This window comes from Ailuropoda melanoleuca, chromosome 9 (genome assembly GCF_002007445.2).
Source record: "Ailuropoda melanoleuca isolate Jingjing chromosome 9, ASM200744v2, whole genome shotgun sequence".
Taxonomy (NCBI): Eukaryota; Metazoa; Chordata; class Mammalia; order Carnivora; family Ursidae; genus Ailuropoda; species Ailuropoda melanoleuca.
Window position 1 is genome coordinate 20731193 of NC_048226.1, and position 60948 is coordinate 20792140.

The 60948-nt window shown below is 39.7% G+C and overlaps 2 protein-coding genes across 2 annotated transcripts; one reads left to right on the forward strand and one right to left on the reverse strand.

The window, feature by feature from the left end:
* Positions 1 to 6641: 6641 nt before the first annotated feature.
* MCEE (methylmalonyl-CoA epimerase) lies at positions 6642 to 34317 on the reverse strand. Its single transcript, XM_034667972.1, has 3 exons — positions 34110 to 34317; positions 23615 to 23952; positions 6642 to 7038 (listed from the first exon to the last, which is right to left on the reverse strand). Exons 1-3 carry the CDS (start codon positions 34183 to 34185, stop codon positions 6886 to 6888), a joined length of 567 nt encoding a protein of 188 aa, XP_034523863.1. The 5' UTR covers positions 34186 to 34317; the 3' UTR covers positions 6642 to 6885.
* A 127-nt stretch (positions 34318 to 34444) lies between these two features.
* Positions 34445 to 58779, forward strand: MPHOSPH10 (M-phase phosphoprotein 10). The gene is made up of 11 exons (XM_002924117.4): positions 34445 to 34729; positions 36348 to 37023; positions 37512 to 37666; positions 38162 to 38333; positions 46817 to 46958; positions 47407 to 47474; positions 49306 to 49443; positions 51348 to 51458; positions 56734 to 56841; positions 57944 to 58174; positions 58545 to 58779. The coding sequence occupies exons 1-11, from the start codon at positions 34641 to 34643 to the stop codon at positions 58692 to 58694; spliced, it is 2040 nt and encodes a 679-aa protein (XP_002924163.1). The 5' UTR covers positions 34445 to 34640; the 3' UTR covers positions 58695 to 58779.
* The last annotated feature ends 2169 nt before the right edge of the window (positions 58780 to 60948 follow it).

Below are 60948 nucleotides of genomic sequence, written 5' to 3' on the forward strand. Positions count from 1 at the left end.
TCTTTAGATTAGTGTTTTCAGAGTATATATATTTTTCATTCTCTATCTACCATTATATTTGAAGTGAATTTCCTGTACATAGCATATGACTGGGCCTTGTATTTTATTCATTCACCTAATCTCTTTTAATTGGTGTGCTTAGACCATTTACATTTAATGTAATTATTGATACATTAGGATGTAGGTCTGTCATTTTATTGTTTTCTTTCTTTCTTTTTCTTTTCTTCCGTTTCTCCTTATCTGTCTTCAACTGGGTTTTTTGGGCATTCTTTAGTATTCTATTTGATTTATCTACCAATTTTAGTGTCATTTTTTGTATAGTATTTTCAGTGGTTACACTAGGGATTACAATATACATATGCAGTTTATCACAGTCTACTAGTGTCAACAGTTACCTCCTCAAGTGGAGTGTAGTACTTAATCACCACTTTAATCCCATTATTCTTCCCCCTTCCCTTATGTTACAGTTGTCTTAAATATTACCTCTACGTACATACAATCACATCAGATATTATAATTTTTGCTTTTAACTTTTAAGTGACAAGTATAACCAGATGTTGTACTTGTCTTCCATAATAAGCTCAATGTGTACACAGCGACTCATTTACTCAACATCCAATCATCCACGAATTTAAGACATTAGCCACTGTCCCATAATTATGCATTTCACCCATCCATGATTCTTGAAATTCATCTTGATTACTTCTATTACATTTTAACCTGATATGCCTCTAGGTTCCTGCCTCTATATTCCTTTCTCTTCCCTTTTCCTTTCAACTCATTCATGTTGCTTTGTAAGTATTTACATTTACTTCATGAAGTAGTTTCCCCAACGGGACCATAAGCTTCTTGGCAATGGGATTCTATTTATTTTGTATCTTCCTCTAGGATTTGTGATGTTCCACCACATGAAGTGATAGATAACCCTACAAATTCACTGCCCTCTCCATGATAAAAAAAAAAAAATCAGGGCAGGGGAAGAGTTAAGATGGCAGAGGAGTATGGGACCCTAAATTTCTCTGGGCCCTCAAATACAGGTAGACAGTTATCAAATTATTCTGAACACCTGTGAAATCAATCAGAAATATGAGAAAAGAAATTTTTCGATTCTACAAATAGAAAAGTGACCACTTTTTGGAAGGTAGATGGTGCAGAGACTTGAATCCAGGGTGATGTATTGGAGGATATAGTGGATGGGAGGGAGCCTGCTTAAGAAGGCTACCACAAAGTATTACAAGCAGTGGAATGCAAAATCAGAACTTTCAGAAGTCTGCTACAGTGGGGTATGTCCCTGGCTTAAAGGCGCTCAAGTGGTGGAGTGGTTTGGAATCCCAGGTGGGACAGCACTGTCTCAGGATACCCAGGGTCACAAGAAGAATGGGGGTGCTTGAGTGCAGCAGAGTTCCCAGGCATGGGAGAGGGAAATCTGGCTGAAAACAGCAAGGCTAGGTGCCAGCTTTCTGCTCTGTGTTGCCATAAACTGTGAAACACTGCACGGTCCTACGACCACTCTCCTGGCTGGGACCCAGCAAAAGGCAGAAGCACAGTGAGACCTACCCCCCCGCCCACCACCAGGAGAAATACCTTGGGTTCACGCCAAAGGAGTCTGTAAACTTTGGTTTTTGAAGCTCAGTCTTGTGTCCAAGATAAAAATGCTCTGTCACAGGCCAGGTGAACACAGAGTTCAGATGGAAACCAGGGAGACAAGAGTGATTGACTGCTTTTCTGTGAGGGCTCACTGAAGAGTAGAGGCCATGAACTTTCAGCTCCAGGGCTAGAGAGGGGGATGCCACCATATTCATCCCACCCATCCATGCTGAAAGCCTTTAGGGAGCAAAACAGCACCACATAGTAGAATCGGAGCTGGTTACACTGAGCCCGGCCCCCAGGCAAGGGAGGCACAATTCCACCAGGGCAAGGGCCCCTGAGAATCCACACAACAGGCCCCTCCCCCAGAAGACCAGGAGGAACAACTGGCCCACACCAAGTATACTGATCATAGAGAGCTGCAAAGCTTCAGGTCTTGGGGACAACGGTATAGAGCACCCATGGGCTTTTTTATTCTTAAGTCTTTCAGTATTTTCAGTCATTTTCTTATTTTTTCAATTCTTTTGCATTTTTATTTTTATATATATTATACATACATAGTTTATTGTTTCCTTTCATTGTATTTTTTATTTATTGTTTCCTTTCATTGTATTTTATCTTATTTTTTAAATTTTTGTATATGTTTTTCTTTCTTATTTTGGGATCTAGCTTCATTTAACGAGCAAACCAAAAAACGCCCCTGGTCTAGTTTTTTGTTTTGTTCTGTTTCTTGTTTTTCTTTCTTGTTTTGTTTTTGTTTTTTTTCCAGTTGTTCTGTTTTGTTTCTGCTGTCATTGTGGTTATTGTTGTATTTTCTTTCTCTTTTCTATTCTTTTCTGGACAAAATGACGAGGCAGGGAAATTCACCCCAAAAGAAGGAACAGGATGTAGTACTCACTGCCATGGATATAATCAATATGGATATAAGTAAGATGTCTGAACTAGAATTTAAAAGAGCAATTATAAAGATACTAGCTGGGATTGAAAACAAGGATACAAGACACTAGAGAATCCCTTACTGTAGAAATAAAAGAACTAAAATCTACCCAGGTCAAAATTTAAAATGCTACTATCAAGATGCAGTCCCAATTGGAGGCTTTAAAAGTGAGGATAAATGAGGCAAAAGAGTCAGTGATAAGGATAAAATGATAGAAAGAAAATAAGGAAGCTGAAAGGAAGACAGAAACTACTGGATTATGAAGGGAGACTCAGAGAACTCAGCAATTCCATAAAGTGAAATAATATCCAACTAATAGGGGTCCCAGAAGATGAAGAGGGAGACAGTGACAGAAGGTTTATTTGAGCAAATTATAGTTGATAACTTCCCTAATCTGGGGAAAGAAATGGGCATTCAAGTCCGGGAGGCACAGAGAACCCCCTCAAAATCAATAAAAATAGGTCAACACCTCAACACGTAACAGTAAAGCAATAATAAAAAGTCTCCCAACAAACAAGATTCCAGGCAGGATGGCTTCCCAGGGGAATTTTACCAAACATTTAAAGAAGAATTAATACCTATTCTTCTGAAACTATTCCAAAAAATGAAAATGGAAGGAAAACTTCCAAACTCATTCTATGAGGCCAGCATTACCCTGATCCCAAAACCAGACAAAGATCCCACTAAAAAGAATTGCAGATCAATATCTCTTATGAATATGGAGGTAAAAATTCTCAATAAGATACTAATAGAATCCAACAGTACATTAAAAGGATTATTCACCATGACCAAGTGGGATTTATCCCTGGGCTGCAAGGGTGTTTCAACATCCACTAATCAATCTATGTGATACACCACATTAGTAAAAGGAAGGACAAGAACCATATGATCCTCTCAATAGATGCAGAGATAGCATTTGAAAAAACACAGCATCCTTCCTTTTTTGAAACGGTTTTATTTATTTATTTGAGAGAGACAGCAAGTACACAAGAGACAGCACAAACAGGGGGAATGACAGAGGGTGAGGGAGAAGCAGATGCTCTGCTGAGCAGGGAGCCTTATGCAGGGCTCGATCCCAGGACCCTGGGATCATGATCTGAGCTAAAGATAGATGCTTAACCAACTGAGCCACCCAGGCACCCCTATAATATCCTTTCTTATAAAAACTCTCCAACATGTAGGGATAGAGGGAACATACCTCGATATCACAAAAGCCATATATGAAAAACCCACAGCGAATATCTTCCTCATTGAGGAAAAACTGAGAGGTCAGGAACACAACAGGGATCTCCACTCTCACTACTGTTGTTCAACATAGTACTAGAAGTCCTAGCCTCAGCAATTAGACAACAAAAAGATATAAAAGGCATCCAAATCAGCAACGAAGTCAAACTCTCACTATTTGCAGAGGACGTGATACTCTAGGGAGAAAACCCAAAAGACTCCACCCAAAAATTGCTAGAACTCATACAGGAATTCGGCAAAGTCGCAGGATATAAAATCAATGTACAGAGATCAGTTGCACTTGTATACACTACTGAGGCAGAAGAAAGAGAAATCAAGGAAATGATCCCATTTACAATTGCACCAAAAACCATAAGATACCTGGGAGTAAACCTAACCAAAGAGGTAAAGGGTCTGTACTCTGAAAACTATAGCACACTTATGAAAGAAACTGAAGAGGACCAAAAAAAAAAAAAAAAAAAAAGGAAAAACATTTCATGCTCATGGATTGGAAGAACAAACGTTGTTAAAATGTCTATACTACCCAAAGCAATCTATACATTTAATGCAATCCCTATCAAAATACCATCAACATTTTTCATAGAGCTGGAACAAACAATCCTAAAATTTGTGGAACCAGAAAAGACCCCAAATAACCAAAGGAATGTTGAAAAAGAAAACCAAAGCTGGAAGCATCATGATCCAGACTTCAAGCTGTATTACAAAACTATAATCATCAAGGCAGTATTGTACTGGTACAAAAACAGACACATAGATCAATGGAACAGAACAGAGACCCCAGAAATGGACCCTCAACTTTATGGTCAACTAATCTTCAACAAAGCAGGAAAGAATATCCAACCGAAAAAAGTCTCTTCAACAAATGGTGTTGGGAAAACTGGACAGCAACATGCGGAAGAATGAAACTGGACCACTTTCTTACACCATACCAAAAATAAATTCAAAATGGATGAAAGACCTAAATGTGAGACAGGAAACCATAAAAACCCTAGAGGTGAACACAGGCAGCAACCTCTTTGATCTCAGCTGTAGCAACTTCTTACTAGACACATCACTGAAGGCAAGGAAACAAAAGCAAAAATGAACTATTGGGATTTCATCAAGATAAAAAACTTCTGCACAGCAAAGGAAACAATCAGTAAAACTAAGAGACAGCCTACAGAATGGGAGAAGGCATTTGTAAATAACTTAGCTGATAAAGGGTTAATATCAAAAATCTATAAAAAAAAAACTTATCAAACTCAACAGCCAAAAAACAAATAATCCAGTCAGGAAATGGGCAGAAATGAACAGACATTTCTCCAAAGATGACATACAAATGGCCAACAGACACATGAAAAAATGCCCCACATCACTATCAGGGAAATACAACTCGAAACCACAGTAAGATACCACCTCACACTAGTCAGAATGGCTAAAATTAACAACTCAGGAAACAACAGATGTTGGCAAGGATGTAGAGAAAGAAGAACCCTCTTACACTGCTGGTGGGAATGGAATCTGGTACACCCACTCTGGAAAACAGTATGGAGATTCCTCAGAAAGTTAAAAATAGAGCTGCCCTATGACCCAGCAATTGCACTACTAGGTATTAATCCGAAGTATACAAACATAGTGATCTGAAGGGGCACCTGCACCCCAATGTTTATAGCAGCAATGTCCATAATAGCCAAACTGTGGAAAGAGCCCAGATGTCCATCAACGAATGAATGGATAAAGATGTGGTACACACACACACTGCAGTATTACTCAGCCAACAGAAAGAATGAACTCTCGCCATTTGCAACGATGTGGATGGGACTAGAGGGTATTATGGTAAGTGAAATAAGTCACTCAGAGAAAGACAAATAGCATATAATTTCACTCATATGTGTAATTTAAGAAACAAAACAGATGAAAATAGGGGAAGTGAAGGAAAAAATAAGATGAAAATAGAGAGGGAAGCAAACCATAAGAGACACTGAACTCTAGGAAACAAACAGTGTTGCTGCAGGGAATGTGGGTGGGGGGAAGGGATAATTGGTTGATGGGCATTAAGGCAGGCACTTGATGTAATGAGCACTGGGTGTTATATGCAACTAATGAATTACTAAATTCTACCCCTGAAATTAGTGATACAGTATATGTTAACCAAACTTAATTTAAATAAAGAATAAAAAAATTCAGCTACCTATGCACTCACTAGATCATGCATGAAGTTTTCCACAAAACTTATCCGTGTATCTAGCACTAGCACCCAAAATACCTGTCCATATGGAAACTGTGAACAAGAATTGTTCTAGAAGAGCAAAAACTTTGAGGTCAAAACTCCTTAACCTTAAAGTCCATGTAAAAAACTCTCCATAAAATCCTCAGAAAGCACTTTGTCCCAAGTATGTAGCTATGCAACTGTTAGGCGCCCTTTCGTAACTCCATCCCAACTCACACACACATGTACATGCATGCAGATCCACACACTCTTTCACACAGTAACATACTGTAGTCAGTTACCCCATTTGGACAAGAATAATTTATTTCTATGAATATGATTTTAATAATATTCCCTAAATATTTAATAATCAAGGATTCCTCCAAATCAGAAAAAAAACCAAATTAACAAATGTCAATTATATATATTGATATTTATTATACATATATACAATTTAAAAAATCTTTCTGTAATTTATTTATTTTTTTTTAAAGATTTTATCCATTTATTTGAGAGAGAGAGAAGGAGCACAAGTGGCTGGAGGGGCAGAGGGAGAGAGAGAAACAGACTCCCTGCTGAGCAGGGAGCCTGACGTGGGGCCTGATCCCAGGACACTGGGATCATGACCTGAGCCAAAGGCAGATGCTTAACCGACCAAGCCATCCAGGCACCTCTGTAATTTAATTTTTAATTTTGAGCTTTTTTTTAAAAGATTTTATTTTTAAGTAATCTCCACAGTCAATGTGGGGCTCAAACTCACAGCCCTGAGATAAAGTCACACACCTCACTGACTGAGCCAGTCAGGTGCCCTTTTAATTGTGAACTTTTAAGTGATGGAAGAACTTAAGGATTCAATGCTGCAGTATAACTGGATGTGGATTTTCAGTATATTTTGGTGGGGATTTTTAAAGTTTCTTGCAAATATAAATCAGGCTTGCTCCAATTCCACAAGAACACCACCACAGTCTTTAGGATGGAGAAAAATCACTGGCTTGCCATGTGCTCCTATTTTGGTCTCTTCACTTAGACTACGAATCTTCTTCTCTTTCAAATCCATCACAGCTGCATTTATATCATCCACCTTGAGAAAAGGAAATAAATAAGAACACGTTTGAGACTACAGAAATACCAAACTATAGGATCTTAAGACTTAGAAGAAACTTTGCAAGCTCCATGAGGTCTATTTCCTCTGCCTTCAGGAAGAATCATTCTTAAACCATCACAAAAATAAGCTTAATGCTTCCAGAGAAGAAAAAGAAGTTGTTAAAGTTTCATAGGTGAGCAACCACAATGCTTCATAATTTTCACCATTAGTAAACATTTCTCCTTATAATCTAAAAAATGTATGTTACACTTTATATTTTCTTTTAGCAGTATTATTGGTGATACTGCACATATTGTTTTTTCTTAAGAGCTCTGAGTTCCTAATTTATAGTAGAGAGATGAGGCTATATAAATGGGCAAGAGATTAGAACAAGATAACAGGTTAGAAGCTCATAGCAGTATATGACACAGGTTATAGGAGGTGCTAAAAAGATAAGGAGTGCTTCTCTGGATCCCCAAACTTCCCATCTGCCAAACCACCTAGTTATTACTTTTGAGATTAAAACTTCATATTTTCATGTAAATTACTATGAAATTGCCACCAAAATGTTTTTTCCCCATTCTATGAAACCTAACTAACTCTACCCCACTGGTCCCACTAAGCTGTCCCCTACAGCTCCAGTTTGCTGTTACTTTATTTCCAGGTGCAATCCCATGTGGCCTACATGGCAGCTTTCTCTCATTTGGAGCTCTAAGGAACAAAGAGTTTTGCCTTTCATCTAACCAAGTGTCACTGTGCTGTGTCCCACCATCAAAAGAATCTTCAAATCTTATAAAACAAATGGTGTAGGCAAGTGTCCCAATACATTCTTTTGCATGTGGCTATCCAGCTGTCCCAATGCCATCTGTTGAAAAGACTAGACTTTCCCCATTGGATGGTCTTGGTACCTTTGTTGAAAACTTACTGTAAATATGAGGATTTATGTCTGACTCTTAGCTCTATTCTATTGAGTTCTATGTCTACCCTTATGCTAGTACCATGCCATTTTGATTACTGTAGCATTGTATGAAGTTTTGAAATCAGGAAGTGTAAATCCTCCAACTTTGCTCTTCTCTCAAAATTGCCTTGGCTATTTGGGATCCCTTGCATTTCCATATGAATTTGAGGATTGGTTTGTCCATTTCTGCAAAGATGCCAGTTAGAATCTGATGGAGATTGCATTAACTCCATAGATCAATTTAGGGAATACTGCCATTTTTAACAATAGTCAGTCATATGACGCATGACACAGAATATCTTTCCATTTATTCAGGCCTTTTAAATCTTTCAACAATGATTTGTAGTCTTTGGAGTACAATTTTTGCAGTTTTCTTGTTCAATTTATTCCTAAGTATTTTACTGCTTTTGATGCTATTATAAAGGCAATTACTTTCTTAATTCAATTTTCAGATGTGTGGGTTTTAAAGAAAAACCCAGATACATAATCTTTGCATTTTAATTGTCTGATCCATTTACATTTAATTAATTCATATAGTTGAACGTCTATCATTTTATTTATCTCATTAATACTTCATTCTTCCTTTCTTGACTTCTGTTGGTTAAACACGTATTTTTGAGAAAAAAAAAAAAGAGTGAGTAAAAACAAGAAACAGATTTTTAACTATAGAGAACTGATGGTTACCAGAGGGGAGGTGGGTGGAGAGAGGGGTGAAATAGATGATGGGGATTAAGGGGTGCAATTTGTTGGGATGAGCACAGGGTGTTGTATGTAAGTGTTGAATCACTAAATTCTACACCTGAACCTAATATTACATTGTATGTTAACTGGAATTTAAATAAAAATTTGGGGAAAAAACCCATGTATTTTTGTACTATTCAATTTTATCTTAATTATGTTTTAGTTATCCCTTGTTTAATTTTCTTAACGATTGTTCTAGAGTTTACAATGTGCAATGTAAGCTCATTAGTTTACCACTTCATATATAAAAAGCTTATAACAGTATACTTCCCTTTGCCCAATTCCCCTCCTTTATATTATTATCATATGTTTTTCTTCTGTTATAAACCCTACATTTAAAAAATTTCAGGTCAATTGTCTCTTACATAATTTAAGGTAAGAAAAAAGTCATTTTAACCTACAAATTTACCATTTCTTGTGCTCCTCATTCCTTGTAAAGATCAGAATTTTCATTTGGTACTTTTCCCTTTATCCTCAAGGGATGAATACTGAATATATATCCTGAATATTTCTTTGGTTTTTCTTGTAGTGCAGGTCTACTGGACAGGAATCCTCTCATTTTTGTTCAATGTAAGATGTTTCCATTTCACTTTCATTTTTGAAGGATATTTTCATCAATTGCAAAATTCTAGAATGACGGGTTGTTTTGTTTTAAACTTTTTGTAAGAACAGTTTTAGGTTCACAGCAAAATTGACCGAAGGTACAAAAATTTCATTCATATAACCCCTGCCCCCACAGATGCATAGTTTCTATCATTATCAATATACCCCATTAAAGTGTGGTATTTATTACAACTGATGAACCTATACTGACAGCATTATCACCCAAAGTGCAGCTCACCTTAGGGTCATTTTGGTGTTGTACATTCTATGGGTTTGGACAAATGTGTGACATGTACCCATCATTACGGTATCATACAAGGTATTTTCACTATCCTAAAAATCCTCTGTGCTCCGCTTATTCATCCTTTCCCCCTCCCCCAACCCCTGGTAACCACTGATCTTTTTACTGTCTCCATAGTTTTGCCTTTTCCAGAATGTCATATAGTTAAATCACACAGTAGATACCCTTTTCAGATTGGCTTCTTTCACTAGTAATATGTATTTAAGATTCCTCCAAGTCTTTTCATGGCTTGATAGCTTATTTCTTTTCAGTGTTGAAAATAATCCAGTGTTTGGATGTACCAGTTTATTTACGCATTCATTTTCTGAAGGATCAGAGCAGCCTTTAATTTAGGACTGATTTTCCTCACGGATAAGGTAAAGTCCTTCTGAATACCTAACCCAATGTCCCATAAATCACAAGGACTTCCACTATGGTGGGTAAGAACACAAACTACTGCAGTTGGTGTAAGGATTGTCCCCTCTAATACTTTCAAAGGGTTCTACTCCCAATCTCAGGTAGCTTCCTCATATGAATGCACTGCTCAATATGGGTTGATGTCTTACCTCAGATTGGTAACGTCTTTGTAGACATTTCGTCAATTATTGCTTCTGTTCTCTTTTCTCTCTCCTCTTTTTCTGGGATTCCAACTATAAAGATAAAACCTTTGACCATGTTCTACATCTTTCTTATGATCTATTCTGTTTTTTTTTTCCCCTCCATATTTCTTCCTCTTGATTTTGGGCTCTAGAACTGTAAGAAGATAAATTTCTGCTGTTTTAAGCCACCAAGTTTGTGGTAATTTATTATGGCATCCCTAGGAAACAAATACAACCACTATATATTCATATTGAAATTGAACAATTAAATAAATGGATGGAAGATGGTGGAAGCCAAGTTTTTCACTGTTGGAATGGGCAGTTATGAACAAGCAAAGAAGGCTCCAGTGGTCCACATGGTAATGGGTTAGAGTTAGAGACACCAGTATGAACTCATGAGTTCATGAGTATGTTATATATATATCATGAAAGTTCTATTTGGTTATGTAAAGAAATATCTATTTATCCAACCATCTATCCATTCATCCACCCATACATCCAGTATATATACGTATATGTCCTTGCTCTGTTAGCTCAAAAGGCCAAGAAACAATGACACTCCAGTAGCAACAAGCATATCCAGAGCCCAGATCCTCATTTCTAATACCATTCTCCAGTAAAATGAACCAGGGCTCCTTGGAGAAATGTCTGGTTTTAGGCTAGGGCAGAGAATACAAATGGTAAGTCTGAGCATCTTACAGTGCCAGAAAGTAAGGAAGTGTTCCCACTTCCTCCCGGAAAACAAATAAACAAAAAGATGGGGTACATCAGAGACACAGAAGTCAATCTAAAGGGCCCTTTTGACACAGTTGGAACAATTTGAGCAACAAAATAAAGTGATATTGAATTATAGCCCGAAGTATAAATACCTATAAGTCCTCACTGATATAAATGTCTTAATGAATAAGTAAATTATTGAATAATGAATAATTAAATAAATGAATGGGGAAGAACAGACAAATCTTCCATTCAGGAAATTCCAAATAATTTATGAAATTATCAAAGAGATGGAGCATAACTCTCCATCCAGTGTTGGCCTCACTCAGTGACTTCCTTCCTAAGTTCATATTATGGAGAAGGGAAAAAAAGTATAACTTTACAGTGGAAAAACATGATGACATTTCCTAAGGTAGGGAATAAAAGTTAATATCAATAGTAATAAGTCATGTTGATAATATGCATCCTTGATGTGATGTGATGAGAATGACATTTTACCTCTGTGGTCTTCCTCCCAAAAATCAATAACCCTAGTCTATCTAATTATGAGAAAAATCTCAATTGAGGGACTTTCCACAAAATAACTGACGGGTAATCCTCAAAAATATCAAGGTCATCAAAAACAAGGAAACTCTGAAAAAGTGTCACAGGCAAGAGGAGCTTAAGGAGACATGATAACTAAATGTAATGTGGTATCCTAGATGGGATCCTAGAACAGAAAAAGGACACTGGGTAAAAACTAAGAAAATCTAAATACAGATTTTAGGTAATAATAATGTATCAATTTGGTTCATTGACAAATGTACTATACTAGTAAGAGGTTAATAATTTTTTTTTAAAGGGCCTAAAGAGATTAACAACTGTTTGTAATAAGTGGACCTCGTTTGAGTCCTGATTAGAACAAGTCAATCTAGAGACATTTGTGAATCGATCTAATAAATCTGCCTCATGGACTGTGTATATGATGTTGACAAATGATTTATTTTTAATTTTGATCAATATGATAATGTCATCACGGTTAATTTTTTAGAGACACAAACTACATAATGGTAAAATGACATGTTGTGAATGATTTTTAAATAGTTAAAAAAAAAATAAAGCAATATGCCAAGATCTTGAAAACTGTTGAATCTGCATGATGGGAATATGGGCGTTCATTACATTATCTTTTTTTTCTACTTCTTGTGTGTTTGAAAAAATTCGTAACAGAATCGTGACTTTTTTCTAAGTGCCCTTTTGGTCACTTCTACTCTAAATATGATCATGGACATTCTCATTATAGAATATTCTACCCAAGCACAAATATCTACAATTCTGATGTTGCATCTCCATTTTTAGTATACTGCCTCTTCAATATCCCTTAATTCAATAAATACTTATAAGATTTAATAAGTTAGATTTATATTTTGAAAAAATGCCTACAATAACATAGACACTTAACGGCACTTTGGGTTGACTCCTGTGTCTCTGATGCCTACATTAACATTGCACTAGCATCTATTTCTATTTCTGTTACTATTTCTATTACTAATTTTGATTTTAAAGATCTTGTATCACATTATCACATTCATCCTTCTGTTAGAGTGTTGCTATAAAATTTACAAGTTTTCAGAAGTACTCTTAATATTTTGCTTGGCAGTAATAAAAATAATGAAATAAAACTGTCTTTATTCTGAATTGAATTTTCTGAATTGAAAGTAGATGCATTATGTACTTTAAGATTATAAGAAATGCAAAGCAATTTGATTTGGGAAAATAAGTCTTTCTCCCTATGGAATAAAAATAACAAAGTCAATAATAATCCAACTATGAATTTTTGCTTTTACATTCCCTTGTACAATTACAGTTTGCATCTTATAGCTCTGTATGACCTTGAATGCCATCAAGTGAAAAGCTGGGCTATTTACCTCATCTTCTTATCAGCATTTTTTTTTTTTGGTAGTAGTAGTTGTGGGGGTTGTAGCTTGTGTCTGGAAATTTATTTTGATTTTCTCCTGTCATTGGTAAATTAAGAGTGCCAGTACTCCAAATAAAAGATGTCTGGACTGTCACAATCAGAATTCAGAATCTTCAGGTAAATCTCATGCTCTCTTTGGTTCTGAACTGCCTCATCTGAAAAATGTCAATGCAGTCTTAGTGTTTGAAGACAAGGAGTTGGACTAAGTAACATCTTTTTAAAAATCTTAAGGTATGTAATTCTCAGTGATCAAACTTTATGAACAGTAGTGGGCTAATTAAAAAAACTTTTTATTGAAGTATAATTAACATGCAACATATTAATTTCAGGTATACAACTATATTGATTCAATAATTCTACATTGAGTAATGCACAGAATAATGTGTTTTCAATGGTGCATATTTTGACTACTTCCAAAAATATAGGCTTTTTACCCTATATAAAATTACAATGATCCTAAATGATATCAATGATGAATGAAATTTAATCCTCAAATTGACATAAATCCATGAAAACTAAAATGGAAAGAAAGTCTGGAGGAGGAGTTAAGATGGCGGAGGGGTAGGGGACCCCTTTTTCAGCCGGTCCCCTGAGTCGAGCTGGATAGATAACAGACCAGCCTGAACATCCACGGAATCAGCCTGAGGCGCAGGAAGATACATCTGGATCTCTACAAATGACTATCTCCAGCGCTGAGTATTAAGGTACGAAGCGGGGAGCCATGAAGCCGTGCACAGATATCGGAAGATAAATGGAAGAGGTAGGGAACTTCCGCCTTCAGGCGCCGGGAAGCGGTAGCCACCTGCATGGCGGAGCGGGCGGACTCAAGGATCGGCATCCGCGAGAGAGCAGACTAAGACCGTGAGCCCGGGAATGCGTGAGACCAGTTTGAAAACCAGAGCTCCGGAGTGCACGCGAACCACACTGAGACGGAGCTCCAGAGCGCAGAGGGCCGCTGGCGGCTGGAGGTGTTAGAAACACAAAGGACAGAGACGTGCCGGCCCTGGAAGTGAGGGCTGGGACGCTGGCTGTGGGGCGCACATCCAGGGACGCTGCAGGGTTGAGCAGCACCAACAGAAACAGAGTTAAAGTGGCCAGAACATCAGTGGAGAATGGTCCGCAATCCCTCTGTTCTGAAGCAGAGGCTGGGATTCGGCCACTGCTGCTCTGACTCTCAGAAGAGGCACAGCAAACTGCAAGGGAAAGCCGCCAGAGAACAAAAGCCTGGAAAGACCGGCTCATAGTGTGCCCATCCCCATCCCCCCTCCCAGGGGACACGGAGACTCTACCCAAACAGGGTTGCCTGAGTATCGGCCCCTCCCCCAGAAGGCAGCCTGAAAAATCAAGAAGCCCACATCCCTAAGATCCCTATAAAACAAGTGCGCACTGCCTAGGTCCTGGTCAATAATTTGGGCTCTGGACAGCCCGACAACCTCTCCTCATCAGAATGATGAGAAGGAGAAACTCCCCCCCAGCAAACAAAAGACAATGAATCTGTGGCCTCTGCCACAGAACTAATGGATATGGATATAACCAAATTATCAGAAATGGAGTTCAGGCTAACAATGGTCAAGATGATGTGTAGACTTGAAAAAAGTATTAACGAAAATGTTAATGAGAATATAGAATCTCTAAGGTCCTGGTCAATAATTTGGGCTCTGGACAGCCCGACAACCTCTCCTCATCAGAATGATGAGAAGGAGAAACTCCCCCCCAGCAAACAAAAGACAATGAATCTGTGGCCTCTGCCACAGAACTAATGGATATGGATATAACCAAATTATCAGAAATGGAGTTCAGGCTAACAATGGTCAAGATGATGTGTAGACTTGAAAAAAGTATTAACGAAAATGTTAATGAGAATATAGAATCTCTAAGGGCGGAAATGAGAGCAAATCTGGCAGAAATTAAAAATTCTATAAGCCAAATGCAATCAANAAGCCAAATGCAATCAAAACTAGAGGCTCTGACGACCATGGTGAATGAGGCAGAAGAACGTACCGGCGAATTGGAGGATGGGTTAGTAGAAGAGAAAGCAAAAATAGAAACTTGGCTCAAAAAAATCCAATCTCAAGAATGTAGGTTACGGGAGATTACTGACTCAATGAAACGTTCCAATGTCAGAATCATCGGCATCCCTGAAGGGGTGGAGAAAAACAGAGGTCTAGAAGAGATATTTGAACAAATTGTAGCTGAAAACTTCCCTAATCTAGCAAGGGAAACAAGCATTCGTGTCCAAGAGGCAGAGGGGATCCCTCCCAAGCTCAACCACGACAAACCTATGCCACATCACGTCATAGTGCAATTCGCAAATATTAGATCCAAGGATACAGTATTGAAAGCGGCCAGGGCAAAGAAATTTCTCACGTACCAAGGCAAAGGTATCAGGATTACGTCAGACCTGTCTACAGAGACCTGGAATGAGAGAAAGGCTTGGGGGGGCATTTTTAAAGCTCTTTCAGAGAAAAACATGCAGCCAAGGATCCTTTATCCAGCAAAGCTGTCATTCAGAATTGATGGAGAAATAAAGACGTTCCAAAATCGCCAATCATTAACCAATTTCGTAACCACGAAACCAGCCCTACAGGAGATATTAAGGGGGGCTCTATAAAGGTAAAAAGGCCCCAAGAGTGATACAGAGCAGCAAGTCACAACCGATACAAAGACTTTAAAGAGAAATGGCATCATTAAAATCATATCTGTCAATAATCTCTATCAATCTAAATGGCTTAAACTCTCCCATAAAACGCCACAGGGTTGCAGATTGGATAAAAAGACATGACCCATCCATTTGCTGTCTACAAGAGACTCATTTTGAACCCAAAGATGCATTCAGACTTAGAGTAAGGGGATGGAGTACCATCTTCCACGCAAATGGACCTCAAAAGAAAGCTGGAGTAGCAATTCTCATATCAGATAGACTGGATTTTAAACTAGAGGCCATAGAGAGAGATACAGAAGGGCACTATATTATTCTTAAAGGAAGTATTCAACAAGTGGATATGACAATTATTAATATATATGCCCCCAACAGGGGAGCAGCAAGATACACAAGCCAACTCTTAACCAAAATAAAGAGACATATAGATAAGAACACAGTAATAGTAGGGGACCTCAACACCCCACTATCAGAAATAGACAGAACACCCTGGCAAAAACTAAGCAAAGAATCAAAGGCTTTGAATGCCATACTCGACGAGTTGGACCTCATAGATATATATAGAACACTACACCCCAGAACCAAAGAATACTCATTCTATTCAAATGCCCATGGAACATTCTCAAGAATAGATCATGCTCTGGGACACAAAACAGGTCTCAGCCAATACCAAAAGATTGAAATTATCCCCTGCATATTCTCAGACCACAACGCTCTGAAATTGGAACTCAACCACAAGGAAAAACCTGGAAGAAACTCAAACACTTGGAGGCTAAGAACCATCCTGCTCAAGAATGACTCGATAAACCAGGAAATCAAAAAACAAATTAAACAATTTATGGAGACCAACGAGAATGAATACACAACGGTCCAAAACCTATGGGATACTGCAAAGGCAGTCCTAAGGGGGAAATACATAGCCATCCAAGCCTCACTCAAAAGAATAGAAAAATCTAAAATGCAGTTTCTATATTCTCACCTCAAGAAACTGGAACAGCAACAGAGGGACAGGCCTAACCCACTGACAAGGAAGGAGTTGACCAAGATTAGAGCAGAAATCAATGAATTAGAGACCAGAACCACAGTAGAGCAGATCAACAGGACTAGAAGCTGGTTCTTTGAGAGAATCCATAAAATTGATAGACCACTGGCAAAACTTGTCCAAAAACAAAGAGAAAGGACTGAGATTATTAAAATTATGACTGAAAAGGGAGAGGTCACGACCAGCACCATTGAAATTGCAAGGATTATTAGAAACTTTTATCAACAGCTATATGCCAAAAAACTAAACAATCTGGAAGAGATGGAGGCCTTCCTGGAAACCTATAAACTACCAAGACTGAAACAGGAAGAAATAGATTTCTTAAATAGGCCAATTAACTATGAAGAAATTGAGTCAGTGATAAACAACCTTCCAAATAATAAAACTCCAGGCCCAGACGGTTTTCCTGGGGAATTCTACCAAACATTCAAAGAAGAAATAATACCTATTCTCCTAAAGCTATTTCAAAAAATAGAAACAGAAGGAAAGCTACCAAACTCATTCTATGAGGCTAATATTACCTTGATCCCCAAACCAGGCAAAGACCCCCTCAAAAAGGAGAATTACAGACCGATTTCTCTAATGAATATGGATGCCAAAATCCTCAACAAGATCCTTGCTAATAGAATCCAACAGTACATTAAAAGGATTATCCATCATGACCAAGTGGGATTCATACCTGGGATGCAAGCATGGTTCAACACTCGCAAATCAATCAATGTGATACATCATATCAACAAGAAAAGACTCAAGAACCATATGATCCTCTCAATTGATGCAGAAAAAGCATTTGACAAAATACAGCATCCTTTCCTGATTAAAACCCTTCAGAGTGTAGGAATAGAGGGTACATTTCTCAATCTCATAAAAGCCATCTATGAAAAGCCTACTGCAAGCATTATTCTCAATGGGGAAAAGCTGGAAGCCTTTCCCTTAAGATCAGGAACACGACAAGGATGCCCACTCTCGCCACTATTATTCAACATAGTACTAGAAGTCCTTGCAACAGCAATCAGAAGACAAAAAGGGATCAAAGGTATCCAAATCGGCAAAGAAGAAGTCAAACTGTCTCTCTTTGCAGATGACATGATACTCTATATGGAAAACCCAAAGGAATCCACTCCCAAACTATTAGAAGTTATAGAACAATTCAGTAAGGTGGCAGGATACAAAATCAATGCCCAGAAATCAGTTGCATTTCTATACACGAATAACGAGACTGAAGAAAGAGAAATTAGGGAATCCATCCCATTTACAATAACACCAAAAACCATGCGTTACCTTGGAATTAACTTAACCAGAGACGTAAAGGACCTATATGCTAGAAACTATAGATCACTTTTGAAAGATATTGAGGAAGACATAAAAAGATGGAAAAATATTCCATGCTCATGGATTGGAAGAATTAACATAGTTAAAATGTCCATACTACCCAGAGCAATCTACACTTTCAATGCTATCCCGATCAAAATACCGAGGACATTTTTCAAAGAACTGGAACAAATAGTCCTTAAATTTGTATGGAACCAGAAAAGGCCCCGAATCTCCAAGGAACTGTTGAAAAGGAAAAACAAAGCTGGGGGCATCACAATGCCGGATTTCGAGCTGTACTACAAAGCTGTGATCACAAAGACAGCATGGTACTGGCACAAAAACAGACACATCGACCAATGGAACAGAATAGAGAACCCAGAAATGGACCCTCGGCTCTTTGGGCAACTAATCTTTGATAAAGCAGGAAAAAACATCCGGTGGAAAAAAGACAGTCTCTTCAATAAATGGTGCTGGGAAAATTGGACAGCTACATGCAAAAGAATGAAACTTGACCACTCTCTCACACCATACACAAAAATAAACTCCAAATGGATGAAAGACCTCAATGTGAGACAGGAATCCATCAAAATTCTAGAGGAGAACATAGGCAACAACTTCTATGACATCGGCCAGAGCAACCTTTTTCACGACACATCTCCAAAGGCAAGAGAAATAAAAGATAAAATGAACTTATGGGACTTTATCAGGATAAAGAGCTTCTGCACAGCCAAGGAAACAGTCAAAAAAACTAAGAGACAGCCCACGGAATGGGAGAATATATTTGCAAAGGACACCACAGATAAAGGACTGGTATCCAAGATCTACAAAGAACTTCTCAAACTCAATACACGAGAAACAAATAAACAAATCATAAAATGGGCAGAAGATATGAACAGACACTTTTCCAATGAAGACATACAAATGGCTAACAGACACATGAAAAAATGTTCAAAATCATTAGCCATCAGGGAAATTCAAATCAAAACCACACTGAGATACCACCTTACGCCAGTTAGAATGGCAAAGATAGACAAGGCAAGAAACAACAATTGTTGGAGAGGATGTGGAGAAAGGGGATCCCTCCTACATTGTTGGTGGGAATGCAAGTTGGTACAGCCACTCTGGAAAACAGTGTGGAGGTCCCTTAAAAAGTTAAAAATTGAACTACCCTATGACCCAGCCATTGCACTACTGGGTGTTTACCCCAAAGATACAGACGTAGTAAAGAGAAGGGCCATATGCACCCCAATGTTCATAGCTGCATTGTCCACAATAGCCAAATCATGGAAGGAGCCGAGATGCCCTTCAACAGATGACTGGATTAAGAAGCTGTGGTCCATATATACAATGGAATATTACTCAGCTATCAGAAAGAACGAATTCTCAACATTTGCTGCAACATGGACGGCACTGGAGGAGATAATGCTAAGTGAAATAAGTCAAGCAGAGAAAGACAATTATCATATGATTTCTCTCATCTATGGAACATAAGAACTAGGATGATCGGTAGGGGAAGAAAGGGATAAAGAAAGGGGGGGTAATCAGAAGGCGGAATGAAGCATGAGAGACTATGGACTCTGAGAAACAAACTGAGGGCTTCAGAGGGGAGGTGGATGGGGGAATGGGATAGGCTGGTGATGGGTAGTAAGGAGGGCACGTATTGCATGGTGCACTGGGTGTTATACGCAACTAATGAATCATCGAACTTTACATCAAAAAATAAAATTAAATTAAATTAAAAAAATTTAAAAAGATCATATCAGAGTTCTTCAGTGCTTTTCTTCTGTTTACAATCAGTGGATTACAAGAAGAATAGACACTCATTTTGGGCTTTTCTGGGAAATATTTGTCATCATTTCTGTGCCACAATGTGATTTTTAGTTTAAGTGAATGAGGTCCATTAACACAGTCTAGACATCAAAAACAGGGGATCTGAATCTGCAGATATGATTTAACATTTTAAAAGAAGGAAGGGCGATGTGCCATAATGCTATAGAAGATTGTAAGCATTTTCAGAAGACACATTTCTGAATGTTGCCTATCCCCCAAACAGGAAAAGCCAAAGTCACTGGTTTTTTAAATATCACTGTGTATGTGATATTTATCATTTTCTACTTTATCAAGCACCCATCTCAAAACTCCTTATATTTACAAAGGCTAGATAGGTTATTTCCTCATGCATATGAGAATGCTGGTGGTTCCCACTTCTGGTTCTTTGAAAATAAAATCATTCTATAGCATTTAAAAGTTTCCCACATTTTCCTTTTGCTTAGAACACATTAGTATATTGATGGCCACACACTTTTTAAAACTTGTCCATGGATTCTTTGCTGCTCCTCCCATCACAAAGCAGGGTCTATATCCTCTTCCCTTGCAGTTGGTCTGCCTGAAAAGGTTGTGTAAGACCAACAGACTGCTGTGGGACTGAAGGGCTGGGGCAGAAATGGCCATGTGGTCCCGCCTGGCTCTCTTGAGACACTCACTCTGGGGGAAGCCAGCTGCCCAGTAAGAAGTCCAACTACCCTTAGGACTACTGTCAGCAGGTGAAGCTGAACAGGCTACATGCAGGTGCTCCTACTGGAAGGCCTGGTCAAGCACCCAGCTGCTGGGTGGAACCAACCACCACCGCCACCTTAGAACTGCCTGGCAGAGCTCTCCCCCAAATTCCCAGCCCACAAAATCCTAAGCAAAATCAAACAGTTGCTGTTTGCTACCCCACGGTTGTAGGATAATGCATATCAATGGCAACAGTAACTGTAATGACCAAGAAAGTATTTTCTGACCAATTCTATCACTTTTTGTACCTTCAGTAAAAGGCAATTTCAGACCCAAGTTGTATTAAACAGAACAAACCAAGTTATACTATGCTCAAATAATTTACCCTAAAGAGTCAACAGGATGGAGAATATGCCAAATATCTTCCATTCGCCCCTTTGGTTTCCCTCTTCGTTGTGTTCCACTCTGCTTCATCATGCTGTGTGTCAGGAAGTTTACCTGCAACATAAACTTCCTTTGGGTCCCAATTGGGTTCAGCTGACACGAAGACAGGAGCGTGGGGAGCGAGTGAAGTGGGGATATTTATTCCCCCGCCTCCGCCCGGCCCAGTTTCCCTGGCTTGCTCCCTCTAATGAAGCCCACCGCTCTTGTTTAGAGACCTGCTCAATACACTTCCCTCAGTAGTTCCTGGTAATGGTCCTTCACTTGCCCCTTCAGACTTAGAGGTTCTAATAGTTCCCATCCCATCCCAGAGCTAGCCTTAAGGATACTGCACCATGTACCATTGATTACCTAAACTTTGCCCATGTCTTGTAAGTAATTCCCTTACTAAACTCTCCTCGAATCACCCAGTTTAATATGCCATCCATTTCTTGCTGTTTCCCTAATCCTGTATCTGTGATTGTAAGAATCATGAAATATGTCTTTACATTAAAAAAGAAAGTTTACACTGATATCTCAGTGGCTTCATTCAACAAAAATGTATCCTGTTCAAGGATAGGCGAGGAATTCTGTTCTATCTGGTGAATATGGGAATCAAACCCCTGCATGTGATGACGACTTCATTTCACAGACTGAAGCAGCAGGCAACACTAACTCTCCCATGTTTCCATCCTACAGCATATCTTCATTTAGAAAAAGTGTCATACTCATCTGGCAATACCATTTTTTAAAAATTACCAGGTGCAGCGTAGATTGGTGGTTTCCCCTTTTCCGCCTTTTGAATATAGCAACAGCGCAAGTTTGAGCAGGGTACCTACCGCCTGACTACAGACTGCACTTGCAACCAAGAGTACCATGTGACTAAGCTCAGGCCAAAGGGACGTGAACAGGAGTGATATGTGTAATTTCTAGATCCTCTCTTTACAGGTATTTGCCCTGTATTCTCTCTCTGCCTTCCCTCCCCTCTGGGATGCCTCACTTCTAGACTGAGAAGAGAAAAATAAAATCCATCTATCTAATTAAGCCACTCTATTTTTTACAGAGAGCAGAGAACAATGACGGGGGTGTCATACTAACTTAGCAACTAACTTTTCACACCTCTTCCTATTACATACCTTCATTTTATACTGACATACATTTTCATTTCCCCCTTTTAATCTGTACTTTTGAATTCACTGTTACATTACTGAACTTCCACTGTTCTTTACTTAACTGAACTCTAACTCACATGGCAGCTTCCTTTGAAGGCCTGGGCTCTCTGATGTAGAACACAGACACTGTAGTGTGGGAGAGGGAAGAGTCAATTTAAAGGTTGATGATCCTGCTTCTCATCCTGGGGGGGTGTCTTAGACAAACCCTCAAGTCCACTGAAATAAAGACTGGCAGCCAAAATTAACCTCCTAAAAAAGGTTAAATATTAGGCTTGTTTAGCTCCTAACATGTTATGGCTCCCCTGCCTCAGATTCAAAACTTAGCCAATATAATGAAGGCAATCTGGCACCATGGCTAACAGTGCAGATCCTGGAATCAGAACAGATCTGTGTTGAACCTCAGCCTGCCCACTAATTTGACTATGGGCAAGTTAGCTGTCAAAGGTGAGTAGAACAGCTCATAGAGTAGCTGTGAAAATTAAGAAAATAGTACACACTGAGTCCTTTGTATACTGCCAGAGGATTCAATGTGAATTGTTAGTATAACTCTGTTCCTTTGCATATGCTATTCCCTCTGCCTGGAATACCTTTCCTCTCTCATTGATCTGAGGAATTCCTTCACATTCATTACAGCTCATGCCCTGTGATGCCTTCTCACCTCCTCCACTGGCCAGGAGCAATCTTTCCCTTATTGATGTTACTGAGAAGACATGTATATTAATTCTGCTTTATCATAGGATACTGTAATTGCCTTTCTAAATAGCTGCCCCTCCTCACTGTCCACATGGTCCATTTCTTCTTCAATGCTGAAGTCCACTACTCAGTGGAGTACACATTGTAGGTTCTCAAATATGTTTGCAAAATGAACTGAATAAATCTTTGAATTCACTCTAGAATCAACCCCCTTCTCTACTAGATTAGGAATGAGGCCTACCAATTAATTATGCCAGTCTTTCTATCAAAAGAATTGTCCTACCAAAATAATTTAAACTGAAGCATAGTTTCGCTGACATTACAAAAGGCAGTTATCTGAACATGAATATCTACAGATACAAGCTCTCTAATGAGTATGTTCTTGTCTAACATTTCAAGTTTTTCGTGGGAATTGTAAGCAGATGCAATTGAAAGGTCTTAAAAATCACAGTAATTGAAAATGTATTGCCTTTGTAATAAGGAACAAGTTATTTGAATTTTAAGGATAGAAAATAATCATAAGAATACTTAGCATGTATATGGAAATTCTTACTCTATATAAAGTCTTTTCACCTTCTTCTAATTGCCTTGTGATAGTGAAAACAGCTGTATTCCTATTACATGCAAGGTTATGTATAATCAATAAATACTAAATACAAATCTGTTTTGGCCAGCTTTGGTGGCCTTTGTTGTGGCTGTTAAATCCAGACTTCAATAAAATATATTATTATTATTAATTATTTAGCTTTCTAGAGGGAAAGACAGTATATCCATGGATCCATCTTTGAGTGAGACCAGTATTACCATTCCCTTTAAAGAACTTAATACCAGTTTCTGATAATAGTGACAATATGTAGTCTTAAAGAGTAAAAGATACTTTGTAAAAGAGAAATTTGAAACACCAAACATTGAAATAAAATACCTCAATGCAGATATGATGCATTCCTCCAGCCTTGTTTTTCTGCAGAAAACCTTCAATTGGACTATCATTTCCCAATGGATGAAGCAACTCCATCTTGGTGTTTCCCAGGTTGACAAAAACAACAGACACTCCGTGCTCAGGAATAGGGACCACCTCACTTACTTGGGCCCCCAGAACATTCTGATAAAATGCCTTGGCTTTTTCCAAGTCCGGCACTGCAATTGCTACATGATTGAGTCGACCCAGGTTCCACACAGGACCTGCCACTTGAAGCGAGGACTGTGATGTGGAAAAAGTTCTTGCTTTTGGAACTGGAGTCTGAAGTTTGGAAAAAAGCCCTGGAAAATGGAACAGCCATTGATATCCTTCTTTTTGAGAACTAATGCATTTATAAAATTATTAAAAAAAACCTAAATGCATAATACACGTAAAAATCATTCACATACCTATTCTGGTTTTAATTACTGAAATTAAATCAGGGAGATAAATGGAAAAACTATGTCAAAATTACTCTGCTCTGAAACAACTATCTGGAATCAAAAAGTTAATTCTGAGCTTTTTAGATTTAAAACAAAGATGGCATTTTTCATGATAATTTCTATTTACTGATAACACTTAAAGGATAACAGCACAGCATTAAGAATTACTTGCTATTCTCTGCATTTCACAAGAGGTAAGTTTGAATGTGACAGTGAAACAACACACATTTAATGATGAGAACAAGCAATTTTCTTCGCTACCTATAACCAATTTTTTGTCTTATAGTAATATGTATTAAAGTCATGACCGTTAACAGTGCTTTTTAATGTGTTTTTTTTTAATGATTACAAAGGAAAATATCTCATTGGGAGAAAAACAAGCAAAGATTAAGAGGGTCCTTAAACTTGTGAGAATTTCCTCTGAGACCAGATTTTTAAAAACTGTTTCTTTTTATAATTTTGAAGAATTAGAAGCAGAACTGCTCCTGAATGTGAAGAAATCTCTTTCATTTCGAAATGCAAGAGACCTATAGTGTCTCCCTGTGGATTACTGTATCCCCAGTCCCCAAAGACACTGGATTTTAAGAGCCAGATTCTCCCCCAGAATGAAAATTATATACATAGATGAGGTCTAAAAATAATCTTATAAAACTAAATCACTTAATAAAAAAGGTACAAAATAGCAAATAGAAGAACACATATTCTCAACAATTAGATTTAGCTCTTAATGGAAAATATAATAAACAGTACTTAGTATCACAGAGCTCTGGCTAGCAAATAATTAATTCCCCTTACTGAAATTATTGATAATGAGGAAATTAAAGTGACACTACTTAAGACCACAAACCTTGTGGGGAAAGGCAGTCTCACATGTGTAGTCTTCCAACCCCCACTCAACTGCATAAGGATGAAAACTTTCTTACCAACAGATAAAGAGCCCACACGCCCTGTGCAGGGCTTATCACAGGGCTTATCAGTGAATGCTCTTTTGTCTCAGCTTAAAGTGTGTGCGTCATAGCAGTCCTCTACGGAGAGGGGACAGCATAAGAGCAGTGTGCATAGGTAAAGTGACCTACACTGGCCACTGGGAAAGACTCACTGGCAATGGTGGGCCAACACCCACTATTAAAGATAATCTTGCTTGGTCTCCTTTCTATTTAAGTAAAGCACTGTTCCATCTACTGCTTGTGTTTTCTTTGAAGACTCTGACACCAGGACACAATGGGAGAAGTGTTTAGAGTCCTCCCCTGGGATTGATAACCAGTGTATGGTATTGCTTGACAAACACGATGCATCATAGTTCAGTAGAAGGCAAAATTCAGCCTAAGATAGTTTTCTGCTATGCTCGAGCCTGTATTACTGATTACGGAAATACCCAAATGTTGTCATTAACAATAGGTGGACACAGCTCAGTTCTATGGACTCACTGTATTTTATAATTCGAGTGTATTCCAAACTAGTATACACATACATAAATGTACAATTGAACGTAAATTTCATGAAAAGCATGCCTAATCCTCAATAGATGTGATGTGCTCTGATATTTTTCTACTCTGTTGTATTTTATTTCAGCTTAAAAAAAAATTCTGGTACTACCCACTAAATATCTATCTTCCCAAGTTTGTTGTAAAGATTAGATATTTGCTATAAAAAATATAATACGGTGCCAGACATACTTAACAGGTACACAATAAATTCAGCCATTCTCACTGTTACTGATTTACAATGATCATGTGCTAACCTAGCAGTATGCAGGGTAATCTGTGGAGACCAAGAAAATATCTTGAAAGCACGGCGGTAGTGAATTTTAAAAATGCTAACAACCAACAAAATCATTGGTCAAACTACTCTTCCCTTCTTTCCTTGCAACTCTTAATCTGTGCATTTTGCAAGGAAAGTTCAATACAAAATGTATTTGTATGAAAAAAAAAACATTGTAGGTAAGGCCAATGATCTTTAGAGTAAAATGCACATCAAAAGAAGTCGTTTGCTCTGTGAAATCTTAACGGTATGTCAAATATTGAGTCTAGGTATTTCTGAATTCTCCTTATCGGTGTTATCTCTACAAGAGATGGGGCAGCTGGTGGTTCTGTGGCAGGGATCCTATTACTAGCAATGGAACATATAGAAATATCATAGGAACAAATTACAAGATGTGCAAGTGAAGGTGAAGTTTTATATACTGTTCCAGTTTGTTGGGGGACATTTGAAAACCTCTGACACTGGAAAGGAAGCCCAAGCAACTCATGTTATTGGAAGCCTCCCTGTAGTCTACCTTTCTCCATAACCACCTTATCATTTGGAAATGGGAGAAGAGGAAAGAGTTATTAGAATGACTGGTTCTTTTTCAATGGAGCACAAAATCTTCATTATATGTTAAGAAAATAGAAAGATAATAACATCTTTATATAATGTAAAAGTCAAGGCTTTGTGGTTACAGGTTTATCTTACCTCTAGAAATGTAAACTAGCTTGAGAAAAGAAATATCACTTTATTGGTTTTATCTGGTCTCTAGGAATAGAACAAAAATAAACCCAGTGATACTGGTGAGAATTCAATAATTCAACTTTTTTAAAATGAAGGGTTAAGAGGAGCACCTGGCTGACTCAGCTGGTAGAGCGTGAGTCTCTTGACCTCGGGCTCATGAGGTTGAGCCCCACATTGGGTGTAGAGATTACTTAAATAAATAAACTTTAAAAAAATGAGGGGTTAAGAACATAAAAAGCTCCAAAAAGTACATAAGATACCAGTATTATTAGCCATTAGGGAAAGGCTAATCAAAAACACAACAGGATACCACTTCACACCCACAACTAAAAGTGTTGATGAGAATGTGGAAAAACTGGAATCCTTGTACATTGCTGGTAAGAATGTAAAATGATAGAGCTGCCATGAAACAGTCTGGAAAACTCAAAAAGTTATTACACAATTAGCATGTGACTCAGAAATTCCACTCCTAGGTACCTAAAATAATTGAAAACATGTACTCAAACAAAAACTTGTACACAAATTTTCATGACAGCACTATTCCCAATAGCTATGGAAAATGATTCATATTTTTACAGTGGAATATCATCCATACAGTGGATATGAAGCAATGATACAACATGGATGAACCTTGAAAACACTCTATGAAGTGACAACATTATATTAAGTGACAGCAGTCAGACATAAAAGGTCGTATGTTACGTGACTCCATTTATAGGATATATCCAAAATGGGTAAGTCATAGAGACAAGAAGCAGGATAGAGGTTGCCAAGGGCTGGAAGAAGGAGCAAAGGGGGACTGACTGATTAACTGGCAAGAGATCTCCCTTTGGGGTGATGAAAATGTCTCGGAATTTAAGATTATGATTGCACAACATGGTGAATGTAATAAATGCTGCTAAACTGTACATTTTAAAATGTGATGTTATGGAATTACCTTAAAACAATAACAACAACAACAACGGAGTGACTTTAGTTAAAAATCTAAAGTGAAATCCTGAAAGCAATATCAAGCAAACTGAGGCAGGAAACATGGAATAAAGGGGTACTGTGATATAGATCCTTATAGGTACTTAATAAAAAAGAGTTCTGAAAAGTTTGCTGTGAACATTTAAAAAATTATACTTTCTCCTTTGCCTTTGGCAACAAAAGATATTTTTAATTCAGGTTGCCCTCTGACTGGTAGGAATTCACAATTCTAGTTTAGGTTTCTCTGCCTCCTATCTCAGAAAGGTACAAGTGCATTACTTTGAACTCCATAATGTGTAATTTGTGACTATTCCACATAGTTTCACAATAAACTACATTATATAAATACGTGAATAAATGTATCAAATATTTAAAAACAGGAATGTTGGAGTGCCTGGGTGACTCCGTCAGTTAAGCGGCTGATACGATTTTGGCTCAGGTCACAATCTCAGAGTGGTGAGATCAAGCCCCATGTTGGGCTCTGCACCCAGTGCCTGAGTCTGCTTGGGATTTTCTCCCTCCCTCTCCTTCTGCCCCTCCCCTCTGCTTGGGTGTGCATGATCTCTCAGGCGCTCTCTCTCAAAGAAATAAATCTTAAAAAAATAAAAACAGGAGTGTTAAAACCCAACAGGATTGCAAAGATGAGTATCTACAGATTTAAGAACAAACAACTTCCACAAATCAGGAATCTGATATATAAGAAATAGATATGTTACCAAAGCTGATATGTTACCAAAGCTGATCTTTGATTCCCATCTTCCCCTCAATATTGGCTCTTACTAAATACTTTCAGTGCCTTGGCTTAAAAATAACATTGCATTTCCTTCCACCCAGATTGCATTTATGTTGGACCAGTCTTTCCAAACACTGGCTCCAAATAAGTAAAGGCTTAGCTGCAAGGGTCTATACTCAAATGCATTAAGGGTACTTACTGCTTAAAATAAATTTTATGTTAAATTTGTACATAAAGTGTCACAAAATTGCGAATAGTCACTTGTAATAAGGTCTTTTCTCCTCTCCTACCGATTTTTAAAAATTTTTTTTTCTTTTTTTTTAAAGATTTTATTTATTTGACAGAGAGAGAAAGAACACAAGCAGGGGCAGCAGCACACAGAGGGAGAAGGAGGCTCCCCGCTGAGCAGGGAGCCTGATGTGGGACTTGATCCCAGGACCCCTGGATCATGACCTGAGCTGAAGGCAGACACTTAACCATCTGAGCCACCCAGGGAAGAAGGAAGAGGGGGTAAACAGAAGGGGGAATGAACCATGATAGACTATGGACTCTGGGAAACAAAAAGAGGGGTTCAGAGGGGAGGGGAGTGGGGGATTGGGATAGGCCGGTGATGGGTATTAATACATGGTGCACTGGGTGTTATACACAAGTAATGAATCATGGAACTTTACATCGAAAACTAGGGATGTACTGTATGGTGACTAACATAACATAATAAAATATGGGGCGCCTGGGTGGCACAGCGGTTAAGCGTCTGACTTCGGCTCAGGGCGTGATCCCGGGATTATGGGATTGAGCCCCACATCAGGCTCTTCTGCTATGAGCCTGCTTCTTCCTCTCCCACTCCCCCTGCTTGTGTTCCCTCTCTCGCTGGCTGTCTCTATCTCCGTTGAATGAATAAATAAAACCTTTTAAAAAATATTATAAAAACATAAATAAGGTCTTCCTAACTTCTTATTGATATAATTTCCATACTATAAGGTTCCCTCATTTGAAGTGTACAATTCAATGTTTTCTTATATATTTGCAAAGCTGTACAAACTTTACATAATCTAATTTTAGAACATGAAATAAGTTTTTAAGTCTGAACTTTTGTATATCTTGTCTGAGGAGACATAACATACTTAGCCATTCACGAGAAGTGCCTGCAAGTTGTTTAGTAAGAAGCCCATTTGTTTTCAGCATTCAACCAGTGGATTGACAGCACCAAATACATATTTTCAACCTGTTTAAAACTCTGGCAGGGGGCAGCTGGGTGGCTCAGTTGGTTAAGTGTTTGCCTTCAGCTCAGGCCATGATTCCAGGGTTCTGGGATCAAGCCCCTGCTTGACGGGGAGCCTTCTTCTCCCTCTCCCCCTGCCTGCCACTCTGTCTACTTGTGCTCTCTCACCCCCTCTCTCTGTCAAATAAGTAAATAAATAAATAAAACTTTGGTAGGAATAATTTTTTACTCATCACCGTCAGTAAACAGACTTTGTTTTTGCTACCCCACTTATATATGACTCCATAATAAAAGTAAATCTCTCCTCACAGTCCTATAATTTGGCCACTGTTGTCTCCTAACAGGATCATCTTCTATTTTCAAAACCACCTTTTTTCATGAAGTCAATCCTTTGCAAGCCAAATTGGAATCTATTGTGTGTGCTTAACAGGATTCATTTTTCTGAGCTTCTCCTGTTCTTCTGCGAAGTACTATGTTCCTTAAAGGCGGGGTCGTAACAAGATTACCACATTATCCAGCAAACCCACTTCTGGGTATATATCCAAAAGAACTGAAAATAGGATTTCAAAGAGATATTTATATATCCATGCTCATAGATGTATTATTTACAATAGCCAAAATCTGGAAATAACCTAAGTGTCCATCGACAGATGAAAAGATAAAATGTGGTGTACACATATAATGGACTATTATTCAGCCTTAAAAAGGAATGAAGTTCTGACACATGGTACATCATGGATGAACTTTATTTTTTATTTTTATTTTTTAAAGAATTTATTTATTTATTTGACAGAGAGAGAGAGAGCCAGCGAGAGAGGGAACACAAGCAAGGGGAGTGGGAGAGGAAGAAGCAGGCTCCTAGCAGAGGAACCTGATGTGGGGCTCGATTCCAGAATGCTGGGATTACACCCCGAGCCGAAGGCAGATGCTTAACGAATGCACCACCCAGGCGCCCCATGGATGAACTTTAAAAATATGCTAAGAGAAACAGCCACTCACCAAGGACAAATATTGTATAATTCCACATATGTACAGCACCTGGAGTAGTCAAATTCATAGAAAGTGGAATAGCGGTTACCAGGGACTGGGGGTAGAGGATAATGGGGGTTATTGTTAAATGGGTATAGAGGTTCAGGTTGGGATGATGAAAAGTTATGGAGATAGATGGTGGTGATGGCTGTACAATATGAATATACAGTTGACTCTTGAACAAAATGGGGGGTTAAGAGTGCCAACCCTCAACACAGTCAAAAATCCACATATAACTTTTGACTACTGCAGATTGTAACTGTTGACCAGAAGTCTTACTGATAACATTGACATTCGATTAACACATATTTTGCACATTAAATGTAATATATATGCTATATTCTTGCAATAAAGTAAGCTAGAGAAAAGAAAATGCTAAGAAAATCATAAGAGAAAACATACCTACACTACTTTACTGCAAAATTGTGAGTATAATTGGATCCACGCAGTTCAAACCTGTGTTGTTCAAGGGTCAACTGTATTTAATGAAACTGAACTGTACACCTAAGGATGGCTAAAATGGCAAATTTTATGTTATGAATATTTAACCACAATAAAAGAAAAAGTGGGGTTATTTAAAGTTCAAGCATCTTAAATAGGAGGATAAATCAGAGCTGGCTTTTGAATACACTATTTTCATTTTACTTTTCCCTTGTGACAAGATGTCTATGCAATTTACAAAAAGAAATATCTTTATTAATATTCAATTCTTGCAGCAATAAATGTATGACGTTTTGGAAGTTACATTCCCTTCCTCTTAGTTTTCGCCGTCAACTACTGAATAAATGTATTTCTAAAGATACATATATAAAAATGTCTCTTCTCTAATATTCAAGTTATTATTGATATATTCACTTTCAGGTTTTATGTGTAAGTATCATATGAGAAGCAGCATGCCATATGGTTAAGAATGTGGGCTCCAGTGCTAAACTACCTTGGTTCAAATCTTGACCCTACCATTAGTTCTGTAACTTGGGCTAGTTACGTACCCTCTGTGTCTTTCTTTTCTCGTATAGTAAGATAATACTTACCTCACAGAATTGCCATGAGACTAAAATGACTAATACATATAAAGGGTTTAGAAAAGCACCTGGCACATAACAAATTCCAAGAACGATCATTATTAGCACTTACAGAAAGGTTACATCAATACTTTGCTTATAAATGTGAGCATCTCTGACTTCTAACATATTTTACGCTTTTAAAGGAAAAAACTGGCTGTGCACTTACCCTATATACGATACTAGACTTACATGAAAAATCTTTCTCAAACACTAAAGATTACTTGTATTACTTGTATTAATGTTTTGGCACACATAGTATTTCAGTATTCCCTGTATCATTTCATTAACTCACAATTTACTGCTTTCTATGACAAGGAGACTACTCTCCTTTTACTCTGGAAAACTTACGATATGGGCTATGATTTTAGAAGATTTTTGGTAGTATTTCAGTATTTAGTGACTACTGACACCCCACTGGAAGGTATTACAGGCATAGTCCTCTTTTTGCTTTTTGATACAAGAACAGTGATTTACAATTTTTTCAAGTTAAAATTAGTTGCTTATAGTAACCCTCTAACTCACCCACACTGTTCATGACTATTGCTTTAACTTGAGAACTCCTTTTAATATCATATAGAAGTGGAAACTATGTAACAATTCTGCCTTTCAAGAACTGTATAAGCTGGTTATTATCCCCCATGCAGATACGCCCTAGTCTCTAGGCGTTCTCCATACTTCTGGGATTCACCAATAGTAGAGAACTGAATCCTATGGCATACCATGATGTACCATCTTGTTGATTTGATTTCATCTTACCAGTAGAGACCCATGGCTTTATTTCATTGCTAGAGTTATGCAACAATACTACCACGTAAGCTTGCCTAAGTCTGTAATCTTGCCTAAGCGAACGGTGAAATCATGAATTCTGAAGTGGGAGTACATCATGTGCTACCTAGCTCTGCCTATTAGTTCTCATGGCCATAAAATAGATACGACAGTAATAGTTCAGTAAGCACTTCAATCTTCACCATAACTCTGCATCAGACAATATCATTTTTCCCATTTGCAAACAAGGAAAATAGGCCTGATTAAGTAATTTCTTCAAGGTCAAATAAACTGGGCCTCAAGCCCAGGTCTGTTTGACATCAAAGTTGATGTTATTAAAACATGATGTTGAATTTTCTCTTTTCCTCTGAAATTTTTACCATTCTTTTCTTAACTTTTATCATCTTTAGTGTATATTTTATGAACAATATCTACATTCCAACAGATGGCTTTCTAAGATTTAATAAGAGATGACTCTTTGTCTTATTTTTCTTATCTTTGTATTTTTGCAAAGGGTTACTTGCAATTGCGTGTGAACTAAGATGCTGCTTGTACTTGACCAAGGAGAGGAAGGAGGAACCAGGAGGGTGTGTTATTATAAAAACTTGATAATCACCTATTGATTAGATTCATTTCAACAAGCTGTGCTCAGCCCCCTATAAAATTTTTTCATGTATACATATCACCTCTTTAAACTGATAAAGTGCCGAGACAACTAAAACTATTATGGTGTACTTCTTTGTATGTGGCTCGTACTTAGCCCTGGGGACTTGCAATGATAAATGTATAAGAAATGTTGTGACTGGTAAGGAAGACTATAGTGATCAATAAAGAAGTTTGAGATGGGACTTCAAAGGATGGCTAGAATTGTAATTTGGAATAGGCGGAATAGAGAGAGGACCATCTAGCAGAGATCTAACATTATTAAAGGTTCATCCCCTTGAACACTTTCTGAAGGTGCTAAGCTGAAGGCTTTATGGCAAATGTTCAGAAGTAACTCTTGAGACATTACTTGGCACTCTTCCTAACAGAATTTCAGATTAACTAGAATAGTGGCCTTCTGATGAAGAAGAAAGAAGACAAAGAAAGAGGAGAAAGTGGGTGGCTTGAGAGTCAGAAAACGAGTTTCGGCCATTACTGAGTCTATCCCGCTTTTTTTTTTTTTCTTTAATGGAGGTATAGGGGACTCCAGGAACCTTCCAAATCCGTCTGCCATTCTCTTTGCTGTTTATATACGGGGCAGGGCGGAAAAACACTCCTTAGGTATTCTTTACACAACTGACCTCCAAGTGTTTCCAGAGGGATACTGGAAGTACTTGGGAGTTCAGCTTACGTGTTTTAAAGGACTTGCCCTTCTTTCTGGTTTCTCCCCAGGCTGTGGTGCACTGGAAACTAACACTCACTGTCCCTCTGCCATTTACTTCATCTCCTTCTGTCCCAGCCTTGCTGTCTGTCCCCTCGGGCAGGTCCCTCGCCTCTGTGGGGCCGTCTATAAAGAGGGGCAATGTCAACTGCACCTCCTAAGGTGGCTGTGAGAATCGGATACTACAAGGAAGCCCCACACTAACCTGAGGCGTTCCCGTAAGATACCTCCTGCCTAAAGGTGCTGACTGGGAAACAGAGTGCAGTGGACTTAAGTGCTCGGACCCCCGCCGCCTCCTCCAGCCCCGCGCCGCCTCCTCCAGCCCCCGCCTCGCGTCCCGCGCGCCCCGCCCCCCGGAGAGCCCCGACCGCGCGGGGTATTCACCTACTGCGCTCTCGGTCGCCGCCGCCGCCGCCGCCGCCGCCGCTGCCAAAGCCGCCGCCTTCAGCATGCGCGCCATCTTGGGAAGTGACCCACTGAACCCCGAAGCGCTTCACTCGGGGAAAGGAGCTCGGTCGAGGGGCGGGTCAACGCGGCCGGGGGCGGAGCCTACGAGGCTAGGGGGCGTGGCGAGCGTTGCTGCGTTCCTGTGGTGCTGCTCGTTCTTATTTTACGTATTGAAACCACCCAGTGCATCCTAGCAGAAATTTAAACGACGTACGCGTCGCCCCTGTGGGCCCCTCAAGAATACAAAACAGAAAGTTTAGAGAAAATTCAAAGGCGCTAGAACTGACCAATGGCCCAGTGAAAGTTCTCGTGCTGCCATTGGCTCCGGCAGGGGGTGGGTCCGGAACCTGTACTCCGCGGAACCTTCGCCTCCAGGGTCCAAGTTGCGCGTGGCGCGTCTTTGTGGTGCGGTTTCCGGGCGACCCTTTTCCTGTGCATGCGGCTCTGTCTCCCGAGTTGCAGACAGTAATGGCCCCGCGGGTCTGGCGTCGACGGACCCTGGAGCGGTGTCTGAAGGAGGTTGATAAAGCCACCGGCCAGCCAGAGTGCTTTCTCACGTAAGTGAACACGGCCCGGGTTCGGGGTGCGGCCCAGGTCTCACGTGGGCGCTGACTGCGGCCCCCAGCAGATTCTGGAGTAGGGGGAAGGTAAAGGGAAGCGTACATCTGTTTCCCCCAGATTTCAAATAGTTTACGCGCCCCTAGCCTATCAAAGAATTTTAAATTGTTAAATGCTGTACAGTCTAGATCTCCCAGTCGTGTGCTAACCAAACTAAGCTCAACTTACTAACGCCCAGAGGCTTCCATTGAGTCTTACGCGCCCCCCTACTCTTCACATACAGGTGCGCGCGCACTAGGTTGGTTGCTCTTTGTCCATCATGCTTCCAAACCACCCAGTGCTTAACTTACTTATCATACTTAATTGAAAGTATTAAATTTGTCTTTCTGCTCCCCGCAACGATGAGCTTCTTGAGAATTAGATTGTCTTTAATCTCTCTTCCCAACACAAGCTCTTTGTATTTTGTTGAAGGACTTAAAGTATGATCTATGAAAGTGTGACTCTCAGATTTGTGTTTCACACCCGACCTTTCCCTTGAGCGTCAGGTGCACAGCAGCTACAGCCATATACTCTCTCATAATCTCAGATTTCTTATGTCCAAAATGAACTGTTGTTTCTGTTTACTCTGTTATACTCTGCCCTCCCGGAAATCTTTTCCACATGCTCCCACCATCTGCCTTCCCTATCTCAGTAAATGGCATCTGTTTTTCAGTCATTCAGACATAACTAAGCTGCTTCTTTCATATCTTCCTTTTTCTCATTTCTGCCGCTAATTCATCAGCAAATTCTGTCGGTTCTCTCTTCAAACTATATTCTAAATTTGACTGCTTTTCACAGTATTTGCTGCTCTAACCCTTGCACAGTTGTTTATCAGTCTTTGCCTGGATGGCTGTGTCAGCCTAATCACTGTACTTTTGGTCCTTTTCCTCCATTGGCCATCTTTCCAAAGTGTAAATTATATCATTTTGCTCCTTTGCTCACAATCTTCTGATGGCTTGTCTTTACACTTAAAACAGCAAACTCTCACCTCTTAGCCCTGCATGATTCAGCTCCCATCTATCTCCCTGGCCTTCTGCCTCCTTCACCACACCCTAACCATGCTGGTATTCCTCAAACTCACCAAGCTCATTTCCATCTTGGGAAATTTGTTCTCACTGTTTTTTCTACTTGGAATATGTGTTTCCAGATCTTTGTAAGACTGTCTTGTATACAGGTCTCATTTCAGATGTCATATCTTCAGAGTTATTCTCTGAGTACTCTTGCCAAAGCATATGTTAACCATTTACTGACTGAATGGAGTGGCATATAATACAGCATTTATTATAGGAGCATTTAAGGCTAAGATTCACTGTATATCTTTAGGTAAAGAGGTGTGTAATAGTTTCACTGCCTAAAATCCATATAGCAGATTCACAGACTTAGTTATGTATTAATGTGGCTCCTCAGCAAGATAATACACTCTTATGGGCCAGAATCTATGCTTAAAATTGGATATTTCATTCAAATTTGATTTTGCACAAGAGTTGGGCTTCTTTTTCCTTTTAATTCACAGTGCTGTGAAATTATTGCCTATAATTATAAATCTCTTTAAACTTCCTCCCTGTGCTCCCTTAATAGGATTCAAGATGAATTGGCATCAAACTTCACTTCATTAACAAAAGTACTTTATGATTTTAATAAAATATTAGAGAATGACAGGATCCACGGAAGTCCATTAAAAAAACTGGTGATAGACAATTTTGATGATGAGCAGATTTGGCAGCAACTCGAATTGCAAAATGAACCAATTTTACAGTACTTCCAGAATGCAGTTAGTAAAACCATTAAAGATGAAGATATCAGTCTTCTTCCAGAGAACGAAGAGCAGGAGTGTGAAGAGCATGGCTCAGAGGTGGAGTCCGATGGTCAGGAGGCCCTCAAACAAGATCTGGAGGGGGAGGAAGTGGCTGACCCGAGTGGTGATGATCCTGAAGTGGATGAGAGAGCTAAAAACTTGAGCAAAGTTGATCTGAGGAAAAGTCCAGTTTTCAGTGATGAGGATTCTGATCTTGATTTTGATATCAGCAAATTGGAGCAACAGAGCAAGGTGCAAGACAAAGTGCCTAGGAAACCAAGAGAGAAGTCCATAGTAGATGATAAATTTTTCAAATTATCTGAAATGGAGACCTTTTTAGAAAACATGGAAAAGGAAGAGGAAAAAAAAGATCACGAGGAAGAGGAAGACATTGATTTTTTTGAAGATGTTAATTCTGATGAAGATGAGGGAGAACTGCTTGGAAGTCAAAAACCTAAAGTAAGGTTTTGGGGGAAGAGAGAAAGAGGACTTTCTACCTCCTTAAATTAGATTTTGTCCTATTTCTTGAGAAGAGGTTTAAAATACCTCAAAACTCACCAGGGCGTAAATGAAATATTTAGATCAGTTGAAAACAATGGACTAGAAAAATTAAACCAAAGCCCTTATTTCCTTATCACAGAATACTTGTTAGAAGTATTCAGAGTTTTCCTCAAACATATTCTCACTAAACACTAAAAATAATAATAGGGAGAGGAAAGCATTTGTATCTTTGGGCAGGGATATTTTGGAAGTAATTATAGTTAGAAGCTTTAGAGTTAGGAATGTTGTGCTGTGTCTTATCAGTTATAAATGAGTCTATCCTTCCTTCCAGTTTGATATATAGTCTAGTAGTTCTTTCCACGTATGTAATATGCATACACATATATGCATGATTTAATGTGTTCTTCTGTTCTTAATTGAAAGTTTGAAAAGTGTTTTTACTTTAGTCAGGTAAAAGTTCCAGAAACCTGAAATACAAAGACTTCTTTGATCCAGTTGAAAGTGATGAAGACCCAGGAGGTGTTCGTGATGAGGGACTGGGTTCAAATGAAGAAGAGGAAGAAATTGCTGACGAAGAAGGAGAAGAGAGCATTTCTGAAACGTGAGTATTTTGAATCATTTACATGGTGAACTAGAACCATCCAATTATATGTGTGTACTCATAGTTGTCAAATATGTTTGTCCTAAGAAGTTATATTTTCTAAGATCAGATAGTCTCAAGGTAGCCAGAAGAAAGTCTCTGAGTTTAAAGGGGCTTTAGAGATCATCTAATGAAGATAACTATCACTGGCAGTGGCAATCAAACCTTTATTACAAGGGGCTTTTATTTGCTTTTTTGTGCCAATAAAAATACCTTACTGTTATTATTGTGAGATACATTTGTATTATAGATTGAGGAATAATTTATTTTTTATATGTTGCACACTTTTTGTTCTATTTCACCTAAATATTACCTTCTGTTTCTTAATAACTGAATGACTGGAATTCTGACCATTTGTGTTAGGTACACAAAATATCTTCAATTACTAGAGAATTGGTTTTGTTTTCCTAATGAAAAATAGTGTATTATCCTTTCATAAGTGTTTTGGTATTATAGTGATGAAGATAATGACCTTGAAGAAAGTGAAGACAGTAAACAACGTAAAGAAACCTCGAAAAGAGTGACCTTTGCTTTGCCAGATGATGAGGAATGTGAGGATACAAATATCTTAAATGTACAGAAAGATTCTGATGAAGTTAAATCCTCTTTTGAAAAGAGACAGGAAAAGGTAAGAATTGGGAATTTAAGGAATTTTTTATATGTTTACCAGGACTGTGGGACTCACAGATAACTAATCTACTCTGTTGTTCTTGGTGGAATGCTTAATTACCCTTTAAAAAACAAAACAAAAATCTTGCTGCTACTCTCTACCAGACACTGTATAGAGATGCCCATGTGGAAGGTAGCTAACTTGCAAAATTCAGGGCTGATTTCCCAATCTGCCACTTTCGATTTATGTAAAAACCTGGTTTTTTCCTCTGTTCTTGGTTTCTTTATATTAATGGTTTTTTTTTTTTTTTAATTAGCTGTCCTGTGAACTCTTTGTAGCTGTTTCAGCTGCCTATAAGGATACTGCTTCTTTGAGATATTCTGTAGATGTCTCCACATTGTCTCAATGTTAATTAATACCATCTCAAACACATCTTCCAAAGTTGATAAAAATTGTTTTCTTATGATTATGATTTCAGACAAATTGAAGTGTTATTTGCAAGTAATAGATAAGCCTGGCCCCAGTTATTTGTCTTTACCATTTAACCACATTAAAATTACATCACACAATTAGAACTGAGAACAGGCAAATAATCAAATATATCAAGGATATCAAAAAAATTGTTAGAAAAAGAGAATCTGAATTAAATCCATGATTGTCAGATTGTTCCCAGAAGAGAGAAGATTTAAAGGAGGGAGTGGGGAAGCACTGGGAAAGAAAATGTGAAACTGCATTGAGTTAGTGTCCTAACCTCCCTGTGTCTTCTCAAAAAAAAAAAGAAAAGAAAGAAAGAAAAGCAGGTTTTTTTTTACTTGAGAATTATATCAAACTTTGAAGAAATACATAATGGAATGTTGTTTGATCAATTCCCACATATAAAGAATAAAGCTTCCAAACTTTTTTTCTTGTATATAATATGATACCCAAACCTGACATTAAAATGCTCACACACAGTTCCTTTTATGAACATTGATGTAAATATCTAAAATAACACAGCGAAAGACTAACAACACCACAACCAAATGGGCCTCATTTTCTTGATTAAGGATTAGAGAATCTATTAATGTAATTCTTGGTTGTAACAGAATAACAGAATAAGGAGAAAACCATATGGTTCTTTTCTTATATGTCAAAAAGACATTTGATGAAATTCAGTATCCATTCTTAATTTTCACTTGTAGTGAAATACAAACCCATGTAGCCAAAAGGTGCTGTCCTGCTCAGTGGTGAAATTCTAGAAATATCCCTCTAAATTAAAGAATAAGACAAAATGTCCGCAATTACCATTATCACTATTTTTTAACATCCTTGTAGAAGTGTTAGTGCAGCTACAAAAGAGAAGGATAAGAGGTAGGGAAAACTGAAATGAACGTTAATATTTGCAAAGGGTACTGGAAGAACCTAAGTAGATGAATTGAGAGCTGTTAGGAAAAATACAAGAATTTAGTAAAGGGGCTGAGGAGGCTGGCATTCCATACACTATAAAGTCACTGTAGATGTCTTTTTTTTTTTTTTTAATTTTATTTTATTATATTATGTTAATCACCATACAGTACATCCCCAGATTCCGATGTAAAGTTTGATGCTTCATTAGTTGCGTATAACACCCAGTGCACCATGCAATACGTGCCCTCCTTACTACCCATCACCAGTCTATCCCATTCCCCCACCCCCTCCCCTCTGAAGTCTTCAGTTTGTTTCTCATAGTCCATAGTCTCTCATGTTTCATTCCCCCTTCTGATTACCCCCCTTTTCTTTATCCCTTTCTTCCCCTACCGATCATCCTAGTTCTTATGTTCCATAGATGAGAGAAATCATATGATAATTGTCTTTCTCTGCTTGACTTATTTCACTTAGCATTATCTCCTCCAGTGCCGTCCATGTTGCAGCAAATGTTGAGAATTCGTTCTTTCTGATAGCTGAGTAATATTCCATTGTATATATGGACCACAGCTTCTTAATCCAGTCATCTGTTGAAGGGCATCTCGGCTCCTTCCATGATTTGGCTATTGTGGACAATGCAGCTATGAACATTGGGGTGCATATGGCCCTTCTCTTTACTACGTCTGTATCTTTGGGGTAAACACCCAGTAGTGCAATGGCTGGGTCATAGGGTAGTTCAATTTTTAACTTTTTAAGGGACCTCCACACTGTTTTCCAGAGTGGCTGTACCAACTTGCATTCCCACCAACAATGTAGGAGGGATCCCCTTTCTCCACATCCTCTCCAACAATTGTTGTTTCTTGCCTTGTCTATCTTTGCCATTCTAACTGGCGTAAGGTGGTATCTCAGTGTGGTTTTGATTTGAATTTCCCTGATGGCTAATGATTTTGAACATTTTTTCATGTGTCTGTTAGCCATTTGTATGTCTTCATTGGAAAAGTGTCTGTTCATATCTTCTGCCCATTTTATGATTTGTTTATTTGTTTCTCGTGTATTGAGTTTGAGAAGTTCTTTGTAGATCTTGGATACCAGTCCTTTATCTGTGGTGTCCTTTGCAAATATATTCTCCCATTCCGTGGGCTGTCTCTTAGTTTTTTTGACTGTTTCCTTGGCTGTGCAGAAGCTCTTTATCCTGATAAAGTCCCATAAGTTCATTTTATCTTTTATTTCTCTTGCCTTTGGCGATGTGTCGTGAAAAAGGTTGCTCTGGCCGATGTCATAGAAGTTGTTGCCTATGTTCTCCTCTAGAATTTTGATGGATTCCTGTCTCACATTGAGGTCTTTCATCCATTTGGAGTTTATTTTTGTGTATGGTGTGAGAGAGTGGTCAAGTTTCATTCTTTTGCATGTAGCTGTCCAATTTTCCCAGCACCATTTATTGAAGAGACTGTCTTTTTTCCACCGGATGTTTTTTCCTGCTTTATCAAAGATTAGTTGCCCAAAGAGCCGAGGGTCCATTTCTGGGTTCTCTATTCTGTTCCATTGGTCGATGTGTCTGTTTTTGTGCCAGTACCATGCTGTCTTTGTGATCACAGCTTTGTAGTACAGCTCGAAATCCGGCATTGTGATGCCCCCAGCTTTGTTTTTCCTTTTCAACAGTTCCTTGGAGATTCGGGGCCTTTTCTGGTTCCATACAAATTTAAGGACTATTTGTTCCAGTTCTTTGAAAAATGTCCTCGGTATTTTGATCGGGATAGCATTGAAAGTGTAGATTGCTCTGGGTAGTATGGACATTTTAACTATGTTAATTCTTCCAATCCATGAGCATGGAATATTTTTCCATCTTTTTATGTCTTCCTCAATATCTTTCAAAAGTGATCTATAGTTTCTAGGATATAGGTCCTTTACGTCTCTGGTTAAGTTAATTCCAAGGTAACGTATGGTTTTTGGTGTTATTGTAAATGGGATGGATTCCCTAATTTCTCTTTCTTCAGTCTCGTTATTCGTGTATAGAAATGCAACTGATTTCTGGGCATTGATTTTGTATCCTGCCACCTTACTGAATTGTTCTATAACTTCTAATAGTTTGGGAGTGGATTCCTTTGGGTTTTCCATATAGAGTATCATGTCATCTGCAAAGAGAGACAGTTTGACTTCTTCTTTGCCGATTTGGATACCTTTGATCCCTTTTTGTCTTCTGATTGCTGTTGCAAGGACTTCTAGTACTATGTTGAATAATAGTGGCGAGAGTGGGCATCCTTGTCGTGTTCCTGATCTTAAGGGAAAGGCTTCCAGCTTTTCCCCATTGAGAATAATGCTTGCAGTAGGCTTTTCATAGATGGCTTTTATGAGATTGAGAAATGTACCCTCTATTCCTACACTCTGAAGGGTTTTAATCAGGAAAGGATGCTGTATTTTGTCAAATGCTTTTTCTGCATCAATTGAGAGGATCATATGGTTCTTGAGTCTTTTCTTGTTGATATGATGTATCACATTGATTGATTTGCGAGTGTTGAACCATGCTTGCATCCCAGGTATGAATCCCACTTGGTCATGATGGATAATCCTTTTAATGTACTGTTGGATTCTATTAGCAAGGATCTTGTTGAGGATTTTGGCATCCATATTCATTAGAGAAATCGGTCTGTAATTCTCCTTTTTGAGGGGGTCTTTGCCTGGTTTGGGGATCAAGGTAATATTAGCCTCATAGAATGAGTTTGGTAGCTTTCCTTCTGTTTCTATTTTTTGAAATAGCTTTAGGAGAATAGGTATTATTTCTTCTTTGAATGTTTGGTAGAATTCCCCAGGAAAACCGTCTGGGCCTGGAGTTTTATTATTTGGAAGGTTGTTTATCACTGACTCAATTTCTTCATAGTTAATTGGCCTATTTAAGAAATCTATTTCTTCCTGTTTCAGTCTTGGTAGTTTATAGGTTTCCAGGAAGGCCTCCATCTCTTCCAGATTGTTTAGTTTTTTGGCATATAGCTGTTGATAAAAGTTTCTAATAATCCTTGCAATTTCAATGGTGCTGGTCGTGACCTCTCCCTTTTCAGTCATAATTTTAATAATCTCAGTCCTTTCTCTTTGTTTTTGGACAAGTTTTGCCAGTGGTCTGTCAATTTTATGGATTCTCTCAAAGAACCAGCTTCTAGTCCTGTTGATCTGCTGTACTGTGCTCCTGGTTTCTAATTCATTGATTTCTGCTCTAATCTTGGTCAACTCCTTCCTTGTCAGTGGGTTAGGCCTGTCCCTCTGTTGCTGTTCCAGTTTCTTGAGGTGAGAATATAGAAACTGCATTTTAGATTTTTCTATTCTTTTGAGTGAGGCTTGGATGGCTATGTATTTCCCCCTTAGGACTGCCTTTGCAGTATCCCATAGGTTTTGGACCGTTGTGTATTCATTCTCGTTGGTCTCCATAAATTGTTTAATTTGTTTTTTGATTTCCTGGTTTATCGAGTCATTCTTGAGCAGGATGGTTCTTAGCCTCCAAGTGTTTGAGTTTCTTCCAGGTTTTTCCTTGTGGTTGAGTTCCAATTTCAGAGCGTTGTGGTCTGAGAATATGCAGGGGATAATTTCAATCTTTTGGTATTGGCTGAGACCTGTTTTGTGTCCCAGAGCATGATCTATTCTTGAGAATGTTCCATGGGCATTTGAATAGAATGAGTATTCTTTGGTTCTGGGGTGTAGTGTTCTATATATATCTATGAGGTCCAACTCGTCGAGTATGGCATTCAAAGCCTTTGATTCTTTGCTTAGTTTTTGCCAGGGTGTTCTGTCTATTTCTGATAGTGGGGTGTTGAGGTCCCCTACTATTACTGTGTTCTTATCTATATGTCTCTTTATTTTGGTTAAGAGTTGGCTTGTGTATCTTGCTGCTCCCCTGTTGGGGGCATATATATTAATAATTGTCATATCCACTTGTTGAATACTTCCTTTAAGAATAATATAGTGCCCTTCTGTATCTCTCTCTATGGCCTCTAGTTTAAAATCCAGTCTATCTGATATGAGAATTGCTACTCCAGCTTTCTTTTGAGGTCCATTTGCGTGGAAGATGGTACTCCATCCCCTTACTCTAAGTCTGAATGCATCTTTGGGTTCAAAATGAGTCTCTTGTAGACAGCAAATGGATGGGTCATGTCTTTTTATCCAATCTGCAACCCTGTGGCGTTTTATGGGAGAGTTTAAGCCATTTAGATTGATAGAGATTATTGACAGATATGATTTTAATGATGCCATTTCTCTTTAAAGTCTTTGTATCGGTTGTGACTTGCTGCTCTGTATCACTCTTGGGGCCTTTTTACCTTTATAGAGCCCCCCTTAATATCTCCTGTAGGGCTGGTTTCGTGGTTACGAAATTGGTTAATGATTGGCGATTTTGGAACGTCTTTATTTCTCCATCAATTCTGAATGACAGCTTTGCTGGATAAAGGATCCTTGGCTGCATGTTTTTCTCTGAAAGAGCTTTAAAAATGCCCCCCCAAGCCTTTCTCTCATTCCAGGTCTCTGTAGACAGGTCTGACGTAATCCTGATACCTTTGCCTTGGTACGTGAGAAATTTCTTTGCCCTGGCCGCTTTCAATACTGTATCCTTGGATCTAATATTTGCGAATTGCACTATGACATGCCGTGGCGTAGGTTTGTCCTGGTTGAGCTTGGATGGGGTCCTCTCTGCCTCTTGGACACGAATGCTTGTTTCCCTTGCTAGATTAGGGAAGTTTTCAGCTACAATTTGTTCAAATATCTCTTCTAGACCTCTGTTTTTCTCCACCCCTTCAGGGATGCCGATGATTCTGACATTGGATCGTTTCATAGAGTCAGTAATCTCCCGTAATCTACATTCGTGGGCGTGGATTTTTTTAAGACCAGCTTCTATTTTCGTTTTTTCTTCTACTAACCCATCCTCCAATTCGCTAACGCGTTCCTCTGCCTCGGTGACCCTGGCCGTCAGAGCCTCTAGTTTTGACTGCATTTGGCTCATAGAATTTTTAATTTCTGTCAGATTCGCTCTCATTTCTGCCCTTAGGGATTCTATATTCTCAGCAACGCTTTCTCTGATGCTTTTTTCAAGTTTACTCATCATCTTGACCATTGTTGCTCTGAATTCCATTTCTGATAATTGGGATACATCCATATGTATTAATTCTGTGGCCGAGGCCAATTCTGTGGCAGAGGCCACAGACTCATTATCTTTTCTTTGCTGGGGGGGACTTCTCCTTCTCGTCATTCTGATGAAGAGAGATTGCAGGGTTGTCCAGAGCCCAAGTGTTGACTGGGACCCAGGCCGTGCGCCCTTGTTTTATAGAGATCTTAGGGATGTGGGCTTCTTCCTTAAAGAGTTTATTTATTTATTTGAGAGAGAGAGAGACAGTCAGCAAGAAAGGGAACCCAAGCAGAGGAGTGGGAGAGGAAGAAGCAGGTTCCCGGTGGAGAAGCCCGATGAAGGACTCCTTACGGAGCGTTGTGATCACACCCTAATCCGAAGACAGGTGCTTGGTGACTGCGCCACTCAGGCGCTCCGGGTTGTGGGCTTCTTGATTTTTCAGCCTGCCTTCTGGGGGAGGGGCCTGCCTGCAGGTACTCAGAAAACCCTGTTTGGGTAGAGTCTCTGTGTCCCTTGCGAGGGGGGATGGGGATGGGCACCCTGTGAGCCGGTATTTCCGGGCTTTTGTTCTCTGGCGGCTTTCCCTGGCGGTTTGCTATGCCTCTTCTGAGAGAGCAGCAGCGGCTGAAATTCAGCCTCTGTCTCAGAACAGAGGGATCGCGGATCGTTCTCCACTGATGTTCTGGCCACTTTAACTCTGTTTCTGTTGGTGCTGCTCAACCCTGCAGCATCCCGGGCTGTGCGCCCCACACCCGGCGTCCCAGCCCTCACTTCCAGGGCCGGCACGTCTCTGTCCTTTGTGTTTCCAACCCCGCCCGCCGCCAGCCGCCCCGCGCGGGCTCCCGGAGCTCCCCGTCTCAGTCTGGTGTCTCACGGGTGCTGACCGCGAGTCCGCCTGCTCCCCCGTGCAGGTGGCCCTCCAGCCGCCAGCCGCCCCGCGGACGCTCCCGGAGCTCCCGGTCTCAGCCTCGATCCAGTGAGCACACCGGAGCTCCGGAGCTCCGTGAGATGCTTGGTGGTGCACGCTCCCGGCTCACGGACTCAGTCTGCCGTTTCCAGAGTGCGGGTCCGCGGTCCGCCCGCTCCCCGGTGCAGGTGGCCCGCCAGCCGCCCTGCGCGCGCGCTCCTGGAGCTCGCGTTCTAAGTCTGTTGTCTCGCGGGTGCCGTCCGCGAGTCCGCCTGCTCCCCCGTGCAGGTGGCCCGCCAACCGCCAGCCGTCCCGCGTGCGCTCCCGGAGCTCCCTTCTCAGCCTGCTGTCTCAAGTGTGCGGGTCCGCGGTCTGTCCGCTCCCCCTTGTAGGTGGCTACCGCTTCCCGGCGCCCTGACACGGCGGCTCCCTCCCCCTTCTGTTTAGCTTCCGATATCTGTGCGCGGTTTCACGGCTCCCCGCTTCGTACCTCGATACTCAGCGCTGGAGATGTTCATTTGTAGAGATCCAGATGTATCTTCCTGCGTCTCAGGCTGATTCCGTGGATATTCCTGCTGGTCTGGTACCTATCCAGCTCAACTCAGGGGACCGGCTGAAAAAGGGGTCCCCTACTCCTCTGCCATCTTAACCTCCTCACTGTAGATGTCTTTTAGTAGTTAGAGATAATTTGGATTTGGGAGTGTGGGGTGAAAAGAGGCTTCTTCAGTTAGTAATGTTCTAATGAAGAAATTAATCTTGCAGTGCTGTAATAATTAAAATTGATAGTGGCTTCTGAATAGATAGACCATTAGACTAGAATAGAGCCCAGAAATCTACCCAGATTCTGCTGGGGGAATTCAGTGTATTATAAACATGGCATTTCAAATCAGGGAGGGAAAGAGGAGGGTCATCTGCAGCTCCTCACCCACTTCTGGTGTCAGCAATAGGAGGTCACTGTTCGCTTAGAAATAAAACAGTGGCAAGAACCAAACAAATGTATTGAGGAATAATGCGTTTCTTGTTTTTGTGCTTGTAAAGATGTAAGTTGCTTTTATTTAGCATTAAGCCTGATTTTGTTTCCTAAATGTGTAATTTTTGTCTTTTTCTTAGATGAATGAAAAAATTGCATCTTTAGAAAAAGAGTTGTTGGAAAAAAAACCTTGGCAGCTTCAAGGGGAAGTGACAGCTCAAAAGCGCCCAGAGAACAGCCTCCTAGAGGAGACTCTGCACTTTGACCATGCAGTCCGCATGGGTACGTGAGCCTGCTGGGCTCCTGCAAGTTGTGTGTTTCCACGCTTTTTCTACGGTTCTAATTCATAGAGAAGAAGTTTTATTTATTTCCCCCCAACTTTTTATTTTAAAAACTTTAAAAAGTGTACAGAAAAGTTGAAAAAATAGTACAGCAAACATAGAGATGCCGTTCAGCTAGATTCACAGGTTAACATTTTGGCATATTTGCTTTCCCTGCATTGTGTATGTATGTGATCGAGTGTGTGTACTTTCTTCCTCAGAATCACTTACCAATATCATGACACTTCACTCCCAAGTACTTTTACATCTATCTTCTAAGAAATAGGACATTTTCTTACATAGCCACAGTACTATTAATTCACCCAGGAGTTACTGCTATGCTAATTAGCGCCTACAGGGACTGGTCTAGTTTATATCTACCTAATGAGTACATGTTATATTTTCTTTAGCACCTGTGATTACAGAGGAAACCACCCTTCAACTGGAAGATATCATTAAGCAGAGGATAAGAGATCAGGTCAGTAAGAATGAAATTTAACTTAATTTAAAATTCACTGGAATTTTTAGAAATAATATGAGACTGTTTTGGGACCATCACTCTTCTTTGTTTTCATAGAAATTTTGTTTTTTATCAATTTTTCATTTAAAGCCCTAAATCTACCCTGAAGTCTACTACTAAGTCTACACTGTCCTCATCTTCTATTGCTTTTGTTGTGTGAGACTCTGCCTTTCACTAGTGCTCTGGAAAGAAGGGCAGTTGTGCCTGAGGAGAAGGGGTAGCCAGAGCCACTGCCGATCTTCCTTGCCCCTTGTTCACCTGTCTGGTGGTGCCCGGTGAAGCTGGTGGAGGGTGACAGGTATGAGGACTAGTTCTGACCTGATGTGGTCATACTTGGGACCCTTCATTTAGGCACAGTATCTGCTGGGACAGATAAAGGGTTTTTTTCAAATGTTAAAAACCTAGCAAAGTTTTTGTTTAAGAATTGATCTTAGATCCCTAGAGCAACCACTTAAAAAGTATAGAAAGATAATCAAAAACGCAATTGATATATTAAAATCGGATACTGAAAAATAACCCCAAATGGGGAAGGAAAGGATGCATGTGATGATGGAGGTTTGAGAAACCCCATGGTTTGCTGTCTGCAAGCAGAAAACCAGGAATGCCATGTCCCGAGACCTGAGAACCAGGGGAGCTGGTGATACAAGTTCCAATCCAAGTCCAAAGGTCTGAAAACTAGAGGCACTGATGTCCAGGGGCGGGAGAAGATGGATGTCCCAGCTCAATCAGAGCAGAATCACCCTTCTTCCCACTTTTTGTTCTGTTTGGGCCCTCAGTGGGTTGGATAATGTCTACCCACACTAGTGAAGGCATCTTTACTCAGTCTACTAATTCAGATACTGATCACTTCCGGAGACATCCACACAGACATACTCAGATATAATATTTTACCATCTATCTGGGCATCCCTTCGCTCAGTAAATTGACACATGAAATTAACTGTCACAATGGGCAACTGGGAATGCACCTGCGGGGGACCCCTGAAGATCTATGTAGAATATGTCTCAGGTTTACCCCACCAGGGATGGGTCTGCTGGAATATTTATGCACTAAACTCAGTCCTTAACTGGTTGAGAGCTGCCTCTGGAGGTGTTAAGTCCTAGACACCTCAGAGCTCTCTTGAGCACAGGTAGGCAAGATCCCCTAGCCTTCCAGAAAACCCATAGGGTAAGAAGCAGAGTCCCAGCTTGAAATGGGAAGCTGTCAGCATCTACAGACATGGGAATAGTTCTTGCAGCTACAGGTGAACTCAGAGATGGGCCAGGGGATGTGAAGCAGGGCATCTACACAGTCTGCTACACAGGTGTTCAATAATATTAGTCACATTAAAAAAAAAGGAATTGATCTTACTTTGTAAACTTAGAATAAGACTGGACATATGACATGTACAATAAGGGATGGCTTTAAAATGTGTATAATGTTTCCTCAAAATAGGAAGAGTTTGAAGGGTAGGTACTATATGTAGATTGTCCTTAAATTTGAAATGCAACAGGACAAACTCTTAATTGTTGACTTTTAAACAAACCATGATGAGGAGATGGGGAATTAAAGTTGGTAACCAGGAGAAAGATGCATTTAAAACAAAAAAAGGAAACTTAAGTAATGCTCTCTTTGCTTTTCATAATACTTATTTTTTGTGACTTGAATAGTCATTTTGCAGGTTGAAATTAATTACTTTTTGCTATCATTTGCTTACTCTGGACTGGCCATAAATATTCCAGGGGAAGAGTCTTAAGTGAGCCTGGAATGAAATGATAGATTTATGTTCCTTCCAACTTTGATATTGCAGGCTTGGGATGATGTAGTACGTAAAGAAAGACCTAAAGAGGATGCATATGAATATAAAAAACGTTTAACATTAGACCATGAGAAGAGCAAATTGAGCCTTGCTGAAATTTATGAGCAGGAGTACATCAAACTCAACCAGGTAAGGAAGCCCAGAAGGCAAAGCCATCGTTATTAAAAAAAAAAAAAAAAAAAAAAAGAGAAGTAGATATTCAGCTCTGCTGGTTCCACCCCGATGGCTGAAATTCATGAAATAAATCTTGAGCTCTTGGTTCACCTCATTTAAATTTGAAACAGTATGGTAGGAGTAGAGGGGTTATAATATTGCCACTGAACGCGAGCGGGTAGAAGAGCTTGTTTTGCAATTATTCATTGGTCGTCTGATCGTTCCACAGCTAATTAACTTTCCAGCTACTATTATAGTAGTCCTACAATTTTAAAATCAGTTCTCATTCATACTTTAGAAGTTATCGATAGAACATTATCTGTGAAATTCATTCAGATTTTTGGTCTGGTGGGGTATTTGGTTTTTGATTCTTGTTTCTTTTCACTTAGATTCTTAAAAAAAATACCTGGTTAAGTAGGACGAAGTTGTATTTCCAGTAATACTGTATTACCAATATAGTGATTGAATTATTCCTTCACACTTGATTTATTGAGAATGTGGTCAGTATGTGCTTGGGGATGAGATGGTGTTTTTATTTGCAAAAGCCATTTAGGATTCCTGCCAGATTTGATTAATTAATGTCACTTTAGCAGCAATAGCAATCAGTGCCCTTGATGCCACTGTTAAGTTGAAGATTTGGAAAGATTTGAATTAAGTCTTCCTGGCTGCTTTGCAACCCAAAGTGGTAGTTGAAGGAACATGTTATTGAACATTGCTTGGCTACTTAGAGGATTCAGTAAACACAGAAAACGTTTTATAACCGTGAGAGTTAAAAATTAAATATGTAATGCGAGAGCTGTACGAACTCTGTAAATACTAGTTTCATTTATGTCTCAGAATTCAGCAGCCAGTCCACAAGTTTTTGAGTATGGACTCAATTTAGGCTAATTCTAGACCCATTCCATTAAGAGTTCGTCTGGGGATGTTGATGAGTATTTTCCAAAGTTTGGCATCCATCCTAGAGGTAATAAGCAAGGTGATGGTACATAGCACATGAATGAACTTTAGTTTTATATGTACGATTTCACAGCCATTACTATTTGGGATGAGGCAAACAACATGTTCAGGATAAAAAAATGAGTTAAGATAAAGAAGGAGTGGCAAATGCTTAGATGTGGCCAAAAGTGGGCACTGATGACAGACATTGGAAACAGACCCCGATGGCATCAGGGTCGTGGAGGCAAGGAGCCGGTCGCTTCCCCATTCTGGTGTGTTTTGTTTTGTTTTGTTATGCTTTAATAAAAAAAAAAAAAAAAGTCTTAGCCTTTTAGAATAAACGTTATGGGCAGTGGGGAAAGGGAATTGTGAGCATTTGGGTTGTTTCTACCTTTTGGCAGTTGGGAATAGTGCTACTCTGAACAGATCTTTACATATATTTGTTTGGAATCTCTTTTTCCATTCTCCTGGGTATTTACCTAAGGATGGAATTGCTGGGTCATATGGCAGTTCTGTTTAACTTTTTGAGGAGCTGCCTCATTCATTTCCATTGTGACTGCACCCTTTACATCGTCACCAACAGTGCACAGCGGTTCCAGTTCCTCAACATCCAACTCTTGTTACCCAGCTCCCCTTTCTTTTAATGAGAGCCGTCTGAGTGGGAGTGGCTTAGTTCTTGACAGAAGTAAATACCAAGGGAATTAAATTGTAAGTTCTGAATCATAGGGGGAGGGGTTGCTGCAGCTCCTAAGGTGCACGCCACGTTGCTTCTTTGGCTGCTGCTGGCACCGTTATCATCTTGATGACTTTGATTCTGCCTTGTAATGTGTCTTTGAAGCTGAAGCCTTGATGAGAAATGGGGGCATACCCTATTGACCCTTGTGTTTTGTCCTGTGATGTGTACTAAGCTGCTCAATCTGATGTTGTTGAACTTATTTCCTAAGCAAAAAACAGCAGAAGAAGAAAATCCAGAGCACAAAGAAATTCAGAAGATGATGGATTCCCTCTTCTTAAAATTGGATGCCCTCTCAAACTTTCACTTCATTCCTAAACCAGTAAGTGTGTTAACAAATCTGTGTGTAGTCAGAGCATATGTGACCTTAATTCCTCTGAGATTCTGTGAGGCTAGCTCTTTGTTTGTTTTTAGGATACAGACCTGTAGGAATTTCTAGTCCTGGACAGTTCTGGCTTCCTCTGCTGATCCAACCTGATCTCCGAATGGGCCCTTGCCAGACCTAAAGTCTTAGCCATGGGGTCTCTTCATTTCTTACTCTTTCTTGTTATTCAGCCTTCAGTTGTATTTTCATCCTGTGGTTGGTCTGAAGACCTGTGATGTCTGTATCTGATATTTTCTGAATACCTGCTATTTGCCATATTAAGTCCTTTATGTATATTAACCCCTTTTCCCCAGTTTTATTGGGACATAATTGACATTTAACACTGCGTAAGTTCAAGATGTACAACAGTGGTCTGATATATGGGTTCCCCCACCATCAGAAAGCAAACTATTCTTATAAAACCTTTCAGAAACCTAAATGGGGTAAAGCAAAGAAGCAATTACCATTAATTAAATGGAAAATTTTTTGACCTTTTTCAGACCCCAAAAATAACCTGTCCTAGGCTTTCCTGATACTTTAGGACCATCTCGTAAATGGATGCACAAGTAAATTGAGATAAAGCACAGATGCTCACAGACACCGTTTAAAGCTATGGTGGCTTGATGCTGAGATACCGAGTATAGTTCCTGAGGAAGGCTGGGCAGGGCCACTTGCTACAGAACAGATGCTGAATGCTATTTTTGTTTTCACTTATTTTATAAAAGTGAAAATTCTTTTCAGATTTCTGTCAGTTAGCAAAAAACAGGTAGTAATGTAGGTCTTTTGTAAAAGCAAAGTGGCCTAGCATTAACTTTTGAAAGGCATGGCATACCTGCCTCTGTGTATTGGGGAATGATTACCACAGTAAGTTTAGTTAATATTCATCACCCCATATAGTTGGAGTTTTCTTTTTATGGTGAGAGCTTTTAAGATCTACTTTCTTAGCAACTTTGAAATACACAATACAATACTGTTAACTGTAGTCATCCTGCTGTTTTAAAGCACAGAAAATTTTATTAAAGTACACTCCAAGGGAGGAGCGGGCCAGTCAAGAGACACAAAGGGCCAAGAAACTCTGGGGTGTGGGCTTATGTCATTTTTTTTCTTTTCTGAGGGTCCTAGGGTGGCAACATTTGAGTGACAGGTCTGGATTATATAATAATTAGCCACCTATTCATGTCCTTTCCCAAGATGTATTCTAAGTGCCTGCAAGAGTGGGCAACTGCAACATTTCTATTCTAGAGACATAGGTCAAATAGGGACAAATAGCTGCTTTCTGCATTAGTGCAATAAGCACAACAAACCTAACTCTTACTCTGCTGGGATGTTGCAACCCCAAACCTACTGCTAGATGGGTAGAATGTGGTGGTCCCTGGGCGGCGCTCTCTGGCAGGGCATCTAAAGTCTATCCTCCTGTCGCTCATGCCTAATTTCCTGCCTAATAAGATCACACAGTATATGTCTTTTTCTGTTTGACTTACCTCATTTAGCATAACATCTCAGGGTCCATCAGTATTGTCACAAATGGCTGGATTTCCTTCTTTTTATGGTAAATGGTATTCCAGTTTGTGTGTGCATATGTGTTTGTGTGTATTTATATATGTACCATATTATCTTTATTCTTTCATCTGTTGATGGACACTTCTGTTGTTTCCATGACTTGGCTATTATAAATAATGCTGCAATGATCATGGGGGTGTAGATATCTCTTTTAGCCAGACAGGGGCACTAGCTTGGCTCTACAGATGGGCAAGGCTGATGGCTGGGATCTCTTACTTGGGCACTCCTGCGAGGAGGCACATGGTCTGCCAAGATCCAAGCACTGGTTGCTAGAAGCCCTGCCCTTGTTCTTCATCCCAATCTGATCCTCAGTGGTCAAGCCCCACAGATTCCCTCCATGATCCCCATGACACAGGTGTGATTGGGTCTGCCCAGAAGCATCCTGCAGTGCTGGGGAGCTGGAAGGCTACCTTGGGCTCTCTTCCACTGGAGAAACCATAGGCCAGGTCTCTGTCAATGGGGCGCTGTTCTGGCCTGGGAGAGGGATGATATGGTGAAAATGTAGCCTCTTCTACCCTTCTAATGTGGTCCTTCTCAAGTCTCTGTGGTCCGGAGGGTTGCTTCAACCTTACCTTGGGTTCTGGGATTTTCCCAGTGCTATCTCAACTATGGATAGTTGCTTTAGTTGGTCTTGTGAGGAGGACTAAAGTTGGGATCGACCAGTGTTGCCATCTTGATGATGGTAGTGGCCTGCTCATTAACTCTTCATCCACAAAACACTGAAGCAGGTATTACTCTTTCTGTTTTGCAGATGAGGAAACCAAGGCTTAGGAGATTGGGCGGGTTGGATATAACTGTGGGTCCATGTTCTCCTGTTGCATCACACTCCTGCACCAGGCCCAGACCTCCAGTGATCTCCCTGTCTGTCTGTCTGTCTGACTCCCACCACGCTTGGCCCGGTATGCCTCTGTACTTTTTAGAGCTTCCTTTCCTTCTCACTGTTCCCTGTGAACCCATAAAACATGCTGTGCCATCCTTTTGGTACTTGCTCGCCTATTGCCCCTTTGTGTCCCTTGTGTTTTCTAGAAATGAGGTGTCATGAATCTCAGGGACTAGTCTAGAAGTCAGAAACCTGAATTTGATTCTGCCCCTAACTAGCTTTGTGAATTAGGGAAATTGCTTCACCTTTCATCTTACAGAAGAGGTAATCACCAAAATCCTTCTGATTCTTTGATGGTTAGGTGTTTTGTCCTGTGTGAGTATCTTGTCTTCTCAGACAATCAGCATTTATCACCTGCTTTTTTTTTGGTTTTGGTTAATCACATGTAATTTATATGACAGTAAGTTTTTGGTGGCAGGAGCCATCTTTAGTTACCAAAGTGCCTAGTGTGGGCTGTGTAATGGATGAAGAAAAGAGGAATTCTCAACCCCTCTTGGCCAGCAGGTCTTACTGTGAAAAAGTCACTGATGTGAAGAACATGATCCCTTCCTGTGCCTTACAAGGCCCCACATGGTCTGGCTTCCTCTCTCCCCCCAGCGACATGGTCTCCTTGCAGTGCCTTCAGTGGACAGAGTGCCCCCTTCCTCATACCTTCCTGCTGGGCTCTCCTCTGCCTGTTAGGCTGCACTTCCTTCTTTCCATGGCTGGCTCCTTCCTACCTCTGGGGTGTCAGGCTGAATGCCATGTCCCTCTTCCCTGCATTCATTTCCCTCATAGCACTGTGATCGCCATTGGTCAATTACTGATCGTTCTCTACTTGTTTCCAAGCCAGCACAAGTGTGTTTTGTTCACTACCATTTCCCTGCTATGTCCATCACACTAACACGGAGCCTGACATGGGGAAGTACTCAGACCTTCCTTGGAACCTTGGGAATTGAAGAAGGAGGGAATATATTTGGGCCTACATGCCCCAGTTTGAAAGCCTTTCTTATTCCTCTTCAGAAATGTAGAATTTTTGGTGCAGGTTCCCCTTAATGTGAACTTTTTTCATATTCAGTTTCATATTTCACGATCTCCATAAACCTTGTTGACCAGTCATCATTTTGTTGTTGTTATTTTCTGGGCTATCTCCCATTTTCTTTGTATTTCTCTTTAAATTGTAGAATGGAACATGATGTTCCTAATAAATAAGTGATCAGTGGTCCAATGGAACAAATTATTTCTTTCACACTCTGACATTTTTTTCTGTTAGAATCCAGGATCCTGTTGTGTGTATGACTTATTTTTGTTCTCTCTGAAATTTCCTGGGGCACACATCTGCTAGTTGATTGGCATATGGCCAGACTACGGTAAGAAAAGGGATGTGTGAAGGAATCAGTGACGCTGTCTGCAGTAGAGCCCCTCTCCCCTCAGTCCTGTGTTCTCTCCAGGGCACCTGCTGTGTCCCCCACTTCTATCTTTTACTCCACTCTAGTGACAGAGTCCCTGTCCCCTGGTGCTCCTCAGAGATGTACAAGAATTAGATGTAAAGAGCATTAGTGTAAGTGTTGGGTAAATAATCACTAGTGTCCTGCTATTATATTATCATGGACAGTATGAAGCTTGTTTTCATTTCTCTCTTTCCTGGGCATTTCTTTCCCAAAAGAAGCTCTTCAGTTAACATTACATTTTATAACATTACATAACATTTCTCCTTTTTATAGCTAATAGGTTTGATTTATTTCAGTACTGTTTTAGTTTTCCAAAGCAGTTCTGTATTATCTCACATTTGTTTATAAAACTATGTTTTCAGTAGCTGGAAGATGAGAAATTTATCAAGTAGACTATTTTGACTCTTGTTTAATAAGCATTTTTCCTTGCATCTTTTTCTATATATTTCTTATAGCTGGTCTTTTTTTTTTTTATAACCAAAGACAGGATAATATTCACAAAAATCAATGGATTTTATTTAACATTAGATAGGATTGTTGGAAAATGTCCACATCCGTGGCAGATGAGAATAATTTGTGTAATAGGCGAAAGAAGTGGTGTTTGAATACGGCAGAAATGTCCTGCAAAAGTGTAGAAAAAAGTGTTCTTGGTTCATCAGTGAGACAGAGAAGACCCCAAAGTACTCAGGTATCAAAAGATTCCTCAAGCAGCCCATGCTGCCCACCTACAGTACTGCCATCATTCCAGTTAGCTTCAGATTTTTGCTATCATCGAACTTTGCATCAGAATCCGGGGATGTACTGTCGCACATTTTAAATAATCTCCATAAAGTATTTTATTTTTTTAAGACCTAGGAGACCTTTTTTTTTTTAAGATTAATTTATTTATATGAGAGTAAGTGAGTGGGGGGAGGGGCAGAGAGAATCTACAAGCCGACTCCACACAGAGCACTGAGCCCTATGTGGCGCTCAATCTCATGACTCATGCAATCATGACCTGAGCCAAAACTGAGTCAGACTTTTAACCAAGTCAGACTTTGAACCGACTGAACCACCCAGGCACCCCTCCATAAAGTATTTTATGTATTATGCTTTAAATTAATAGGTTCACACCTTAACAATAGAGAACAAACAGGGTTGCTGGAGGGGAGGTGGGTGGGGGATGGGCTAAATGGGTGATGGGGATTAAGGAGGGCACTTGTGATAAGCACCCGTGTTGTATGTAAGTGATGAACCGCTACATAAAAATAATAATAGTAGAGTCAATTTTAAAGGATATTAAGAAAAATGAATAGGTTCAAAATATAAATATTTTGTTAGAACTATTTCTGACTTCCTCTTCAACATATTGTCTCTTTTCTAGCCTGTTCCAGAGATTAAAGTTGTGTCAAATCTGCCAGCCATAACCATGGAGGAGGTAGCCCCAGTGAGCGTGAGTGACGCAGCTCTCTTGGCCCCGGAGGAAGTCAAGGTAGGAAACCAGTGTTGAAACATTTAGGGTTTTTTTTGTTGTTGTTGTTTTTTGTTTTTTTTTTTTAAATAAATTAGTTGTTTATAGCTAGATCTCTACTCAGGGTCATTATCCTGGAGTTTGTAGCTTTTATTCTAATGTATCAGCAGTTTCTAAGTATAATCAAACTAATAGTATTACATAGTATTCAAACATCAGTCTTCTATAATCAGATATTATGAGGTACAGGTATAAGAATTACTTTATAAAATCTTCTTGTAAATATGTGATGTCTGTATCTTGTTATAATCCAATTTGAATACTAGCAGTGATGTTGGGTTGAAGTAAATGGTTTATGTTGCTCATATACTAGCAGTCCTTTAATATCAGCATTTTCCCCCATTACGTATCCATTTAATGCTTATTAGTAATGGAATTGGTGTCTAGAATAGAACATTTGGATTATTAGAAGATGGATGTAACCAAATGGAGGCAGTCCCTGGCTCATGAACATTGAAGCTCATGCATTGTACAGGAATGATGGTTTCTGCCAGGTCTCGTCTTCATGGCTGGCCTGGCAGCGTGGCTCTTTGTCCCTCTGCACTTGCTTTGCTGCACCCACACCCACCCCTTCAGGACCTCTGCCACCTCTACAGGTGACGGTGCTGGCAGGATAGGCTGGCAGCTGGGGAGAAAAGAGAGGACGTTGATCCTCCCTGGATAGATGTTTCCCTTCCATGTCTGGGAGTCCCTCCTGCCAGCCAGTGGCTGTCCTCGGCAGCTTAGCACTGAGGTTGTCCCTGAAGCCCATCTGGAGTCTTAAGTGCTGTAGGGGGCTTGCTTCTGGCACTGTCAGTGTGATAATCCAGCTCTCCAGGCTGCCTTTGGCGATGTAGTTTGGAAGCTGAACTGCTGCTGTAAGAGTCTGCTTTGTCAAAGGATGTATTCCAGGTCTTAAAGAGCTGAGCTCCCAAAGCTCTGTGGGGTGCAGATAGGTACTGTGTACTCAGCTCTTGGTGGTAGGTACAGCCCATTGGCCACACTCTGTGAAATTGCTGCTCTTCCCATTTCCTGAGTTGTGTTAAGTTGGATTAACTAGTATACTGGTGGTTACTTTCAATAGGAAAAAAATAAAGCTGGAGACATAAAAACAGCTGCTGAAAAAACAGCTACAGACAAGAAACGAGAACGAAGGAAAAAGAAATATCAGAAGCATATGAAACTAAAAGAGAAGGAAAAGCGGAGAAAACTGCTTGAAAAGAACAACCCAGACCAAGCGGGGAAATACACGAAGGCCGTAGCTTCAGAGAAGTTAAAACAGTTGACCAAAACGGGCAAAGCATCGCTACTAAAGGTAAGAATGAAGGAAAGAAAATCACTGCAGGGGGCCCTTGTGGGGAAGGGCGTGGTAAGCAGTAGGTGACATCTGCTCCACTGAGTGTCTGAGGCTGCTGGTGCCTGGCTGGAGTAACAGCCTGAAACTCTGTGCCCTCACGGCACCTGGGGTCTGGCAGCGTTGTCTTCCGCTCCCTCCTCCCTTCAATTACAAGAATATTGCAGCAGCGTAGAACGCATATAATACCTCTGTGTTAACTGGTGTGATTTTTCATAGTTTCTTCTCAATTGCTGGATTTTTATACTTTTGTACACTGTTGTAATCATTTGGCTGTTTTTACTTACAAGCACATTTTATAGCATGAATGTGTTATTATTTTTAATTGCAGGATGAAGGTAAAGACAAAGCCTTAAAGTCATCTCAAGCATTCTTTTCCAAATTACAAGATCAAGTAAAAATGCAAATCAGCGATGCAAAGAAAACAGAAAAGAAAAAGAAGAAAAGACAGGATATTTCTGTTCATAAATTAAAGCTGTAATATATTTTGAATATAATGTAAATATTAATGTGTAAGCTTATATTCTGTCATAGTTCTCTTTTATAATAAATTTTTTGACAACTTTTCTTTGCATAGATGGCAGATATTTGAGAATTCCTCATTTTGAAAAGACAGACTCCAGACTGTCATTGGAAAGCCCCAAGTTGCTTCCTCTGAGAAGCCGGACTAAGCCCATGGCCCTTCCCACACTGTGTCCTCACTGGGGCAGGTGAAGGCCAGCTCAGGCAGTGGTCAGTGAGCAGGACCTGGCCTGCAAGCTGACCAGGGTCCAGGAGCCAGCCATCCCTGTCACAAGCAGCTGTCTACAGCAGGGGTCCTCATTCTTTGGGGTCCTGATTTTCTTCTCCCACTGCTCTTTCACAGAACAGTGCACGTGCCTTCCATCCTTCCCCTTGGGAGATGATCTCCTGTCCACCTGAATGAAGGTTTCATGTAGGCTCTGGAGTCCGCCCACAGTCAGATGCATACAGGGCAGGTGTGACCTAGTCGTGATAGAAGGTGAACCCAACAAGAAAGGTCGACTGGCAGTGTGGTGAATCTTCCCTGACTACCAGGTGCTCACCTCCCAATCCAGGGAAAACTGCCTGTTATCTGATAGGACCTCATATTATGCTTTGATGGAAATGCTTGAGGGGTGGAAAATGAGAACAGCTTCTCCTGAAGCAACAAGGAAAACCTTCAGGTTTTTCATCTGCAGGGGACAGGCAGCAGGCAGGAAGAGCTCGTGGGCATGTGCTTTCTGCATTTCTGCTTCCTAATGCAGAAGCCGGCCACATCAGTAGAGCCAGGCTGGCTGGGGCTGGATGGAGTGCCAGTCAATACTAAATTGTCATTTGTTGGAAGTTTTATTCAGAAGAGTTCTCTTCACTTGTGCGCCTTTGTCTAACAGTTTGAGCAGCCCTGGGTCTCTGTCTAGCCTTAGAGTGTCATTTCATTTTAGTGGTGACGTGAGTGTTCTATGGCTCTATGAGTTCCTGCTTTCTTTAAATTCAGTTTGCCAGTCCCCATTCAACTGCTAGCTTAGTTCTCTTGCCTTGAATCTTTCTTTCATAATCATTCATCAGGATCAGAGTGTTTGATCCTGAGATGATGATTCACTTTACGGGTCCAGGGGCAGTTTGATGTCTGCATAGTTTGAATCCCTTTTATCTTCATTTTCCCCCGCCACCTCTACGGGAGGCGTATCTGTTCATTCACTTTTTTAAATGTAATATTTGATACTTTCTAAAGATTATATTCATTTTATATACCTACTCTGTGCCAGGCATTATTGTAGGTACCAGGGATATAACTAAACAAAACAATAATTCTTACACTTAAGAGTGTTCATTCTGGTAGAATATTTACATACTTTTTCTGTATAAATTAGAAGCATCACATAACTTTGGAGAAACCATCCTTTATCTAAAAACACAAAACGGGCGCCTGGCTGCCTTTGTCGGTGGAGCACGTGACTCGATCTCAGGGTTGCAAGTTTGAGCCCCACACTGGGTATGGAGATTACTTAAAAAGAATAAAATCTTTAAAAACACAAAAACTACTCATTGGCACTTTTCATCTGCTTCACTTAACTATGTAAGGAGGTAAAGAAGTCATGGTTCTGAGTGGTTTCTGAGTGGTGTGTTCCTCATTCCTTCACACTCATATATATTTGACCACATATATCCCTGGTCAATGCATTGTTTACCAGTACTTGAATTTTATGAAAATAGAACATGATGTGTACTCACCTATGGCTTGCTTTTTCACTCTTGATTTCCCTCATTCATCCATAATGCTATTTGTTTCTACTGCCACATAATATTTTATGCATCTATCACGATTTTTTTTCCCCTATCTTGTGAAGATATTTGTTTCGTTTTATACTATTAGGAGTAATGCCTTTTCGAACATCCTGTTCCCACACACTGTTACTCTTATGCTCTAGCCTCTAATGCCCTTTAGAATAGAATTGCTGGGTAGAAAGTACAGAAGATTAAGGCCATCTTGTTTTTCAAGGTAGTTGTACAGGTTTGGACTTAATCATATCCTTGTCAGACTTGGCATTGGCAGGATTTTAAAAATGTGCCTTTCTGCTGGATATAAAATGATGTACCTGTGTGTTATTAATTTATATTTCTCTGCTAATGAGATGGAGCATTTTGTGCGTCCTCTGTCTCATTTTTAGCTAGTTTTTTCTTATATTTTAAAATTTACATAAAATATATATAAATATAAAATACAAATATAAATA

Coding starts and splice junctions, on each gene's coding strand:
- MPHOSPH10 (XM_002924117.4), top strand. CDS start 34,641: ATGGCCCCGCGGGTCTGGCGTCGACGGACCCTGGAGCGGTGTCTGAAG. Junction 34,730..36,347: donor CAGCCAGAGTGCTTTCTCAC/GTAAGTGAACAC, acceptor CTCCCTTAATAG/GATTCAAGATGAATTGGCAT. Junction 46,959..47,406: donor TGACCATGCAGTCCGCATGG/GTACGTGAGCCT, acceptor TATTTTCTTTAG/CACCTGTGATTACAGAGGAA.
- MCEE (XM_034667972.1), bottom strand. CDS start 34,185: ATGGCGCGCATGCTGAAGGCGGCGGCTTTGGCAGCGGCGGCGGCGGCG. Junction 23,953..34,109: donor GGCGACCGAGAGCGCAGTAG/GTGAATACCCCG, acceptor TCCATTTTCCAG/GGCTTTTTTCCAAACTTCAG. Junction 7,039..23,614: donor TGCATCATATCTGCATTGAG/GTATTTTATTTC, acceptor CCTTTTCTCAAG/GTGGATGATATAAATGCAGC.